The 66,417-nt window shown below is 41.8% G+C and overlaps 2 protein-coding genes across 2 annotated transcripts; both read right to left on the bottom strand.

Annotated features, from left to right (window-relative positions):
- Nucleotides 1-39,485: 39,485 nt before the first annotated feature.
- igf2b (insulin-like growth factor 2b) lies at nucleotides 39,486-45,328 on the bottom strand. Its single transcript, XM_038705535.1, has 4 exons — nucleotides 45,125-45,328; nucleotides 44,124-44,274; nucleotides 42,463-42,644; nucleotides 39,486-41,042 (listed from the first exon to the last, which is right to left on the bottom strand). The coding sequence occupies exons 1-4, from the start codon at nucleotides 45,197-45,199 to the stop codon at nucleotides 40,803-40,805; spliced, it is 648 nt and encodes a 215-aa protein (XP_038561463.1). The 5' UTR covers nucleotides 45,200-45,328; the 3' UTR covers nucleotides 39,486-40,802.
- A 1,660-nt stretch (nucleotides 45,329-46,988) lies between these two features.
- th (tyrosine hydroxylase) lies at nucleotides 46,989-56,176 on the bottom strand. The gene is made up of 13 exons (XM_038707179.1): nucleotides 53,886-56,176; nucleotides 53,251-53,454; nucleotides 51,780-51,954; nucleotides 51,598-51,686; nucleotides 51,415-51,482; nucleotides 51,252-51,302; nucleotides 50,688-50,833; nucleotides 50,407-50,542; nucleotides 49,735-49,804; nucleotides 49,593-49,649; nucleotides 48,771-48,866; nucleotides 48,514-48,647; nucleotides 46,989-47,845 (listed from the first exon to the last, which is right to left on the bottom strand). Exons 1-13 carry the CDS (start codon nucleotides 53,967-53,969, stop codon nucleotides 47,686-47,688), a joined length of 1,470 nt encoding a protein of 489 aa, XP_038563107.1. The 5' UTR covers nucleotides 53,970-56,176; the 3' UTR covers nucleotides 46,989-47,685.
- Nucleotides 56,177-66,417: the final 10,241 nt, after the last annotated feature.

Raw genomic sequence — 66,417 nt, forward strand, 5'->3', positions numbered from 1 at the left:
CTGCTTGTAATTTCCACAAGAATGACATGAGCAGTTTTGTTAGGCTGCAGATCACGTTTTGATCAAAACCAAAGCAACACGAAAAAGCAGATTTATAGAGTAAACCCAACCACAATACAATCTGGGTCACTGATTGTGGGCTCTCTCTCTATGGCAGCGTATTTTCAAAACATTGTAGAGAGCAATACCATTGTTTTAAATGACGATACAATGCTAATGCTAATCTAATAGAGAAAAACTTGTGAAAGGCATACACAGTAATGAAAAACTCTTTAAATGTTATATGTGCCTGTTTGAGTGTATCTTCAACAACAGCCACCTGTTTGAACAAATAAAAGTGAACATGAAAAAAATGTTTTTTATATTACCAATATGACTATGGTGTCTTGCATGGTGGTTTTAGCATAATCTATATTGCAATAGTATTAAATCAATCAGCCAAAGACATACTCAACCTCTCTGTTGTTCTGAGAAAAATAGTTTTCACTGACTTTCATTCCTTAAGGCTTTGCTTGGCCATTCTGTCCTCATGTTAAGCTGCTGTTAACTCAACCTTTCACAAAGATATTTCACAATAAAAGCACTCCAGGGAAGGGAAGAGATTAAGTGTGCAAACCACTGGAAGGGTTTTAATGTGAAACAGATGAAGGAAGTATTGACTTTGTATTAACGGCAAACCACAGCAACAATCAAATTAACACAGCAAATGGGGGCAAATCAGAAAACAGGGTACTTCCTACTAAGATATGATAACTCACAAAAACAGGGGATAGGCCTATTATAAAACATCTGTCTCTAGCAATAGCTTGGTTCTCTCTTCAGTTGAGGCGCTATTTGTGGCACTATTAAGTACTATAAAGGGTTCAGCATGCTTGAAACAAACTATTTTGTATGACGTGCAGTCATAGACTCCTCCTGGCTGCATCCCACTGCCTTGCTGTTTTTAGCATGCGTTCGTGGTCTTGACATTGTACAAATTATGAAAGTCTCTCCTTGAAGGCATTCACAGTGTTGCATGTGGTTGTACACATGAAGTAAGTAAAGGAAGTTGTCACATGAAAAATGAAAAAGAAGCCTTGAGAGAGAACTTCAAACTCTGTCTTGTTCTCACAGCACCTGGCCAATCAGTGACAATTGCCTGATTTGGAACATTACAAAGATTTGTGGGCCACAGCCCCTGATGTCAGTCTTCCCAACTATTCCATCGTCAGAAAGGGGGTTGTGGTGCGCAAATATTGGATACTACAGGGTTTCAGATGCTGTTAGGCAGTGTGATAGGTACTTTGTTTTAAGCTTACTGAGGCCTTTACAATTATTTGACAAAGAAAATGCTTTAAGGGTTCCAGTAAAATGACAATTACAGTTTGAAAATGGGGAAACTTGTTTTCCATTTGCTTTTGGGAGTGGCATTCCGGGAAGTTGAAATTGGCAATGTAACTGCCATACCAAAATCAAATCTTAGGATTGCACAATGCAGAATTTTAGATTTATCTCCGATTACCGAACAGAAAATTACTGAGGAAATAACTTTTTTTTTCTTATTGAAAATGAACAGCAAACAAACAGTAGATTACAAAGTTAAATACGGCCTAAATGCCTGCTCTGTTGTTTGAGATGAGTGTAATGTCCTGGCTTCCTCTGAGTACTGCCTGTATGTCTATCTCCTCTTCAGTTAACTGCAGTTCATAATAATGAGATCCTTGAGATCAACCATAAGTATAAAAAAATGTTTGTACACTGGTAAGGTCAGTAAAATGATTCTTTCCAGAAATCACAACAGTGAAAAACTGTTTTTCCTGTGCTGCGATGTTTGTTATTTGCTTCCTCTGTCTTGGTTCCATCCTGTTGTCTCTGGTTTATTTCTAGAGGTGTGGTCGAATCCGGTCAGTTCCGGGTGGGTCAGTTGTGTGGTGTTAATCAGACCTCTCAGAGACTGCAGAGGTAGACAACAGATGCTGGTAGGAGTGAATCACTCAGCACTGAATATACCACATGTCTGGAATACAATGACCACTCAGTCCAGACACAATACCCACACATAAACACGGCAAATACGCCAACTCACTGGCGACACTGGCATAAAACACACTCTGGTGTATGATACACACACACACACACACACACATATATGTACGCACAAACAAACAGAAGGAAAAACAGAGGGGTTGCCCCATCATCTCATCATGATTATGACATTCACAGATGCCAGACATGTATTGGTTTCTCTGAATCATCTTCCACAATGCCAACTATGTCATTCTTTCTCTCTGTCTTTTTCCCTCCCTTGTTCTCTTGTGTTCCTGGAAGCTAATTTGGACTCAAGGCCAGACAGCAGTGATTCAGTGAGACGCTAAGCCATAAGATAAATTCCAACCCATAGTGGTGTTTTTGTTGGTCAAATGTTGCTGTTGCTGGAGGTATGGGGGTGTTGGGTGGTTGGGGGTCGTCACTATGAGGTCTGCCAGCATGAAAAAGGTCACCTAGGGGGCTCTAAGTCATTTCCAGCCCCACCAGGAACATTTCACACATTGGTTAAAAAAGGCATTTAGTCACTCGCACACTGATGGAGACACACAAACACAATTGTTAACATCTTGCATCCTACCCCCCTCCCCCTCCCCCCCTTTTTTACACGCACACACACAGGCACAAACACAAACGGACACATATGCACACACTCACAAACGACAGCCTAATTATACACAGAAGTTGCTAAGGCCATTTCCAAGAGGGTATTTACACTTGTATTTATTTGTCTTTTTTCAAATATTCGATTTATGTCTCAGACTTACTGGAAGCGCATGCTGGCAAGTGCCAGGGAAAGCATTTGGGTCCACTTTAAAAATGATATGAGGCCAGACAGACTGGGAGATGAAAGGAGTCACGGGGAAACAAACAAAACACAACGAAATGCCATAATACAGATCAGAATGGGAAGGGAATACAGGGGAAGAAGAGATGAAGAAAAAAAACAGAGGAAGGAACAATTTGCTGTAAACTTCTTTGGTATAAATCGCAACCAAATGGCACACAGAATGAGTGGCGCAATGGTGAAAGTGCTGAGAGATCCTTTGCTGTGATGGCTGCATGGATGGCTGAGAGGGAGCTGCATGAGATAACAAACTGGAAAAAGTTTGCCCATCGCTTTTCAGGAATTGCAGCATTCAACAGTCGGCACTGTTAACATGATCCCTGCCAGGCGTGCCTGTCTAAGAAAGGACTGTAATTTGAGAGGCTTGAATTTAGTTCAATATGTAAAAAGTGAATGAGAAAGTGTACGTGTGTGTTTATTTCATCCAAGCTTCGGCTAACTGGTGTGCTGTGCTCAGAGTGTCTACAGCAGCTAGTTGGGTGAGTCCCGTGGCGAAGTCTCTCCCCCAGAGCTTGGCAGCGTACACACACACACTCACTCACAGGGGAGGTTCAACAGTGGCTAGAGGAGGACAAAATCCAGCAGCATTTTCTTATTTATGGCCTATAAAATCCATGTAATTTGGTGGTTAACTTTAATGGGTAATGGGTGAAATCCCTCTTTGTCTTCCCCTTTAATCGTTTCCACATTAAATGGGGCAACTGTCAAAATAAGATGATGTCATCATGTTAGGTCACCACTTGTTGCCACTGTCCAACACTTGACTTTAAGTACTAATACAGTGTGTGGCTTTTAAAAAGAGAAAGTCAGATTTTGACATTTCAAATAGGTTTCTATTACTACTGAGGTGGAAATTGTGAGGAATGTTTGAGCCAGTCTTGGAGGGATATTTTTTACAGTGCAGGTCGTTTTCAGCATACGAGCTGTGGCTTTAATGATCATGGTCAGACTGAGTGATAGAAAGAGCTCAAGTCGTGCTACTGTAAATTGAAGACTGACATATGCAACCTACAGTAGCGGTTCATGTTCATTTTCTCCATCAAACAGGGATGAGAGAGATCCTCAGCTTTATAATGGTAACTTTATGTGGCCAGAATTCCACTGCTTGCAAGTCTATTACAATAGTAATGTGGCAGACAATTTTATTCATAGAGATATTCAGGAAATACTTGCACAGCTGAATTTAGTTGTTCCATTTGCATATGGGTTTCAGTATGCTAATACTGCAAGCCCCGTAAAAAAGTCTGAGTGCCCTCTCTCCAGTTCACCATCATCCCATTACGTGGAGCAAATGGCACATGCTTAGACACATCTACTCTTGATGCCTGCGTGAATTGACCTATAGACTATTGTAAAATCATTCACTTTCTGTCCTTCAGCATGTGCATGACACCGCATTCAGGATTGCAGACCTTGTTGTTATGGAAATCATGCAACCTGAAACTTTGTGGTATAATTCTTGAAACATAAGTGGTCAATAGACTCGTTCAACCAAAACACTAGCAACAATTCTCATTTAGAAAGCATACATTCTCACTCATAACACACTGACCTTCAAAACACTAAAAACAGGGAGCATTACATAAATCTTATCTTTGAAGAGTCAGCAAATAAATTAGGTTTTCATTATACAATAACATTCAATTTGATGGTACTGAAGTATATGTAACAAGAATGCATCAGAAATGCAGCAATTTGCTTCAATAGCCCTTATTTGTTCTGTCTGTGGATAGTATTGTAAACTTAAAGATTTTACTGCTAGTTGAAACAAAAAAATATATATATATAAAAACCCACCCCCACACAAGGTCTGGAATTCCAGGGCTACAAACAGTAATACAAATAACGCCTTAAAAACTCATAATGTACAGTACTTGAGGGTGCTAGTCCTCCCTCTCTGCTGCATTTGGCCACAAGTTCTCATCAACATCACATCTTATGTCTTCACTGGCGATGCATCTTGGAAAGTATCTTCTGGAATGTCTAATCCAACCCCGGCAGTCTTCAGGAGAATGGCATCCAGTAAGGTCATCTGGTCATGTGGATGGTGGTCATACACCTTCCACCTCCATACAGAGAAAAACTCTATGGTTTAGGAAGGGGGAGTATGAAGGCAGGAACAGTACTGACATCCTGGGATGTGCAGCGAACCAGTCTGTAACTGCAGCAGAGTGGTGGAATGCCACATTATCCCACACAACAACAAAGATAGGGGAGTTTCTTGCTCCTCTCTCCTTCGCTGGCGCAAGGGGACTATGCAGGAGAAGACATGAGCCTCTCTGTATTGTAGGGGCCAATGAGTGGTTTGTGTAACAGCAAACCTTCATTGGACAGTGCTGCACACATCATGATGTTAGCTCCTCTCTGCCCAGGGACATCCACGGTTGCTCTGTCCAATCCCATTTCTTCCCCTGTGGCGTGTTTTTAACAGGTTGAATCCAGCTTCATCCACAAAGATGAATGTATCTGCAGTTTCCCTGGCTTCCAGCGCCATTACTCTAAAATACAGTTTTACAGGACTTCACATTATGCATCACTGTGTATGTTCCCTGATTGATTATTGAACAGACATCTTACCTGGACATATTGATAACGGAGTTCTTTCACACATTCATAGTTTCTCTCAAAATGGTACAGTGTATAACTGTATCATCCTTATTTTATGTTTCTCCAGGACTCCAGGGCAATTGTCGTTGTGCTGACCGAATTCACATTTCCAAAAGTGATATTGTCAGCCAGCACTCTGTCCTGAATTTCCCGCAGTTTTATTGCATTGTTGCCGATTAACATTTCAACAATGGCAATTTCTTGCACATCTGACAATATTCTACCTCTCCCTCCTGTGGGAGACAACCTTTGTATCCTACAGTAAAACACAAAACAATCAATAAGTTTTACTGTAAAATGTCAGTACATGTAAAAATATAAACATACTGATTTATTTATATGAAGTTCAATTATCATTGAAAGATGCACATCTCACCTGTTGTGTTGCTGGAAAATCCGTACTATTGATGCAACTGTTGAACGCTGCAGATTTGGTTGCACCCTTAAACCAGCCTCTCTCAAAGAGAGACCATGGTTTACAACATGGTCAATAATTGTGGCCCTTATCTCATCAGAGACCACCACGCTTAGTTTTCCTCTCTTTTGTCTTCCACGAATCCTTCCCCTTGCCACTCTTCTTTCCCCACCAACCTGTCTTCCTTGATCCATGTTTTGAAACTACTGCCATCTGAAGCCGTCTCCTTTCGTCTGTGTGGTAACAAGACTAAACACAGGACACCTGGGTAGACTTCCAACTGAAATTGTTATCAGCTGTGTTTGTGTTGTGTTCTAAGATTTTCTACTTATTTCAATATGGTCACTGCAGAAATGCAGTACATTTACCATCAATCTGTTTTGAATGTGTTTTTAACAGTTTTGGACACAGTGTGTTAGCATTTGAAAAATATGCTGCAGATATACAGTGTTTTGCAGGTGGTGAAGTAGTAATGAGAAAAGAGTTCATGAATTTTGGAGAAAGGGGTCATTGAATGCATTTTGTGTGAAAGCAATGAAAAACAATCCACAGTTTGGTCCACATACACTTCTGTTGTGCTGACTGTGTGAATTGACAATGTGACTTCAGTTTTGACCATCGCAGGTTAGCAATTGAAAAAAACTGTAACAGTTCCTGTTTTAGTAGCCTAGGCTAAATTGTTTACAAATTTGCACAATGTTCTAGCTAACTATTTGACTTTAGTAGCAGCCCTCACAGTTAATGTTAGCTTGCCACTTCCAGCCTATGTAAAGTTTTCATCTGTTCCAGGGGGGGGCGCGTTTCAGAGTTGAGCAAACTCTAAACATTAAACTTTTGGTGACTGTGAAACTTGGCATGGCAGCTGTGTTTTGCATTTATTTTGATAAACTTAAAATTAGGGTATTTGGTATCTTATTTTAAAATACATTTTGATGTATTTTTGCTCATCACTGGCCATGGCCATGCCAGTGTTGTCATGTGTTTCCCCCTTCCTTGGGTTCACACCCCTGTCTGTCTGTGTGTATGTTTGTGTGTATGTGGGCATGGTCTCCGCTCCTGGCTCCCTGCTCCCAGCGCAGCTCCTCCTGCACACCTGCAGTCCATCAGCTCATCACATCAGTAGTACATCTACCAGGGCTCAACTCCCACTCATCACCAGATCATTGTCTCTACTACTGTGGTAGCTTACGTCTCTGATCTCTTAGTCTGGTTCTTGTAACAACTGCCTCTTGTGGAAAGCCTATGGTTAATGTGTTTGTTTCCTGTGCCTCAGGATCATAGCCTCACGCCTGCCTGCCTGCTACCCCTGCACCCCCTTAAAATAAGATGTAGGCATATTATATAAATCATGTGATAGCAGATAGAAATGCCATAATAGTCACAATTACCGCTGGCTCTTTTTGGGTCAAAGTTCACATGCATTTAATAACAGCTCTTGGTATTTTGCCAGTGAGATTTCAGCAAGAGAATAATGCCGCAAGTACCAATGAGTGCAGTCCAAACACAATTCACCAATGTGACTGTGATATTTAAGAGGAAAACATGAATGAAAGTTCTCACAAAGGTGAATCAAAATTCTTTAGTACATTTTTGAGGTTTTCAATGTAGTGGATGTTAAAAGTCATTCAGATTCAGAAAAAGATTTGACATGTAACTGATGTGAGGAGCATCAAATGTGTATATATATATGTATAATATTTATAAATTATGATTCAGTGATTTACTATTAAAAAGCCCAGCAGTGTGTTAAGTGACTGCATTTAGCTACACAGTGACAAATTACAGCATAAAGTAACAATATCCAATAATACAATGTATGTCCTTTTATTCAGGTAACACTTCAATGCAAGACTTTTAGACTATAGTATTTCTATTTTTATTTTAGTAAAGGATCTGAATACTTCTTCCACCTCTAACACAATTTCATTAAAAACCACGCAGTCAGTTTCAACATATACACTTTTTCAAGTCATGGTGGCTCCATTGGCCCCAAATGCAAACAAATGTTGCAAGATTTTTCCGTTTTATATAATCTCCATCCATCTTATGTCGACAACACTGCTTCAGCCGGCTCTAGGACACTTAAATGGAATATCACACAAAAAAGGACCTGGCCAGTCCAGATATGCTGTTTTATCAGGGATCTCTTGTGTGAGAAAGGACATTTGGAGAACATTAGAAACAAATTATACATTTTTATGATTATTTGGCACTTGGTCATGACAAGACGAATCATTTATTTGACCTTCGCTAGACATAAATTGTAACAAGAGTACAGTTTGTTTTAAATGTCAGATTTTTGAAATGTGGCGCTCTACAGCACAGATAAAGTAAGTGACACAGACAAGTCAGGTTCCAGCTTAAGGTCATGGCATGACATTGTGAGTACAGGAAGACAAGATCATACCTGATATCATGTCTGTGCAGTTTTACAAATTCACATGAACACACCTGTGAGAGAGAGAGAGAGAGAGAGATCCCATGTAGACAACTGCAGATGGCAGCATACCAATATGGCCTTTGAAATCAGGGAGGCATTTCTCCAAAAGTCTCTCAGCATGCATCAACATGAATACTTTTAATTAATTTCTAATGTTCCACTTTGAAACAGAACATAGTCTCATAATAGTCAAAACATGAGGTATGTTACTGCTGCTGTTACAAGTAAACCTATTACTTTTACTGCTGCTACTTGTTCAACTCCCACAAGACTTCAGGTCACTATGACCCAGACAAAATCCTCAGAGGCAGCCAAAGAAGGCACAGTGTGCCTGGAAATCCTTTGGCAGAAGTATTGAAGCATCAGCTTTGGTAGTAGGAAAGTCTGTCACATTTCATAGTAGGATGAAATTCACTCTCACGTGCTTTCAAAAACCTCTAAGTGCGGCTAAGTGTGTTTTTGTTATGGTGATGGTGAGGGTGATTATCACTGCCTCAACTCTGACCAGCCTCAGGAATGTCTGGGCATCATGCAGGTGACAGCAATTATGTCATCTGAGCCGTCTGAGGTCATATCCTGCTTGACATCATGATATTGTGATCCTTTTACTGAACAAATGCTCTCAAGTATTACTGGGGGAAAAGATGACTTCATCTTCATATTGTTGTAATACACTCGGTAAAAGAATGAGGGCATCGATGGCCTGTGAATGCCACAAAACGACAGGTGACCCTTTGGCGTTTTCTCTGTTCCTCTTGCTGAGATCTGACTTCTTTGAACTCTCCCTGAAACACAGAGTCATTGTGATCTGATTTAGGATTTAACATTTCCAAAAGACAAAATTTGAAATGACATTTCAATAGCATTTTCTTTACTACCTGTTTTTCTTCTTAAATGCACAGTTGCAGTAAAGTGACATCATGATGAAATTTGTCTGTTGATCCACGTGATTTCAGAATATTTCGTTCCCAGGCCATCTCTGAACCTAAAGTCCAAAATCTAGCAAATCAAACAGTTTTATCTGCTCAAGGGCAGCCTGTGCTAAGCAAAGTTTTTTGCTCCCTGCCTAGAAGAATCATTCACAGGAAAGTGACTGTTTTCAATTGAAATGTGCGTGCAAGAGCGGTGTGAATGGGAGTGTGTCATGTGCTTGTGTGCATGTATTTTAGGTGATTTCATCTAATGTGCATAGGTGACTTTGTGTGTGTGCATCAAAGTGTGTGAATGTGTGAATGAAGAAGAGCGAGAAAATAGAGAAAAAGAGGCAGGTGGAAGTGGACTTAGAGGAGAAACAAATTTATGAATGATTTTAAAGATTGAGGGGTGAAAATGCCCCACACACTGCCCTATAATAAAGTGAGTTCAATCACTCGTGCACACTTAATTAACAAAGTTTTGGGATGTTTCGGCCTGAAACATCATTTCGAGTGATCAGCATTGTTCAAGATTTTTTCCTCAGGCATGGTTTTGATCCAGTGCACCTGTAAGATGTTCTGTTGTTCAAGAATTTTGTGGTTATTGTTAGCTGTAAAGAATGAGGAGTCAAAATGTCAATGGTGAGTTGCAGTAAAATACTTTTTAGAAACTATCCAAGAAAACTTGTTTTGCAATGTTTGATAAAAACAATAGGCACTGCATATAATTTGAGCTTACTGTCGAATCAGCATTGATGTTGACTCTTGATTCAATAGCCATTATTAAACTAACATAGAATGTAGAATGTCAAATTTGGTAAAGTATTTTTTTCCCCATTTATTACAAAGTGATTTTTGAAGATATCTGGGCATTTAAAACATAGATAACAAAGACCTTACTTTATAAGAGTTTTAATCTTTTTTTATCAATGAACTATTGAATTTATGAATGAAGGCTTACGACAAGCTGATCAAAGATCAAAGTCCATGCCTGTAGGAAGGGAAAGTTGGACAGTGGAGTGTGAGCAGCTGGAGCAGGGCTGTATGTTGGCAGAGCAGGTTCATGGAGTTTTTGAACACGTCATCCACTCTCTGCACCAATCGAAGTCAGGGTGGAGTTTGGCTTCTCTCTCTTCTGGTTGGTTCTCTGTAAATCATCAGCCCCACATACAGCATCGCGGTGTCTGAGCCTCGTATACTGGACTGTCCCGCCACACGTCCTGTTCCCAGGATCAACAGCCAGGCTTCTGGTGTCAACCTCAGAGGCTTGGAAACAGATCTGCAAATGTCTGCCGTGAGCTGCAGGGGCAGATTTGCTAAGTGTTTCAGCACAAAGCCAAAGACTGCTGAGCAGTATGTACGGAAATGAATTGCTGCAACATTTATCAAGGCTAAACCAGTTGCTTTAGATTCTTTTTATTAAATTCCAAATGGGTTTCATTTGTGGTTTAATTATTTATTTGCAGTTGCCTCCAGAAAATCTGAATTATTTAGTGGTAATGTAGCTGTTCATAGTTTAATGAGATGAAAGGATAGGTTCCCTTTTTGTTCACATCTGTCTTAAAACAAAAGTCACATGCCCATATGCACACAGAAAGAGTTATTGGTTGCTCTCTGTCCCTAATGTCCATTCTAGCCATCCTGCTCATGCTTTAGATAACAGCAGTTACAGCAAAAACTAACTGAGGGGTGAATTCACAAAAGGATTGCGCCGACTAAACCTGCTCAAATAAGACAAAAAGAAACAATTTGGCGCAAATTGGATAGCCACACGCAGTTATAGTGAAACTCTTAGCGTCTTCAGAGAGTTGGTGGTAACAGAAATGCATTATAATGGGTGTCACACTCAGACTTTCCATCAATCATGGTAGCAGTAATTTTAGCTAGCTGAAGCTATAGGGCAACACAGTAAATTATATGCACAGAGATGGCCCAAAATCTGATATTAATCTTGAGGTAATGAAACATCATAAAACGTACTGCTGCGAGAAGCAAGTCTGATGGTTACACCGTGTAACAGGCCAGCAGAGAGCAAAGTAGGCAGGAAAACAGCCCTTCATGCACACAGATGAATGAGGGAGAGCTCACAGTTAAGCATCCCAAATATCAATCACTCAATAAAGAGTGAGTCATAGAAAAATTAGAGACGTCCCGCAGACAGAAACAAATGAAAGGGCTGGTGGGAGTTAATGGACAATTAGAATAGTTATAATTATGATTAGAATAAGTCCTTCAAATCAAACATTTTAATATATGAGTGGAAAGTTTAGTTTTTGCAGCTGCATTTATATTTTATTTATATATTTTTTGTCTCAACCGTTGCTTAACAATGTCATGTGATATGCTACTTCAGTACACAATATTTGTGGGACCACTATAGAAAATTTCAGATGACATTTAACTGATGCAAAACAATATTGCACTCAGCTGCAGAATGTTTTGGGCGTGTTTGTGCTGTAATATCATTAGAGCAATATATTTTGTGAATGGGACCTTGAGACAGGGCAAATAGCAATTGATGCACAATTCATGGTGCTATCAGCGGCCACAATCTATTCTTTGTGAATACACCCCTGAGTGGGTATTGTTTAAAGACAGACTTGTAAACCTATCCTTTAACCAATCTTTATTTTTAGCAAATTCTCCCTATTCATTTCAAAAGGTGTAACAGTGCTGATGTTTTAATAGAAAATTTACAGTACTCTGGCAACCACATGGACCATATACCATGGATAACAAGGTTACCATGATGAATAGCCCTTGTGTGTGATATATATGCAAATGTTTTTGTTTTTGGTGCTGTTTTCACTAATTATCATAATTGATTAACAGCAAATACTAAACATGAATTAGTTAACCTCAATCTATCACTAACTTTCTGTCTACTGTCTATGTTTTCTGCCTGCATCCCATCAGCCTCAGTAATTTAAAATATGAAGTGAAATGTTTAACCTCCTCCTTTGTCCAATAAACTCTGCAGCCTCCTCTCTTTTTTCTCAGAGAGTACAATATGCATCTTCTGAAATTGCAGAATTTTCACGATACCATGTACCATTCATATCCTGGTAAAGGTTACGGGGTTGGAGGGGGAGACCAGTGGTCAGGCAGCACATCTCACACACAGAGAGAACAGAATCAATCAATCAACCTTCTACTTCTTTGAAAAGACAGGTTTCTGCCGAAGAATTGGCATTTCATAATCCTGTGCGAGTGTCAGTGATCTCCCCTTGTGTTTGACACGAGAGGCCTTATCAGCTCAGCCAACAGATCTTATCAAGAGTCCGGTTAATCAGTGACCGGCTACAGCAAGTTGGAGCTTGTGATATTGAAAGAGTCAACGCTGAGTGCTTGTATCCCCGTAATGTTCTTGAAGGACCATGAAAATCAGATGATTCAGAGAGGGCTCTGAATGGTTGAGGTTTAGAGGAAGTGTTTGGCTGTTCCTGAGAAAATCATGTGAGCGTGTGTACAGTATGTGCCTCCTTCTGAGCTGAAAGCATACTGAGCCAAATGAGCCTGAACACAAACTGAGCTTCTGCTGAAAAAGTCTACTCAATGCTTCATGTTTCATATAGTGTGGAAAAGTGCATAAATGTGTTTGTTTGCATCTGTAATTTAGAGAAAAGGAAAGCAACAGAAGAGGACACTTAAAGACCAAGGGGGGATAGAGATAAGATGGAGGATGGTGACAATAAGACACTTAATATTGCATTTTAGGGACATCCTTCCAAACATACTCTGTATACACTACACATCATCACACAGTGGATTTCTACAGTCTGTTGCATTGGATTATCTTTTCTGAAATATACTGCAAGACCAGAAGAGCAGTGTCACTGAGTAAAACTATGTTTTTTTCATTGATGTTTTTGATTAGCAGAACATTTAACAAATTAGATATTTGGCTGTTCACTAAGCCCCAATCCTAGGGTGACCATCAGTGTTACTCAGTTACTCAGAAATTGTTCGTAGTTCGTAGTTACTTATTACTCCTGGGCCATCTCTGCGCATACTCCTTTCATTACCACCCCCTCTCCCCTCCCCCAAACAAAGCCGTCTCTCCCGACTCCCAACTTTCTAACTATCCTATTCATAACAGCAGTAAGGAATATGGTTTTTAAAAAACATGTAACATTTCTTAACTCCGTACATGCTGTGTACATTGCTGAAATAAAAAAATAAAGCAAGTAAATTCCAACTTTTGAAATAACTGACTGTTCTTCTGCACATGTATTAATAACAGAGATGCTCAAAAGTCTTTGAGCTAGAGTCCAAGTCAAGTCTCAAGTCACTCATGGAATGTTGTATCGCCTCCTGCGTTCAAACCAGGCTGCTTATAACACTGCATAGCCATAAGGGATTCTGTAGCTGTAACCTGTTTTTCACTTACAGAGCACAACCATGTAATGTGCAATGCAATTAATGACAGCTTATAAACTACTGTAGGTCAACACATTCCCCAGACTCTCAAACCTAGTTTAACGTTATAACTAAATAAAACTGTAACGTTAAATGATCAACAATAAACCTGTAACCTGTTTGCAGCCAACGTTAATAATTAACGTGATGGCAGACAGTGGGATGTAAATTATTATATTAATTGACTGCCAGAAGTTTGGCAAGCAAACAAACGCTCATTCATCTTTTCATAACGAAGGACAGTCGGAATTAACCTCCGGTAGGTCGTAGCTAAAGCAAGAAGCAAGTGTTAGATGGCCAGTGCTGAGCTAAACATGTTTACTCACCTCAGGTTACTAACCTATTTTCAGTGCTTCTTTTGTTTGGGTCTTGTTGTATGAAGTTTTAAAGCCAAAGTTTATGATGAATGGCACAGCAGCTGCCGGTGTTTGTTTTCCTCTCTCACGTGTGGCCGCACACAGCTGATACTACATGTTACGTAGGCAGGTTATAGGTAACGGAGGGAGGGGAATAACAGCAAGCTCATCAGACGTTTCCTAAAAATAAACATTTGCTGTTTCTCAATACCGAGTTCGCCAAGTTCGGACTTCTGTACTTTAAAGCTCGGACTTGGCAAGTTTGGCTCAGGAGTACAAACTCCCAGGAACGGGAGCACGCAGTCAGTCATTCAGCAATTGGAACAGCAGCGGACTTGATGAAGGCCGGACCCGTTAGCGGGTGGGACCTCACATCTCCAAAAACGTTGTAGCAAATTTTCAAATCAGCTCTATCTTGAGAAATCAACCACATATTTGGAGTTTAAACAACTATATTCCCACATAAAAAACTCTTAAAACTGCATTCTGTGACACAATAACAGCAGAATTATAACTTACGGTTGTGAGTTTTCACCTCTAACATTGCCGTTTTTGGCGGGGAAATGCATTCTGGGATACCTGGCTACACGAAGTCCACACAAGTCATCACCAATGCAGGTTCGGAAAAACGGTCGGAGCAAGAAAACTTGTGTTCTTGTGGACATCCGGGTATTTGACTGTACTTGGCTAGATGCGGACTTTTGAATTGGTATGGTATTTGGGCTGCGACTGATGACGTTTCACAAGTCCACAAGAACACAAGTACAAAAAAGAACGCAGATTGAGAAACAGCTAATTGTTCATGAGTCCTGCACCCAAGTCCGATTCTCAAACTCGAGTCCCAATCTCTGATTTATAAGGGCAGTATTCAGTATTATTACAAAATATAAAACGTTGCTTAATGCCGCTCTCTCCCGACGAGTGTAAGCATCACTGGCAGTAGCGGACGGAGTTAATTTCCATAAGTTTTGCGTTGCTGTGCTGCTTTAGCAGATGCTTCAATAAATTTGATGTAGAATTGTTTTGCCGGTCACACAAAGTTGACAACAGACGACAATGTTCTTTTTTTGTATCTTAGACTGTGACACAATAATGGTGATACTTACAGCTGTGGAAAGGACGCCTCTCTCCCTCGTTCTTCATTCTTCCTTTAGCTTTTTGGTTAGCAGCTGACTTGAACAACATAAGGTCCGGTGCACTTCAAGGAGGGTGTGTTCAGTAATGCAGTAACGCAGCGTAACTTGGATTAGTAACTGTAATAATTTTACTGTTTTGGAAAAAGTAATCCGTTACACTTCTAGTTACTGGAAAAAGTAATATTATTGAGTAATGCGTTACTGCCCAACACTGGTGACCATATTTTCAAACCCCTTACCCGGGACCCTTAAAGAGGTGATTTTATGCTCATTTTCAGGTTCAGATCCTATTTAGTGGTTGTACCAGAACAGGTTTACATGGTTTAATTTTCAAAACACCATATTTTTTGTCATACTGCACATTGCTGCAGCTCCTCTTTTCACCCTGTGTTGAAGGCTTCGTTTTAGCTATGGAGTGATACATCTTGTCTCTAAATGATCTTTGTTGGGAGTTGCACACAGTTCCTAGTAAAGGACTACTACCCAATCAGAAGCAGAGAATGACCAATGAGAAGCCGGTAAACACCGCTTCGTTTCAGCTGTACATGTTGCCAACCAGCTTGGCAACATAGACTGGAGCAAGAGTTTCGGAGTGGTGGGTTATTAATCTGTAACAAAATCCATCATTTTATCCATAAAGTTATAACTGAGCTCTGTCTCTACATCACAGTAACAACTTTATGTCCATTGACATTGTGTGTGCTGCAGCTCCGTGTTTTTCCACTGGTGTTTTTGAGGGCTTGTCGGACTAGCTGCTTGGCGAGCGTTATATGAGACGCATTTAGCTTTCATCCCTGTGACGTCACATGGATGAAAGGGAAACGACTGGACTACAAAACAGCTGTTTTCAGGCAGTCCAGAGTAGAGTTTTCTGTGGGAGATGAGAACTCCCTTTGGGGTGGACTTTGGGCTTTTTCACTTTTCAAACCTATTACATGCACAAAAAAGGTATATAACTCAATAAAGAAGAGGGGAAAAGCTAAAAGGCATAATACCACCTCTTTAAGTGTACTGCTCATGCACATTCATGCATTTGCACATGCATACCTTATGACGCGTTTTGATCAGGATGGGGACAATTATTTCAGTCAGTTTGTCTCACTTTGTGCTTCTAATATAACTTTACTCTATTTCCTCTTTTGCTCCTGCCAGACAAGAGTCCTAATCCCTACAGCCACCAGACAGCTTGTGGGAATTTGCTGAAACGACTTGTGCTGATGCTTTTTACTTGGGAGGACAGTCTCGATGGTGTCTAGAACCCAAATGCAGGACACAGCCCACAGAGTCAGATACTTGAGTTAAGAAGGAATTATTCATAATACCTACAGTGAAGGGCAGCAGAGTCTATGAGTCCAAGAGGGTAGAAGTGAGAGGAGCCAGGCATGGAAGCAGGTAGCGAAGACACATACAGGGAGTCCAGGATTTTATCAAGTTGAACAACAATGACTGAGTGTGTACGAGTATGTGTTAGACATGAGGAATTAGTTTGAGTGAGGTGGACATTATTAGGGTGGAAGGTTAGGCACTCACAACGGGATACCTCTGGGTTTATGGTCCGTGGCTCGAGGTGAGTAAGACACATACGCACATCTGCTGTTAGTCATTGGCACCCTGTTAGCATTAGCACTCTGTAAAAACTGTGACAAATTGGTGTAATTAATAGATTCAGTTTAACGTCTTGGTTTTTAGTCTGAAGCACAATATAAGTCACACACAGAAAGAAACTAGCCAGCGAGTCATTTAACTTTCAGAAAGCAGGATGTTTCGTGGATTCAAGTACTTCCTGTGGTGTTTACTGAGGACGTCTCCTCATGCATTATGTGAGTGGATGCCATTTGAGGTGAGTGCTCTGTTCTTCCCGGCACACTTACGTTTTTGACATCTCAGGAGAGAGCAAGAGAAGGTGAAAAGAAAGGAGGATGGCATGCTCAGGCAATGGAAAAGGACAGAAGACAGGGGGAAGTTGTCTAGCAGATAGCTTCTCTGTTTACGTTATACTTTAAACTTTTAAACTTTTAATAGCATTTAAATTTTTCATGAGATTTGAAGTGACTCTGAGCATCGCTGAACTGAGGGCTGTTCTCACGTACAGCAGCCAGATCTCTGCAAGTATTTCCTTCTCACTTTAAAGTGTCAGGCGCAAAATTATTTTTATGCAGCAGTATTATCTGGCAGTTCTGTTTCAAACATTCAATCTGTAACATCTTAAAAATGGCCATTCCACCAAATGTTTTTGGTTCAAACAAACATCCAAGGTTTTTTTTTCAGATTGCTGCCTGTTTCATTCTTGAACTTAACCTCTGGTTGGGTAGCCTGTTGATAAATGTAGATGAGTGGTTCAGGACCATGGACAGAGGCAAGTGCACAGTTATTGGATGTTCTGCTGCTGGAGCCTCCCTCTTCCTCTTATCATCACCACTAATTTCATATTAGGTGACTGAATTAAAGGAGACCCTGAATCTGCAGGATGAAATGATGCTGTAAACACAAAGACAAACTCTGAGGTTCAGGTTCAAAATCGTTCTGGTGTGATTAAAAAAATCTACATAAAAATGTATGTGGTTATATCAATCTTCCATAACCTGAGTCTAATGTTGCATGTTGGTCTCAACAGTTGGTGTTTGTGTCATGGCGCCAGGAAGAGTAATTTTCTAATTTTCCCAGACAATCAGCCAGACAGTTTAAAAGAGGAACAGACTGAGATAACATTTGTTCCGAACTCCGGTCAGTCCCTGCCTTTTGTTTGATTTGTTTAACCACTACACCGAGCCAAGGTTTGTGCCCCAAACTATTTCTATTTCAGGCACTCTGCTGGTTTGCCTGAGTTTCCTGATTTTCTGAGTGCATGGGAATGTATCAGATTCTGTAAAGAAATTCTTCATACAGAAGCAGCAGTGGATTGCTCAATTACTCAATAACTATGACAAGATTTCATTTGCAGCGATTGCTAAATTTGACTCTCTCACATGATGAATCACTGGATGACGCATGCTATCTTTAGCTTCACCAGCACTGAGTTTTTACTTTTAGTGAAGCGAAAACATTTTCAAATAGCCACTCAATAGTTACTCAACAGTTTCACTCTCCTGAGGAAATTCTGCAAGAACTTAGCTTTGCTGATCCCACAGTTAAAAAGTGCAGTTCAAGTAAAAAAGAGGATATCTTACTTCATGTCTCATGTGCGTCCAGTAAACTATGATACTTCTTAAGTGTTTCAGTGCAAAAATGTTATACTAAGTTAACATCACTTTTTGTGATTAATCTTTTTTATAAAGCTAAAGAAACCATTTTACACACATAGATCACATACAAACCACAGCTCTGTCTGAATTACATATCTGAGTTACCACTGAGCCTAAGCCTATGTATTCGTAATGCTACAAGATTTCTGTTTCCCAAGGAGGTCCAGGATAGACAAATTAATCTCTGACCATACCTGGACAGTCGTGGGTCTGGCCTTGTTGAGGCACGCGGTTGTGCACTCAAGAGATGTGTTATACTGATAGGCAGTTAGCCAGTATTGTTTTAAAGGCAGACTGGGTTGGAACCAAACTCTTAATATGTTAATTTTTTTGTTTGTTTTTTTGCTGCGGTGAACCTAATTGATTGAGAGTAAGGGAAGAGTAGGGGATAGCTGTGGATCATCATTCAAAAGGCAGAGGCAGGGATTGGGTTGTATGTTAGTTCCAGGAAATAGTGAGGCTGTAGAAAACACATTTTTCCAGAGGTGTCTGATTGGTAGACATTCCCAAAACATGTGCATCATTGTGCCAAGTGCCTGTTCTTGGTAGTGTGTGCAGTTGGGATTGAAAGGAATTTCATTTTAAAACACTTTAAAAGGGTGGCATATGCCCTGTCTAGTAATTTGAAGTGTATGAGTTGATGAACAAAGTTTTTGGAGGCACCTAATTTACCACAACCTGAGAAAGAGTGTTTTTTTTAAATATATCTCTGACATAAATCTGTGTGGTTTATAATGTGAGATGTCAGAAATGTTTGCTGATGTCTAAAAGGTAGGTTCCCTGATAAGTGATCTTTGAACCCTACAACTTGATACCAGCAGACTGGGTAAGACGCGTTAGAAGCACCGATAAATAATGTACCAAATTGACCCTTCGCTAAGTCCCGCCCCCCTTAGTTACTGTTGCTAAGTCCGACAAACTGTCGGCGCTGCCACTGTTTATTACTGCACTCCCCGGAGAAATATTGTCAAATTTGTTGGAAAATGCGATCTCAGAAAGAAGTTTTGCAGTTGCATTATACATCTGAAGGTTGTATTCAGGCTGGAAAACTTACTCAAACGGACGTGAAAAAAATGAAAGATAGAAGCTAAAGCCTACCGATCACAGAGTAAAAGTGAACCATCCCCCGACGATTGAGACAAAAGACAACGATATTAACACTGTTCCTGTAAAGCTGGGTAGGCCTCTATTCATTATTACAATCATTAAAAAGCAAAACAGTAGGGCTTTATTAGCCTACGTTACATTCAGTAGGAAGTTAGCTAGCATTAGCTAACTAACATTACATTAGGAACAATCTACAGCCGACATTTTTCTGGATTTGTTTTGATTTGTCGGACCACAGTTAGAGCGAGTCCTATACTGCGCTGTGATTGGCCAGCTGTGTATTCAGGGTGTGGCTTTGCGAAGGGTCAATTAGATTCATGTGTGAATGTGAGGGCCACTCAATGGCACCAATGCCGTCGTCATCCAGGAACTGCCTACACACTATGGCCAGGGCGCCAATGGCAGACCTGTTTTCTGGTGCTGGGCTGTGTGCACAGATCCCACGCGAGGTGGGCCCTCATGCCACCCCCATGGAGTCTTTTTCGAACAGTTTGGCCAGAAACATGCACACCAGTAGCCCGCTGGAGGTCATTTTGTACGGCTCTGGAAGTGCTCCTCCTCTTCCTCCTTGCACAATGGTGCATATACCAATCCTGCAGCTAGGTTGATGCCCATCTAAGGCTCTGTCCAGCTCTCCTCGTGTTATGGCCCATCTCCTGGTATCTCCTTCATGCTCTTGAGACTATGCTGGAAAACACAGCAAATGTTCTTGTGACAGCACATATAGATGTGCCATCCTGGAAGAGCTGGACTACCTGTGAAACTTGAATGAGCATCTGTCTGTGCCCAACACCCGCAAAACCATTCTGTTTCAGGGGGTTGTCTTGCTGTTGCCTCTCCATTACACCTGTTGTCACTTTCATTTGCACTAAAACAAGTGACACTGATTCAGAATCACTTTTGCTTTTTTAATTGGACAGCTTAATATCCCTGAAGGTTAATTGAGATGATGTTATACTGTGATGAAGTGTTCCCTTATTTTTTGAGCAGTGTAAATACTGTATATATAAAAAACATTTCTAAATATTTTGGGGCATATTTTATATGTCTATAAGTAGATAGGTGACACATATTTGGTGAAATAAGGTGAGAGAGATGAGAAATGACATGGAACAGAGGTCCACGGCTGGATGCAAACTGGGCACAGTGCAGTTTGTGGTCTAACCTTCCGGTCACTAGGGTGCCCAGTTGACACGTATTACAGCAGAGCGTGCTGTTGCACAGCTCCACTGAGAGCCCACAGGTGACAGTGAACACGTTCTGCACCTGCGAAAAACCCCTCATATCCCAAAGTCCTTAAACATAAGACTCATCTCATTAAGTTCACCCATTTAATTGTCTTCATCTATCTCGTTCTCTCTTCTTCCATGTCTGGGCACAGCACAGCCCTCTGTTTGTCACTGGGTAGTCACTGCTCATTACAGCCTCACATCTGCAATCAATAAAAGGCCACACTCTGCATGAATAACGACAGTGTTGCAGACATGACCGAAATGTCAGTGGAAGGCTTCATTACTGGAGGGCTGAGAAGTGTGTGTGTGTGTATGTCTGGTAGACCTCTCTACAAGTCCTCGCCACTCTAGTGCAAAGGCTGGGGGTAACCTAGCTTAACCTCTGACCCTGCTTTTCCCCCTGTGTGACCCTGCCCCTTGCCCCTGCCTGAACCCCTTTTACCCTCTCTGCCCCTCAGCTTCTGGCAGAGATGAATGAGAAGGAGGCCGACAAGAGATCACACGCATTCTGCACCCCTCCTCAATGAAAACAAAGCGTGTGGCATTTAAGGAAGACTGGGAGAGCGAAGCTTTAATCTGACAGGCTGACAGGCCACAGTGGCCTCAGACAGACCGGGGGAACAGCTGAAGAACACTGTTGTACCACACACAGAGGGGAAAGAGGACAGTGGGGGGTGAGTAACTTAAGACTGAGAGGTTCTCCTGCATTCCTCCTGTTGTCCAAGTGAGCTGTAAATATTTGTCAACGGCCCGCAACATGCCTTTACCTTTCCTTACTCTTTCTGTAGAATGAGCCACATATCAGAGATGCCTGTCTAAGCATCATGACCTGCAGTGTCTCAGGTGGCAGCCTAAGTCCCTTTATTGCAGTATTTAGTTTCCACAAAAGCACCTCCAGCTGCTTGTTTGCCCTTTAAGTAAAGAACTAAAACATGGCCTTTCACTTTTACAACAAGAAATTGTGGGAATAATGGAACGGATGTGGAGTGGTGACCCGCCTGTCAGGACGTCTAAACAAAGAGGGAGTGGAGGGTCAATCAGACAGACATGACCTGATAAGCCGGGTCCAGGCCTCCGTTAGCCACTGTTTACTCTGCAGACATACCACCGACCCAGAGTCACTTCCTTCCAAGTTGGTCTCAGAGATGGAGAAGGATGAAAGGAGAGAAGGTACGTTAAAGGAAAGGATGATGGGCTCAGGTTGGACCGCAGAAAACTTGGACTCAAGAATACAGTAATGCTGGAAAAGTAGTGTTACATGGTCGTAAGTCGAAGAAAGATTGAGATTTTATTTAATGAACATAAGAAATCTAAAAAGAAAAAAGGACCTGGAGAGAGAAGTACAAAAAAGGAAAATGGTGCGATCTGGAAAGGTGATGTAATTTAAAGAGAATGGCTGCGGTTGCCTGTACAGAGAGAGGTTTACTGGCCCCAGGCTGGCCGTCTAGAGGGCACACACATCTCTTTGCAGACATGGGGAAACACATGCCTATAAAACCGAACGAGCTCATGTGCGGAGCACCTCATAAATTAAGCCAAATAGCTATGAAATAATACCCCTAAACATCCATATTAGATAGAAATCTGTAAACATCTTTTATATCACTTCGAGTAAGAACCTGGCAGCCTCTTGACTTTATCAGCTCTCTTGATAATTATGGCTAGGGGAGTCCCAAGAAGACTATTCAGTCTCCTCCTTGTCTTCCCCGTGCTTTAGATCATGACTCCACCAATTGAGTCTCCTTATTTTGTTTTAATGATTACCACACATTAACCAGCAAACATTTATCACTAAAAAAGATGTCTCACTTAAAAGGCATTTCCTCATATATATTTTCATCTCTCATCAGGGGGTTGAGGCTCCTCTCATCCCTGATAACATATTATCTATTGGCTTAAGATGTTGACAGGAAACAAATTCCCAGGGATGACAAAAGCCTGGAATGCGCTACAAGAAGGTTGTCTCCCACACTCCCTCACAGAATCCCACCCCCTGCACTCCCCCATCCCCTTCCCTCTGAAGGATGTTTTTGTTGGGTAATTGATGCAAAGGTGCTATTGATAAGAATGAATGAAACATCAAACCACCTCCCAGAAAAGTAGACAGGTTGAGAGGGGGGTTGCGCAGTTGAATCAAACGTCTTGAAAACACCACCAAAGGGAGGATTAATCAGTCTTTCTTCCCCATTCCTGTTCTCACGTTTTCTGTTTTCCTTCCCTCTAACCCCTCCTTCATCAATGTCTTTTTCATCCCTCAGTATGTGTGTGTGTGTGCGCCTGGGCGCACCAACAAGACCTCGTAAAATTTCTGGAAATGAGCAAAAAGTCTGACATGCAGATTACGTGTTGCCGATGGTGTATTTCTCTACCACAAATTAGATCATGTGACAACAGCACAGACTTGACATCTTGTGTTCATCACATAAATGGTTTACGTTAATGTGAGGTTTAGGCAGTCAAAGGTTTGGTTAAGGTTAAGAAACTAAAACAATTCAGTGTATGGTTTACGTTTATGGTTGGGGTTAGGGTTTGAAAGCCGTTGGTCATGGTTAAATAAGAAAAGCTTACCACAACAACATTTTTGTGTCTACCTTGTGTCTGTTTCTAGTCATATCTCTGTTACGTCATCTTTTCAGACATTCTCTCACTTTTGTGCTCATTTAATAAAATGTCAGGAGTTGTTTTTTTCTGTGTGGTTTGCTGGTGCTTGCTAATGAATAAGACAGCTAAATGGGGGGAAATCACTTAAATAGCAGGTTCAAAACAGCCAAACTCTTCAAACCGTTCCACCTGGACTTTTTAAGGCCCATGCCGGACAGACTTTGGCCTCTTTGCAGCAGACTGATGTCATAGGTCGAATTTCTGCGCAGAAGTAGGCCAGGGCCCTGTATGGTAGCAGATTGCTGACTAATCATAGAGAACAAGCCAGGGAGGAGACAATGCTCAAGCTCAAAGGAGCTTTGTATTGACAGCGACTCATCGAGTGAATGCCACTGGGGCCTCAATAACAGACGTGAAGTCCTGAGAGGTTGATGCTGTTTGAAGCAGCCTACGAGTGGCTTTATCAACAACTGTGTTTGACAGAAAGGGAGTGTTTGTGTGTGCTCTAGCTACTCCTGCTGGAGCATGCATGCCTGTTTCTTATCTATTCCTTGTATCTAAGAATCCGTTGGCGGACTAAAGTCCAAGGTAGGTGCAGAACGTAGCAAGTATAGATTCTGTTTATTGTTCCGCTACTGAGCAGATCTCTTACTGTGGCCTCTTAGGAGATGCCTCTCCATTGTGAGGGGGGAGAAGAGAAAAACAACAACAACAAAAGGAAGGGGGTAGGGGACTGTCTGCTCATTGTGTGTGTGTGTGTGTGTGTGTGTGTGTGTGTGCAGACGTGTTGTGTAAGGCTGAAGTTGCCCAGTGGGGGATTTGGGCTCGCCTGCTCTTAGGGCTGGGCATGTTCCTCGAATACCGACCCTGGAATTCCACAGCCCGGGGTCAGGACTTTTATTTGCAATCCCACTGTACACTATCACTGATCTTCTGCAGGCCCGTGGAGGGAAAAAGTTTCTGTAGCTGAAGTATTTACTCATATGCTGAGGCTAAGGTTAAAAAGAATTTGCTAGCACTAACAACTTCTCCTCCAATCATACACACTGAAACAACACTGAAAGAGAAAGCAGTACAGGTTCTCTCATGCAAATTAAAGTTCCAGGGGTCAGTTCGCGCAAAAACAATGTGAAAAATGATTTTTCAGAATGCATTCATAGCATTGCCTAAAGGCTGAAAAGCCACAATGATGTCTGCTGCAGACTTCAGACAGAGGCTGGCAGTTAACTCTAAAAGCAGTACATTTTGCACAGGCAAAACATCAGGGTTATGATTAAAAAGAAGCTGCATATATTAGCTTTTGCTGCAGCTGAATTTGTCAAAATGTGTTGTTTATCTTACTTTAATACACCCTCACCTGCAACTTGTCAACAATTTGATATGACGCTTGAAGTCCATGTACCTCCTTACAGTTATACGATACTACTTTGAGTATAATATTATATTTACATACTTATAAATAAATATAAATATGAATATGAATATTTATTTACTTGTAGGTCTTGTTCTGTGGAACTCAAAGGACTGTATCTACTACTTTCAAGCTCCTCCATTAAACAAACCTCAAGTCACACTGAATAAACTACCGTTTGCAGCAACATATTTGACATCAGTCTGCGATGTTAAACAATTCCAAAATTGATTGACTGATTGTTTTGAGTATACTGTCAGCCAACATGTAGAGCAGAGCATCAAAATTATACATTCCCCCACAGGCTGTCAGGCTGTTTGACCCTTTTCACCTGCTCAACGTGACGTATTCATCATTAATGTCTTGGTTGTTGTTGTACAGTTCCACTGCTGCATCTGGTGCGATATACACTCACCTAAAGGATTATTAGGAACACCTGTTCAATTTCTCATTAATGCAATTATCTAATCAACCAATCACATGGCAGTTGCTTCAATGCATTTAGGGGTGTGGTCCTGGTCAAGACAATCTCCTGAACTCCAAACTGAATGTCAGAATGGGAAAGAGAGGTGATTTAAGCAATTTTGAGCGTGGCGTGGTTGTTGGTGCCAGACGGGCCGGTCTGAGTATTTCACAATCTGCTCAGTTACTGAGATTTTCACGCACAACCATTTCTAGGGTTTACAAAGAATGGTGTGAAAAGGGAAAAACATCCAGTATGCGGCAGTCCTGTGGGCGAAAATGCCTTGTTGATGCTAGAGGTCAGAGGAGAAAGGGCCGACTGATTCAAGCTGATAGAAGAGCAACTTTGACTGAAATAACCACTCGTTACAACCGAGGTATGCAGCAAAGCATTTGTGAAGCCACAACACGCACAACCTTGAGGCGGATGGGCTACAACAGCAGAAGACCCCACCGGGTTCCACTCATCTCCACTATAAATAGGAAAAAGAGGCTACAATTTGCAAGAGCTCACCAAAATTGGACAGTTGAAGACTGGAAAAATGTTGCCTGGTCTGATGAGTCTCGATTTCTGTTGAGACATTCAGATGGTAGTCAGAATTTGGCGTAAACAGAATGAGAACATGGATCCATCATGCCTTGTTACCACTGTGCAGGCTGGTGGTGGTGGTGTAATGGTGTGGGGGATGTTTTCTTGGCACACTTCAGGCCCCTTAGTGCCAATTGGGCATCGTTTAAATGCCACGGCCTACCTGAGCATTGTTTCTGACCATGTCCATCCCTTTATGGCCACCATGTACCCATCCTCTGATCAGGATAATGCACCATGTCACAAAGCTCGAATCATTTCAAATTGGTTTCTTGAACATGACAATGAGTTCACTGTACTAAAATGGCCCCCACAGTCACCAGATCTCAACCCAATAGAGCATCTTTGGGATGTGGTGGAACGGGAGCTTGTGCCCTGGATGTGCATCCCACAAATCTCCATCAACTGCAAGATGCTATCCTATCAATATGGGCCAACATTTCTAAAGAATGCTTTCAGCACCTTGTTGAATCAATGCCACGTAGAATTAAGGCAGTTCTGAAGGCGAAAGGGGGTCAAACACAGTATTAGTATGGTGTTCCTAATAATCCTTTAGGTGAGTGTACATCTCTAATGCATGTGCTGTGAATCACTGTCAGATGAGAGGTTGTTGAAAATGTCAGCTATAGGGTGGACAGATGTATTGCTGTCTGTGTCAGAAAGCTTTTTGGGAACCGCTGCAGAAGTGAAACTCCCAGTAAACTGTGCTGGGGGTCAGTCAGCTCGGCCCAGCCGTTTAAGGACATCCAAGGGTACATTGGGAAATGTACAGCCTCACAGGGAAAACAACTTCAGCAACGACAACATAATGGCTTCTGTAACAAGGACCATATATTTAATGATGTCGGTATTCAAGAAGTGTGTCTCAGTATATTGTATGGAAATATATGTTTATGCAAAGCTTTCTGGATCCAAACAGCTGTAAGGGACCTTCTCTAGTTACTCAGGCAGACACAGACAGCAGCTAATATATCACATATTGCCTGAATATTGAGGAAAATACAGTGATATTTATATGGTGTTCTATCACGCTACAAGGACATTTTGAGACACTCCTCTTCTGAATAACACATTTCCCCCCCAAAACATGCAAGACTCACAATTTACATCACTCTCCACAGAGGTGGCAGAGAAATGAGAAATACGATCTATTGGTCCATCGAGCCAGACAAATGTAGGGTAATCCACTACAGTGTCAGCATCTGCCTCATGTGTTACTGTCAGTGATGTTATACTGATAATGTTGACAACCAAACCTCAAAAGCTGCTCAGGGAATACTTTCCATACCTCCTACTGTTTCCCAGGAATCTGTGTTTAAGCAAAGCAAACACACTCCGGCACACACTCACATGCACTGTAGCCTAATGAACATAGCAGAGCAGCAAGCCATTACACATACCTCATTCATTTCCCCATAGTGTTTTTGCTCATTGCACATGTACAGCTGCAGACGCTGACAAAAAGACACACACACACGCACCCACATGTGCATCCTCTCAGGCTGCCTATCCTTCAAACACACACATAACATCACACATAGTCACAAAATCACACAGGCTTGCTCAAAGTTACGCACTGTCCCATTTCTTGTTTGTGACAGCGTGTTAGCGGGAAGCCCGGCTGTGAGCTAACCCCTCCATGTTTTTCTCGTTTTCTCTGTTATGGTTGGCACCTGTTGCTCAGCACGCACGCGCATACACACACACACACACACACACACACACACACACACATGCAGCCACTACTTCCTGTCTGAAAGACCAATGTCAAAGTTTGTAGACATAAGTTCTTTGTCATTTCTTTCCATTCCTCAGGTCATATTTCATCATACTTTTCCAATATAGGAAAATGTTGTTATTTCTTTGCTATTATATGAAGATGCTTTGTTCAAATGGAAGTGTCACCTTTTTCTTCATATTTCTCAAGGGAAGTGCTTGTAAAATGGAATACAAGGGAACAAGCAATATTACAAAAACAAAGTGAACCCTTGGTGTTATTTTCCTCAGAAGTGTTGTTTTTGTGGGTCTTTGGGTCTTGCTAGGCTCATTTTCACACGCAGAGTCAACATAGTAAATGATAAAAAAATGTGTTATTGTGCAATTTAATCTCCTGTTTTTCTGCTGTTGTCCCCATCACCCTTCCCCCACACAACAAAACCCCACTCTGGTGACACATGAGCTGAGCTGGCAGACACATCCTCCCATATTATCAGACTGCTGGACAGCAGGGACTGCTGGACAGCAGGGACCTCTGGACACCGTGGACTCTCCCGCTGGGGGCCACAGAGGAGCAGGTCATACTGCTGGAATGTGTACTGGGACAGGTGGAGGGGGACATTTAGGGGAAACAGGCCCTGTGGCGTCATTCCTGTCCCCTCTGCTGCACAGTTTCCTTCAAGAGTGTCTGCTGGCAAACCTCCGACAGCAACTCTGGATCCTGCGCCATGTTTTGTTTGGCCGCTGTGATTATTTTCATAGAAAGAACATCTTTATTGATAAAACTTTGTCTGTTGTCCGGGGCTGTTTTGCTGGCTTTTTTGTTTGGTTTGCCAGTCCATGGCGAGAACTCTGTCTCCCTCCTGACTTGTGAAAGATACATAATAGTAAGAATGATATCTTTGTTTTTGAAGAAAATAGTATTTGTTCTTAAAGCAATTATTGGAATTAAAAGAACTGAAGCAAAGAAATACAACAGGATGTTCCCAGTTTCAGTTTTGAAATGATGATTTTTGACATATTTTGAGGATATTCATTTGCACCCCTTTTCTTTCATTTTATCAGGAAATAAAATATACAAATAAAATTTAAAAAACTTGCTCTGCTCTAGAATCCTGAAATAATATGCAAAATTTATTTAAATTTAAATTTAAATAGGAGAATTTGATATCTCTGACAGAATACAAGACTATTGTAAACTCTATGGTAAATTATTTCATGCTTAATTGCGACTTGATTTTATATTGTCTGATTTTATATTGTTTTGTCTGCAACTTTTCATCCTGCAATCTTGGCCAGGTCTCTCTTGGCTATTCAACTTCAACTGTACCTTGTTAAATAAAGGTTAAGTAAGAAAACAGATTATAAAGAGATTATAAAGAAATTACTTGTACCCAACTCTCCCTCTCCCTGTCTCTCAGTACAGTCATAGTACAGCTGAGCAGCTGTCAGTGCAGTTACAGGTGTTAAAAGAGTCCAGAGTTGATTCACAGGTGGCCCCCAGCTCTGGGTGTGTGTGCCTCATTGTTTGTCAGACTCAGGGGCTGCAGGTGGCCCACCCTACTGTGCTGATACCTGACATTAATTAACACACTGCACACAGCTGCAAGAGAGAGAGATGTCACTACCAGCACAATCTTTTATTTTAAAATTAGTTTCAGCATGGTAGTCAAATAAAGACAAACTGTTATTTGCTGTGATGGCCTACTTGGCAGCAGTTGATTCACTGAGCACACATGGGACAAATAGAAGGCTTGTAAGCATCAGTTTGTCTGGAGGAACATCCTCCTGTTCGACCTGGCCTCAGACAGCGAGCTAACTCTCGCTTTAATGATAATAATAAGGCTAACATGGTATAGCCTCTCTCCCTCCGAGCCCACAATTACTAGCCTGGCACACTGCGTACGCACACAGTCTGTCTGGGGACCAAGCCACTGGATAATTCCTAGTTACCTGTCGCAGTCACTTCTCACAAACATACAAATACCAGAAAATAACTTTGATGGTTGTGAACACACATGCGCAGGCATGTATTTAGGAACATGCACACACTGCAGATGTTAATTAGCCAAACATGTCCAGGGAGTCAAATGTGAATTGCCAGCTAATATTCCTGCCCCAAAAACATCTAGATTTAATGAGATTTAAATGTCTGAAACCACTGCTGTTACCTCATCTCTAGGGGTTATTGAAAACCTCAGAGGGTATCTGCATTCAGTGAGTAACAAGAATTACTGATGACGTTCTATGTTAACTGACAATAAAACACTGGCAATTTCAGTTTTTTTTGTAGCTTTATGTTTCCAGTATTATTACTCCCTTGTAATACACAATATAGGCCGCTGGCTGTGACCGCTAAAGCCCTGGCTCTCCCACATCCAATGCTGAGTGGGCCAGTAGTTGACTGTTGCTCTCAGGAATGACTATGAATGAATATCAGGTCTTATATCTTTAGTCAAAACCTATGTTAAAGATAGATGATTTTACAGTTGCAGATTATTCTTCTAATTAAAAAGCCTGTTGAATTATCTGGAAATAAAGTTTTACCAAGTTAAAAACAAGAATGTTGATGAAAGGTTGACATTTCGGACATTTTCACAGGATAGAGTATACTGCTTGATTTGGTAATTGCTTTAATTCTCATATGTTTGCCTAAACACAAGTTTCCACAAATAAAACACATGTGCACTCCACACAGATCACTCTGAAGTGGCACTGTCTGTGTCAAAACAGCAAAACTTATTGAATAACTACATGAGCGAGTGCACCACCAAAGGGCTGTAAATCCACTTCCTGTCACTTGTATGGCTCAGTAACAATGTGGCAATATCCTCTATTTTGGCATTTTCTGTCTGAACATTAATTAGGCCCATCCTCCATACATTTGCCCCATTTATCTGAAGCTATCTCTTTGCTTTTCTCCACATGACAGCTGACGGAAGTTTTTTCTACCAATGGATGGAGCCTGTGTAAATATTGGACCATGGACTGGTGTCCATTGATGTTGCTGGCCGTGTGCCGTTAACCCTCAGCACTCACTTGTGCAATGTGGGCAGATCCAGGGAGGGCAGGCTGCCTACAGAAGCGTGAGCCACATTGAACACACACACGAGAAACCAAAATCTAAAGGAATAAACTACACACACACTATTGTATTTACCTGTTTTTTTTTTTAATTAAATTTGGGATTTACCAGTACAATTAAGAAGAATAAAGTTTGATTTCTGGGACCATAGTATGGCTTCCTTGTTTAATAGACTTATATCCAAATTCTAACTTAGGTGCAATACAACTGCACAGTTAGTACAAATCTGCACAAAACACATTTACAAGAAGCTAATACATATCACTGCCATGGGATAGACTTAAGGTTGAGAATAACACTATGGCTATGAATAGAATGGACAAAGTGGTTTATCAGATCTATAGAGCTTTATGCAAATGTTTGTAATAAAATGTTCTTTCATTTTCTTTCCTTCCTGGTGTTTGTTTCTATCGGTTTAAAGTAGTACAACAGCAGAAAAAAGCCATTCAGCAGAAGTTGTTTAGATTTGAATGCTGTGTGCTGTTTTACCACCTCAATGTTACAGATGAACCAGGTTTTCCATCCCTCTCATTTTTACTGTACTTATTATGTTTGACCTTAATGAAAATCTTTTTGTTACACCATTCATTTATTTTATAAAAAATAGAAAGACCTAGCTGAGAAAGAAGTAACATGGTCTTCTCCAAGTTTCCTCTTTTGAAGGGGATTCATTCAGCATGGTAATCCTACCTCCCATCTCACACACACACATTTTGTCATCCTTGTACGTGCTTGGAGGCTTTGAACTTGGTAACACTGGCTAGGATGGTCAAAAGAGCGTCTAGCCCTTTTGGATGTCAGCTGGCCTCAGAGCATGGTCTTTTCTTTGATCTGTACCACAATAAAGATCCGAATGATGAATGCTGGCCAGTCATAATATCATCTATTCTTTTCCATCATGCCTTGTATCACTGTGCATATGTTCTCCACTGTGGCACAGTTTACTGGTCTCCCATAGGCAGACAATTAATTGCTTGGCGCCTCTCAAGAAAAAAACTGGAAAAAAAGCTAACAAAGAAACAGTTTTGTTAATAGCCTGCTGCTGTTGGCTGCTGATTTGGCTCAAGTAGTAATGCCAATTCTTTTGGAACGCACACAAACATCATACTGCCACCCATCATTAGCAGGGCTCCGTGAACACAAATGTGTGTGTTTGTGTGTGCATGTGTTCATATTTGAGTGTGAGTAAATGTGTGTTAATGTATGCATGTGTGCTCTGTGGATACATGACTGTTTGTTTGTGTACGTGTGAGTATATGTGTGGGTTTTCACATCACTTGTGTGCCAGACTGGTGGCACTGCCATTATACTGAAGTGCACAAACACACACACACACACACACACACACACACACACACACACACACAAAAAAAAAGGTATATACATAGTCTTTCAGTTGTGGCATTTCTGGACACATTCCCATCCACATTACTGAAGCATGAGAATGAAATTGACAGTCTTGGGCTGAAGGATGGCACAGCAGACAAAAACAACTGCTGCCAGATTCCATGGCAAGTCTCAACGGACAATGGTTTGGGGCAGCCAAATGGCAGAGTTGCAATGTCCTTCTCGAGCAATTTCCTCACAAATATTTGCACTCCTCTGTAGTGTTTCTGTTTGAGTGTGTGTGTGTGTGTGTGTGTGTGTGTGTGTGTGTGTGTGTGTGTGTGTGTGTGTGTGTGTGTCTGCATGTGTTGGAGCATCATGGACTAGGACAATATCTGAAATGTCTGTCATTCTTAGTAAAACTAATTATTTTCATGATCAACTGAAATGTAATTATGAACATTTTTCACTGTAAAATGACCAGGGAATTGTGCAAATTCATTACCAAATGATCATTTTGAAGCAGGAGAATTTGCTCACCATACCACTTTCTGAATCCCAAAGAAATTTTGCAATATAGAAAGCAGAAGTTGCAGAAAAACAAGGACTAAAAAGGTCAAGAAGTGGAAGAGAAAAAGAGCAATAGAAGGAAAGAACTCTGTCACCCCTGGGCCTTGGCGAGGGCCACAGAAATGGAGCTTATCTTGTTTATGTGGGGAAGATAACTAGAATGCTCATCTGGCCAGAGAGAGAGGAACCTCTACCATGAGTGTATACTGACACTGGAGACTAGAGACTGTGTGTGTGTGTGTGTGTGTGTGTGTGTGTGTGTGTGTGTGGAAAGGGAGAGAGAGAGCATGACAGCTGGGCACACACACTGGCACTCAACTCAACTCAACTGTTGCACAAAAGTCCAACTCTACACGTGTCATTCAAAAGCACATAATAACATCCAAAGAGATTTGTGTATGGTTTATGAAAATGGAAAAAACATGCAGAACAGAAGTTAGCGGAGGTGGTTGCTCCCACGTGGCTATTTTGTTTTCTTTTTAAACAATGAAAGATTACAATTTTTTTTAGTTTGAGATTCAGTATCTTTAAAAAAAAAACCAAAAATCTTGCCATGAATAGAATTTTGCCAGCTGAATTTACTGTTGTCAGTCTGTAGATTTCTGTTTAGCTGATGGCCCTTTCAACGCTGCTTGTGTTGTTTATCTCTACCTGAACCAAAATAATATTGCCACTCCAACAGAGAGTAATCCAACAGAGTTATTTGAAGTGACGGATAGGTATGGATCATGGCCTGCCTTGTAATTAAGAGAGATTGCTATTTTCCCCTCAGAATGGGCTCTCCTATCCTGATCTGTAATTATATGTTGTTCAAACATAGAGGGGAGTGTCCCTGGTTATTGTGCAGCCTGCTTTACCACCACAACAAGTGCCAGCATCACTGATTGTCTGCCTGTTTTAAAATTTAAATTCTTTTTACTTATTCATTGACAATAAAGTTTTTGTATGCAGCACATTTGTTTTTCTGCCACAGTTTTGCACCCTTCACTGTTTTGCCTCTGATGTGCCAAATGGATTATGGCAGGAAGGCGGTGCCTGTGTGTGTGTGTGTGTGTGTATGTGTGTGTGTGTGTGTGTGTTGTGTAGTCCCAGGTAGTACCCCAGTGACCTCCACATAGTGACACTGACGTGCAACAATGATGAATGCCCTGATAAAGTAAAGTAAGGACACACCTGGATAATGTTAAAGTTAAAAACTTAGAAACCTTAAACGTTACAAGATGCTGACCTCCTTGTTTAATTAAGTGCAGCGTTCTGCTTTTAAACATTTACTGCCACCCACTTCACTCTTCCTGCAACACCTTCAATTAAATTGTACTTTTTACAAATCCATGAATATTTCACAAATGCCAAAAGTGATAAAGGTCACCTCTGTTGGAAGACGCAGGGTGGGCTGATGTTTGAATTTATTTATTTTTTTGGAAGAAAGTGTGGATCGTTTTAAATCTTAAAGTGGCCACATAGTGTAACATTTGACCCCTGTGAATAAGTATAGCCCAGGCAATCTCTGCACCACACACACAGTATATTTCAGTGTAAAGCTGTGACCCCCTTGTTTTCCAGTAAGAGGAAATTGTCATGCAAGTGACCACACTGGAAACCACTTCCCCCTTTGTTATGATTGTGTATGGCTAAACCACCTCATTTCCCTTGTTCTGGCCCTCCAGAATACAGTCTACCCCACACATCTTGTCACATCCACATTTCTCTGCTGTTTCTGCCATCTCTGACCTTTCAATGGTGTGTTGACAAAGACACCAAAAGCCTCAAAATTGCAAAACGTTACAAATGTAGTAGCCAAAGCGCTCCATATTTAGTGTGTGAGTGGGCTGTATGGATCCTTCTCAAGCTTTTTAGGAGACGATCAGACATAGACCAAAGGCAAACACTGACACTGTGCAGTTGTTTTTGTGTGCCCAAATGCTTTGTTAATGTTTCATGATAATACACTTGAATTCAGATGTTGTATTTTACACACTTTAAGCTGTGTAAATAGAATCCAAGAATTATGATTATGACAATTTAAGTCACATAAACAACATAAATAAACACTGATTTGATGAAGAAGACCTTCTCCTCACACAGTTTTACTTTGTACAAAATCCATTAAAACGTCCACTTCATTGTTAATATGTCAGAACCTACGGTTACATAATTAGGAAAACATCCTCGCAGCTCCTGGCTGATTAGGAATCAACAATTAGATAGTTTTTTGGGGCGCTGACGAAACACAATCCCCTCTTTATACGCTGGCTCTGCTGTAACCACCTCAGAGCCCATGCAAGGATGTAGATTGAATTATATTTTATGTTATGAAATTAAGCTCTTTGGGGGAAATTAGCCAAATGATTATGTTTCAGTGTAATTACTGAGTGAGTGAGAGAGAGAGAGAGAGAGCGACCTGGATGCTCAAGCCCATACACATCACACACAGGAGTTTTGACTATTCCAGGGGGCCAGTACAGTTTGTCCTGGCCATAGAGGGTCTGTGGTATGACCCCCTTTCCCTCTGATTCTCCCTCTCTCTGTCTCTTTCTCTCAATCTCATTCCCCTCTCTCCATCCTTCTTTTCAGTCCGCAGCAATTAGAGAGGCAAAGTGGGAAAAGAGGAATGTGTGAGCATGCTTTGTGAGGATTGGGAGAAAGAGAGGGGGAGTACAAGAGAGAAAGTGAGAGATAAAGAGAGAGAGAGAGAGAGAGAGAGAGAGAGAGAGAGACAGAGGAGGAGAGGAGAAGAAAGGAGAGGAGAAGGCCTGTCTTAATTGGCCTGTGTGGCCACGCTGGGCTGTGATGGTCTGGGCTTGCCAAACCCTGTGCCTCAATAGTTGGCCTGGCCTTACATGCATCCCGTGCATCCGGCCAACCACAACTAACTCTAGTGTGCTCTTTGGCAGTTTCCAATGTCAGGCCTGGGAGAGTTGTGCCACCCACATCTACACTCTGCTCCACAGTTCAGGAGGACTCTCTGAAGGGGATGGATGCGTGGGTTTGGGTTTGTGGTTTATTTGGCTCTACCAGTTTAGGTTGAGGTGGCATTTCTGCGCTCTTTCTGTTGTTTACTTATTTAGGATAATGTTATAGTGATTTTATTCCTAGGCTCCAGATTTAGAGGCAGATGTAAATTTAAATTTGACAAGTTAAAAATGCACCTTCCCAAATTACATACATACCTTGCACAATACTTTTCAGCCTTTCACAGGGTTCAGTTCTGTTAAGATTTTTGCATGACTAAGTCATTAATGCACTGTACTCCAGGCAATCAATATATGTTGTAATTTCCATCCTTCTAACTACATTGACAGCTCTTCTTTTATAAACTATGACACACCACTGCGGTATCAGCTTTGTGATCTTGACAAGATCTAACCAACATAACCATCAAACTCAACAACGGGAAAACAAGTATATGTCTCAGCGCACTTTGGCCAGGTTCGGCTTGTTTTGGTTGACTTATGTTGTGCCAGACGCAGCCCCATCAGGCACAGCGGTGACGTGATGAGCCCTGAGGGCCAGTGAGTCCCTGATCTCATTATCAAGCTCAAAAGTGTCATACTACGTATGAACACCTACGGGTAACAGGCTCAGTCCCAGAGTGGCTGCCTAGAGAACACACACACCTGCCAGTAGGTTCAAAATGTCAGTGAGAAAAAAAACTTTTATTGGGAATGATACTTCCCACTGGACTAATAATGCATTAATCAATAAATGAAATGGATTATTGTACATGTGCTGCATGCATGCAAGTTTAGTATGTGCATTACTGTGTATGAACCATTGCAGTCTCTAGCCATTCTACAGAAATGAACTATTTTTGACAGCCGGTACTTCCAGCTGAGTGTTTTTCTCTCTTTTTGCAAGGGGATGAACTCCTTAGTAGGTCAATGAGGTTTCATGAGACAGGCAAAGGTGATTTAATTGAGCAATTTATGACCATAAAACACATAAGCTCCTTTCCAATGATAGCCGACCAGCTACTCCACTTTCCCAGAAGCAGCACATGTGCATCTCATCACTGTAAGACAGAACTTGCACTAAAGTTGCACTAAACCCTTTAATGCAAACCTAAAACAGGACTGAGATCTACAGTAAACTCTGCTGCACCAAGATAACCCCAGTGCCCAAAATGGTTCCATTTTGGGAACAAAGATACAAGACTGTAAATCTGCCCGGTAACAGACATCCCAATGGTGGGTATGTGCATGCATGTCAACAATAAAAGGTCGTGCCATTTTCAGAATAAGCATGTGATAATTTGAGACATGTCAGTTACTAAACTTAGCCACTGTAGTTAGCAAGCCGCTGGAGGATGGAGGGATGGATGTACGGATGGGTGTGTCAGAGACAGTGAGAACAGGTCAGTTTTAGTGTGGCCTGCAGCAGAGGAAGGACTGAGGAGTGGTTGCCAGCCTGCTTGCTACTCTGTGAGTGCTGATTTCCACTTGCCCTATCACAGCGCAGGAGACAAATACAGACGTGGACAGGCATAGATAGAGAGAGAGAAAGAAAAGAGAGGGAAATGGGGGAGGGTGGGTGAGAGGAAGAGAGAGGCTGCTAAAAGCAGCTGGAGATTCTTTGCAAGGCCTTAAGATGTAATAAATAATTTACAGGGTACACAAGGTTTAATTGATATAAAAAGATTTCAAAAAAGGGCCTTTGAGCTCAACACACTGAAACGGTAGGCATATACACTGAACAAAGCAAGTACATATTTTAGGCATTGTATGTTTGATAAAATGTTTTTATTGATATTAAAAATGAAAGTACATGAATTGTGCATTTCGGACGTTCTAGCGTGCAGAGGTTAAATCAATAAAATACACACAGGCTGAGTGAGCTACTGACACAGAAAAAGTTGCCATTGCTCGGCAAGATATCTCTTCATATTCAGCGAAAAGAAGTGGTTGTCTTTCACGCCATTCATACGAACACTAGAGTAGCCTGTTTGAACATTACAATAGTGAATGAATGCAGTCCTAGCAGGAAAATATAGAATAAAATAGACAATATAATAATAATATTATTGTTAACAATAATAATATAATAATAATAATAATTGCACTGCCTACTTTGTTGCACAACTTAAGTAGAATATAATTAGAGACAGGACGCAGCCTTGATAATTGAGATCTCTCTGACAGAAATAAGGTATAAAGTATTGGCTTGACTCTTCACTATCCATTAAGTCTCCTTTTCATGGGTGATGCATGACACAATAGAGGGGGAAACTATGATGTGGCACAGAATTACCTTGTTTCTGACATGGGCTTCAGTGGTTTGTCACAGATAGCTGTATCATTGTGGCCAGGTATGGGTAACAACATCAGCTGCCCTTCTACAGCAAGATTAGCACTTACACTCAGCAACTACTTTACTCCACTTCTCCCTTGGAGAGCATAGATAGTTTTTTCCTGAGTGCTTCAGAAATGGTTCAGCATGATAGCCCTTCATCAAATGCATAATGGATGGATGATTGGAAGATTGTTGAGGGGTGAATGGCAGGCTAACAACGCTGCCCCCCTCCCCACCCACCCCCATCACCATGCAAATACAGATAGATACTGTTAATGCATAAGATCAGGGCCATTGTCTTCTATAAAACAGAGAACAAATGACAGACAGAGGAGAACAGTGAGGTGTGTAGCGATGATATGCTCTCTTCTTGACAGACAATGGCCTTTAGGTGACCTTTGAAGTTTACTAGCATTTTAGCAACATCACTAACTCCAATTAAGGCATCGACACAATGACTCGTGTGAGTCACATGTAAGCTAAACCCTAAACCTACAACTGAGCAGACATTTCTGGCCTCAGGACCCAAGCCAACACGCGACAATATCAGTGGCACTGGCACATAAGCAAGATGCTCCTTAGAAGATCATAGGACACCATGCACAATTACAAAGACATGATTTAATGAAGGACTGATCATTCCCCTGCCATCAACACTAAAGTGGCTTCAAAACATAGTGGGTGTGAGTACAATCAATGTTGAACAGTTATTCTTCCAATAATAAAGTCACTCATTGATGCTTTCCTTTTTCACAGATTACCCTAACAGGCTTCTGGAAATCCATGCAGACCAATGTATGCAGATTATGTGCCTATTTCTGTGACATAACATGCCTAAGCAATCAAGGCTATGCTGCTGTTAAAATATTAATTTAACATAACTATGGCAGACGAAAAAAGGAAAAAGAAGACATTATTTTTGGTACAAAGCATCTACAAAAAAGCCTTACAACTCCAATTGGAAAACAGAGATCATACAAAATAAATCCGTCAGTTGAGCATCAGTGCTACGTATATTATTTGGACCAATTTTTCAAATATATTTTATAACAAAATAAATAATGCCTTTATACAGTGCCCTTATTTGTATTTCAACAAACAAACAAAAAAGCTTGGCGGCTCATTACGCAAGATACAGCTCAGACTAAAGGAAAATAACACAATGTCCCTGGAAACTAATTATATATCTATATATATATATCTATATATATATATATATATATATATATATATATATATATATATATATAATATATAATACACACATCTATATAGATATATATATACATATACATCTATATAGATATATATATACATATATACATCTATATATATATATATATATATGTATGTGTATATATATATATATATAATATATATATAGATATAGATATAGATATATAATATATATATATATATACATACACATACATATATATATATATATATATATATATAGAGAGAGAGAGAGAGAGAGAGAGAGAGAGAGAGAGATGTATATACATATATATTCAAGTATTTGTTTTCAGGCAAAAGCATGTGAATACTACGGATATACAATAAAAATGTTAGTTGACATTATTGCTATTTTTTTCCCTTTGAATTGAAATTGTGTGCCTTTTTTTAGAACTGTAAAATAACATCACCATGGAAACAAAAAAAGGCCTAACTTGGAAAAACAGGAATGTCACGGTACCAGAAACTGACGGGGTTTTCCTTTTTTTCATTGAAACATTAATATGAAAAGAAAACAGAAAAAAGACAAAATAAAATATAATCGTCATTATCCCACTTGCTCTTTGTCCATGCCATGTTACTTCCTGTCAGAGCAGTCTGCAAAGCCATGGCAAACAGGAAGTACTGTCCCAGAACTGTAGTACTGTCCCAATCCAGGCGGTCCACAGTGTCCCATGTGTCCCCACACTGCTCCCTGTATCTGGCAGCCTCAGATGTACAGGAGTAACAGGGACTGGATCTCAGGTCCTCCTTGCCGCTTAAGCTGGCAAGCTAGTGATGAGCAGCCGCTAGCACGCGCTGAGCCTAGATGCCAACACAGCCCATATCTTTTCTCAGTGACACTTCCCCCTTGACATTGCCACTGCCAGGAGCTCCCCCATATCCTTTATTTTCCTTTTTTTAAAAGTCACACTTTCCTTAAAACGGAAAGTTTTAAAGAAAAAGAAAACGTGCTTTTCAACATCTTCTTTGAGTCCATTCCCAAAGCTAGCACCATGACATTTTTTAAGCTACACGTTCATTGTTCATAAAAAAATAGTGCCATTTTTTTCTTTACTTTGACGTAATCCGTGGCAATGTGCAATTTTGCAGACTCTTTTCTGCTTTTTGTTTGTGATCAAAAGGTGCTGGAACAGGAATCTAATTTTACAAAATAATTCCTTACAGTGTGGAAGTCCCTTTATAGGTAGAGGTGCAAACTAATAAGAAAAAGAACTAACAGAGATTTTCTTTTTGCCTCAGGAAAAATTATGTGGAATGGATTCTTTCATGCAAGCTGCTCTTCACTTTCAGTTGTCTTCCACAAGGACAAAAAAAAACATTCCGCCGGGTGTCCTCTTGACACTTGCAAACCACTGATCTCTTTCATCTTCTTTTCTCCCTGTCCTTTTCTCTTTTGCTTAAGGATCCACCTGAATTGCATTCAGCCGAATTGTTAACTTTTTTTTCATCATTTGTGTTTGTGCCTTTTGTGTCAGTGACTGAAAGAGAGAGAGAGCGAAGGAGTTCAGACAGGAATAATGTGTAGGCATGTTTGTGTGCCGGAGGAGGGTGGATGGGTGGGGTTGAGGGGGGCATTAGAAAAGGGCCAGGGGGTCAAGAAGTAGTGGATGAGAGCAGAGGGTGGGGGGGGGGGCTGGGTGGGCGGTGGTGCTCGGACAGGGCAGGGGAGGTCAGAGAGGACTGCCACAGAAATGACGTCAGAGACAAAGCTATAATCCCCTGGTCTTTTTTTCTCCCTCCAAACTCTTGTCTGTGCAAAGGGCTGGCAGCGGGCTCATTTGTGATTGACATAGTTGTCCGTGGCAAGCAAGACAGTAGGAAGTTTGCTGGGCAGGCTGATCAGGGGCCTGTGCAAAATTGCCTGCTCCTGGGCTTTGATCTTCTCCGCCTGCCTCCGAAACCTTTTGGCCCTCAGGATGGCTGGGACACCCCTCCGGAGCCGCTGGGCCGCCTTCCTCTGCCACGCCTCGTATTTGGAATACTTTGCGGTCACATGCTGCTTCCTTGGGACTTCCTAATGTGGCGTGCAGGCGAAAATAGGGGAAAAAGGGAAAAGATGCAGTCAGTTCATTAGGGGTGATAAGATACTGTGCAAGTGCTTATTACAATGGAGGAAAGCCTTGTTTATTTTGTGAAAACATTCAGTCATTGTTGGACCAGTCAAATGGAAATCAAATATCATTCTTACAGCGCAGAGCGTCATAACAGACTTGCCTTGCCTCTAACTTGCCCTTGTTTTGGTTTCCTTGAATGAGAGAAGCTGTCAGCAAGTGCTTGGTTCAGCCTCTTTAACATACTGTCAAAGGGAAGGGCGGTCACTCGCCTCATATACATATGAGGAGCACGTCGTCGTCCACCCAACGACCTGCTGAACTGACTAACCTCCATAGTCCGAATAAAACGACACATAAACACATTGTCATTTCAAAACCCACAGCAAAGCAAACCCAGCAAACTCTTTTAAACAGTGTTATAGGTGTTCAACTGAGCACCAGAGATAGAGACGAAGTGGAAGTGGTAGCAGTGAAGCTAGAATTTATGCGTGAGTAGCCAGTGCTCCATCTGAATGGCTTGTTTTGGTCCTGCCACTTGAGGAGTGTTATCCCCCTTCATTCACTCCAGGCCGGCTCAATAGCCTAGAACAGCTGGCTCTCAGAGCAAGCTGTACCCATCAACTCTCCCTGCCCAGACAAACTAGGGACATGTCCAAACTAATTCCCTTGCAGCCTCTTTTTTTTGCATTTCAGACAGAAGGTACATTATTCTCATCCTGACATTTGCCGTATTTATTCTTTTGTTTACATCGCTACTGATCTCTTGCCAGTGATTTTCTAACAAGTCAAAGCAGAAACATTATAAACATCCATCCAGTCTTGTCTAAAGGAAGGTTGAAGGGATTTTAAGAGGTCTGGAAAGCAGCCACAGCTCAATCTTGTGACCGCAGTGAAAAGACCTGAAACACATTGACGATTCCCTGCATGCTTGTGACATATTTGAGAGAAGCTCCACTGGCTGGGTCAGGTGTTTTCAACCACACAGATCAAAATTCATGTCAGTTTCAGAGAGCTTGCTGTTCCGTGACTAATAATCACACACTGTTTTGTTACGGACAGGCAGTCTCCACCATCTCACAGACTTCACACACATACACACACACACACACACACACACGTTGTCTCACTCTGTGAGTATGACTCTGCTTTTTTCTGAATATAATGTGCTGTGACTGTCTTGATGTATTCCACGATGGTCAGCACTTTGCATGGAAGGTAACTGCTGACCATTTAACGAGATAAACCTGTCTCTACGTGGGTTTCAGTCTGTACACAGTGTCAGGCACATAGGTGAATAGAGGCGCAGGAGATTAGAGAACAGATAGAGACGATGATTAGCATTGTTTCCCATACTGGCATGTTGTTGTTGCTGAAACATACCTGTTTTAGTGCGGGCATCACGGGTATAGCCTGTATAGAGGTGGCCGACACGTCCCTTTCGGACTTAGCGGGTTTGGCACAGTACTGCTCCAGCAGGTTTAGGTCACAGCTACGGAAACAACACTCCTCTACAATCCCACGGTTCTGGGGGCGCCGGTTGTTACCCCTGCTGGTTGGCCTACCTGAGGAGAACACAACAAGGGTGGAAGAAGGGCCGTGAGGAGCGTGAGGTTAAGGCCTGAGAACACAACACTGACACCAGCAATGAATCTGGGTTGTTTTCGCAGGATTACTTAGACAATCATAGCAGTCCATGGAGCAAAGAGGATAAAAGGAAATCTATGACCAACTGCAACAAATCTTTTTGTTTGTAGAGGATAATCTGATTAGGGCTATCTGGAAGTCCTTAAATGAGTGAATACACAAGTAAACACCCTGTGCTGTAGACCCAAAAGAGAGTGATGAGACAGACAGTTAAGCTCTCAGACAGACCTTTGGGTGAGCAAATACATAAAATGGTGACTCTTCTGTGACCTTGTCTTTTGTTAAGTCAGCAGAGATAAAGAGGATGAGGAGGGGCAGAGAGGTAGAGAAAACAGGAGAAAACAGACGAGTGCACGGAAAGAGAGAGGATAAATGAGGGTCAGAACAGAAGGAATGAACGGAAAACAAAACAGGAAGAGAGTAAAGACAGAGGAGATAAAGGGATAGAAGAATAAGGGGGGTGGAGGGATAGCATGATGCAGAGAGCAACACTATCCACGGCCAGTAAAGGCCTCGTTTTGAAGTAGGCAAAAGAGGAGCAAAAGGTGGGAGCACATCTATGTTGGCCTAAATTGGATGATATTTCTGATAGGATATAAGCTTCTGCAGCATTGCAGCAGGCAAAGAAACTGTGCGCATACGACATGGCTAATATCCTTTTGAAGGAAAAACAATGTGATTTCTCAGCTGCAGAGACCAATATTTGCTGAAGTTGTAAGTAACTTATGCCGCTAACACTGCAGACTGTACAAACTGAAGCTTATCCAAGAGGGGGATTAACAACCACTACAATGCATTCACATAATGCTTTACAGCTATTCCCCTCATCACTACAATGGAAGCATAATCAGAATTGATGTTAATGATCCATACTCTTAACCTGACATCAAAAACAGCCCCCCTCCCCTCTCCACCACCCTCCTCCAACTCATCAGAGTGGTCGCCTGGTCTGGGAACACTGGTGCTGAGGTGACTGGTATGCCTCTTGGGGTGCTATTACTTTACTGGTAAACAAGCGGCCCATTGTGCCGCGCTGAGTCGTGTGTGCCTTCACAGCTCGCCGGCCTTTCATATGCAATGAGAGGTATGGGCTGTAGGCAGTTTTGTGCACACACAGCCTGGACGAGGTCTTGAGACACACAGCTGGCTATAATCTCCCTCTCTCTCACTCTTTCTGTCTCTCAGTCAATGTGTGCGCGCGCGTATGAGTGTGAGTGCGTGAGAAAGACAAATACCAAACAGGCATACCACACAGCCACAGACAGAGCGATATAGTCTCAGCTATCCAAACAGATGTGCGCGAATGAACAACAGAGAGACTCAACAGAGGAGCGCTGAAAAAAAGCGAAACATGTACGCAGCCCAAATGTGAAAACGTTTAATGATTTTGAACCTACTGAAATAGAAGCCTCTGTCTTCACAGACAAACTGCAGCGCATCCACCAGCTCTCCCCCACACAGCGTCTCCGCCGAGGCTATTTCCACAACGTAGAGCGTCAGGGCCAGTGCAAACAGCAGCGCACGACTGGACGAAGACATCTTCTTGACCTGCAGACAAAAACACATATTGCAGAATAAAGCACCGGATCAACAAATGCAGCCACACATTTGACAAGTGATGCCATAAAAAATCCCAGATGACAGCCAGATGTTTCCTTTCAGTGTGATATAAGAGGGAACATTCTTTACGCATTCACATATCCATGCCTACATAAGATGTAGGCCTACGACTTCCAGTGTTAGTTGCTGATTCTATGTATTTACCTACTAACTACTATGTAAGACAAATGAGGCCCCCCTACCCCCACAACCCCGAGTGTAATCAGCCGCTGTCACTTGGTCGCACCTGAGAGAAGTGCTTATTCTGAAGGAAAAAGTAGAGAGTATCTCTGGATTTCACAACTGTCCATAAGTTGCAAGACCGGCTGCTCGATAGTAAACTATCCTAAAAGCCAGACTCAGCATATATTTCCCCCTTGCTCACCCTGTGGAAAGCTCACTGGCCCTCAGGCCTACCGCCCCCTATCTGCCGATAAAAAGACCAGCTGTTTGCTCCGACTCCAGCGAAATGCTCAATATCCAGACGAGACAAGAATAAAATAGCCTACCTCAAAATCCCTTTTCTTCTATCCTAACAGATAACCTGTTGCACACATGCTTCAAAGCTTCGAGACCGCTCCATGTCATATATGTATCTTGAACTTTCTTTGTTGCATGCAAATTAAGAGATGTCCGGTTGCTCATATTGCACAAAAATGATGCGATCAATGCATCTGCTCAGCCCGAAGCGGTTTTCTCAAACATAAAGCCTAGAAAACATTGTTATAATCCCGCCAAAGGTCTGTCAATACCCGCACAGCAAACCCGGAGAGTAAAACTATTTGTTCCCTCTGGTTACCTTCATTCTGCTGCTCTCCGTTCTCCGGCAGGTGTGGAAAAGTGAGTGGTGTCCGTGTCTTTGCTGGGTCTCCATGTCAGATGGCAGTAGTCAAAGCGTCGGGGGATATTTGGTTGGAGAAATTGCAGGTGAGTTAGTTTCCCAGTTGGTGCGGCTATAGAGATGATATGTGAGAGGCTGTCCCAAAGACCAGGCGACAAACTTCTCAGGGAGAAGTATTATATACTAAAACACGCCCCTTACACCCACACCCCACCCCTCGCTCCTCCTCTCCACGGCTGGTAAAAAAAAATGGTCCAGAGGCGTTTCATGGAAAAGTGCTTAACGGGAGAAATAGCAAAAAGGGAAACAGAGAGTCCCAAAATGTGGAACAATTCCATAGGCATTTTCCACGTTTACGCACTGTAACCTACAATCACAATGTTTACACACAGGACGCAGACTGAACAAGAATAGACGTAGTTCCTCAGACTCCAAGAAAAATGTCAATGTCTCCACCCTGCTGTAATTAAGATTAACATTCAGAGGGGAAGCAGCGAGGCCAAGGTCTTCCGCTGACACAGGTGCAGATGTAGTCACTGGGGTCAAATGTGTCTGACAGTGGAGTAAAGGCTCATTACTAAGGTCTTCCTACCTGAAGGGAGCATAAACTGGGGTTGACACAGAGGAGGAGGAGGAGGAGGAGGAGGAGGAGGAGGAGGATGCAGCCGCAGCAGTGACTGACTGCTGAAGAATACGTTTGGTTAGTGTCAGTAAATGCAGCATCATAGAGGAAAGAGAAAGTGGTGATGAAAAAGATGACATTTGGTGGCTCACAAACTTAAACTGAATTATAATTTAAAAAGCTAATCAATGCATCACTCAAACAGTAGGGATGGATAGAAAAAAAAATTTCATCCAGGTGTTGCATTGGCAGCTTCAAGATAGAGAAAATAGGCTGTATACATCAAGCTCACAAATGTGATTTCACATATAAGTAGGCCGAAGGTTTGTTTTTTTTTGTCTTTTGTATGAAACTGTATGAGGGCCCCCTTATGTAAGTGTGGTTTCTGCAGAAGGTAAGGATTTGGACATGTCTTTAGACTCAGACTGACACCTAGTGGTACGAGTAGTGAACCTCCGTTTGTTTGTCCCGCAGCTTTCAGCAGGTTGGAGGGATTCAGTGTGCCAAGGACTCTGATTCACGGAAGGAGAAATGTCCGGCCACCCCCCCCCCCCCCCACCCCCCCCCCTAAGGTTTGTCCTTTCAAAATGTCTTTAATATCGCATTCATTGTTTCGGCAATATTCATATACAGTACTTTTCTCTATTGTCCCAAATAACTTCATTGGCTATATAAAGGGGATCCATCCGGTGAAGGTGAGCATGTACCGTTAATTAAGGTGTCTGCGATTAATTTAGGTGACTTTCATGCAACACTGTTTCTTCAATGTTAGTAAATAGTATATCTGATTTAAATGTCTGTATTTCTAATGCTTTGTTCTCAATCTACTTCTGTAGACGTTTGTTGTCACTCACGTGTTTATTCACTTGTTTTTTTTAATATCTAATAACGTTGTAAAATATCCCATTGTGGTTGAAGGCGCGAGGAGAGCGTTAAGAAGAATTATTCCTTTTATAGGCTCAATAACAATCTGTGTGATTTTAAGATCAGACAGGTGCCCTCTGCTGGACTGCGCCCTCTTGTGGCAGACCAATGAAACAAACAAAGAAAGAAAAACTACATCATATGTAGCCAAGCATCATATGTTTGTCTGTATGATTTGTGATTTATGTTTGTCTGGTCAGACATGAAATGAACATTAAGGCATAAATCTTTTCCTCAAAAGTTGCTGTACTAAAGTCTTTATAAATTATGTAAACGTGACAGAAAAAAAGCAAGTCTTTATTATTTGACAGATTGTTTTTACTCAGTCAGTAATCAACATTACATTACATGGAGAGTGTGTTATATTATTTATTTTACTATGCATTTACTCTGCAAGACAAAAACAGCATAAAACCCAATAAATCAGCAGATTTAGAGGTAACACGCAAAAACTGAACTCACACATCTGGAAAATAAGTAAACTGGAAAATAAGTTTTTAACACAGCAGATATACTTTTTTCTAAATAAAATTCATCTGATTTAAATATACACTTTAATCTTTATTTTACAGTGATGTTCATTGAATTTTAAAATAATTATATGATACCCATTTAGTTTTCTTTGAATACATTCATTATCACAGTTCTCTTTGATTTTGGTAAAGATTTTGACATATTCCTCAAACAACATATTTTGCTTTAACATAATGAACAAGCCACTCAGTTAACCCCATTATTTCTCAAATGGATCCATACCCAGCGAGGCGTTAAATATCTTTTGAAACTTTGCCTGCACTGCACATTGAGGTTTTAATAGTCACAACCTTGTCAGCCAACAAGCAACAACTCATCAATAACAGCATCATACTGGAGGCACAGCACAGAAATATGAACACATTGGTCTTGTCACACGTGGCACAGCGCAGTGGAGAGGAAGCAAACAACAGCAGGATGCTCACACAGCGGGGCATCATCATGACAAAACACTGAGGGCATCTGTCAGCGTCTTAAGTTCATCCTTCACACACTCAAGGCCTCCTTGGATCTTCAGCGGGTTGTCCAGCACCTCAATGCTGCTGGTGTATGGATCGAACCTCACAGAGAAAGGTCGCTTGATACCGGACACGTACCTCCTTGTAAGAGATAAAGAGGTCAGAAAACAAAAGAAGTACAAACTCATAGGTGAGGTCATCTTGGAGCTCTTCATGAATGTATGTTACAGCTGCCTTGTCTGTCTTCCACTTGGCCAGAGCAAACTTCACTTTAATTGACTAGAACAAGTTCCCCCAGTTGTAGTTTGGCCTGTGATATATGCATATGTACACTTAACAGAGACTAGGATATCCTGCTTCCACATAATAGATACACGATGAAGATATTCATAATGTACTCTATTTCATATTTACTTTGCTTTTACAAACATTCCTATGTTGGTACTGTCTCATCAAGTGTGGTAGAGATGTCATGAATTGTATTCTACTAAAGACCGAGTTCTGTCAAAACACTCACTAAAGCTACTTGTTTTGCAGGGCAACAGTTGATGTGTTTGCCAAATAAAACTCCAACATATTGCCTTGGTAAGGAAGACTACATTAGTAACAGCTGTCTTCTGGCTGCTATGGCTGACCTACAAAAGTTTGTGGCCTCAGGGGTTGGCTGGCTGTTCTCTGACCTTGTCCTCACATAACCCCACTCTCTGTGTATTTTTTTTCTTCTTCTCTCTGTCTCTGTATGTTTTTGAGTATGTGCATATGTGTCCTGTGTGTGTGTCCAAAACAGGAAAGCATGTGTGGTTCAGTACCTGAATTTCTCCTTGGCATCTGAAAAACTCTCAGAAATAAAGTACACAGGCTGGTATGTCTGGTCTTGATAGGGCTGCACTGCCGCAGCCTCTGGATCAAACTCCCTTGTCTCTGGTTCATCAGACAGCGAGTGCTGGATTCAAGTTAAAAAAAACAAAAAACTGTAGAATTAGCTGAAAGCTCAGTGGGCTGTGATTGATGTATTTTATTCAGGGAAAGATTGAACAGAGAGCAGAGAAAACATGCTGGAACGCACCACAAGCTCTCCGTAGGAGGAGAGCAGTCCAGCGCCATAAGCTTTCACCTCGCCATTCTGTTTACATAAGCCATACTCGACAGTGAACCAGTATAGCTGATGAGAAAACCATAAAGAGATTTACTGAGACATTATCTACGTATGTCACATATTAGATAAGGGACTGTACAAAAATGATCAGGTAGGGAGATGGGGTCAGAAAAGGAGATAATGCTTTTTTTTTCTTTTGGCAGAAGGGAGGACAGTCAGGAGAGGGTCTTTAGTTTTTTCTTTCCCCAGATCTTAGTTCATATTTTCTACTGGGATTTACTGAAAAGCAAGTGGTTCAATCAAAAAATTGCATCCAGAAAGTGTCTTTTGTGGACCATGAATCAGGTATGTTATGCCGGATGGAGAAGAAAAAAATCATGTCTTTAAACAGGGATTTATTTTATACTTTATTATCTTGTAGCTGGTAGAGATATAATTTCAGTTTTGAGAAACAGTAGCAGACATTTCTTTTTTTAAAAGGTGCACCACTTTTCAGATGCCAAAAAAAAAAGCATTTGTTATGTTTTTCATTATTTTGGCAATTGCTAATTCCACTCTGAATGTGGAATTTGGTCTACTTAAAAAATATTATTGTGTCAATCTGCGCTGAGTTAAGATTTTAGTGGGGATGTTCTCATTTCTTTCTATGTCAATGTGAGGGTTCAAAGAAAATATTAATAACCCTAGGGAGGGTCTTGCTTTTTAAAAAAGGCAAACATAAGGTTCATTCACTCTCCCACATCAAAAATTGTTGTACAGTCCCCTAGTACTGTTGGAGGACCAGAGTCTTACTGTGGACAGTTTCTCAATATCTTCGTCTGAAGCCCCAAGTGATGCCAGGCCAAGGTTCTGCAGCAAATAATCAATCAATCATTACCAAAACATAATATGGGAAATAATATTCTGCAAGTCTCCTCGACGCTTTCCCACTCACCTGTGAAAACTGTGCGAACGTGCGGTCAGCCAGCATGGGGACGTGGCCCAACAGCTCATGGACACAGTCACTGAAGACAAAGAGAAAAAAAAATAACAAGGAGCAGGAGCACATTTGGTCCAAAGAGAACCAAACTAACTAAACACAGATTTTGTGATCACAAACTGGCAAGTCTATCTGGTTGCATTACAAAACAATGGTTACAGAGTGAAAAACAATAATGTGCCAGTGTGAAACAAGATAAGCGAAGACAGAAGTTCATTTTGTTACAAACTGTCCAAAAAACTAAATGTTTCCCAAATATCCAGACTTTATTTTTTTCCCCTCAAGAAGTCAGTTTATGTAAACTGAAAACTGAAAATATAACTACTTCCATATAAGATTGCTTTTTAATTTGGATTACAATTACAATTACAATAAGTGGGTGATTCACTGTATTTCTCACTTGATTTGATCTGTTATCACTAACTAGTTGTATTTTATTTTTTTTATTCATATGTTCATTGCATTAATTTACTTTATGCTGTCAACAGCATGGCATTCCAATATAGTTTTGTTGAGCTGAATTGAGAGACAAAGTGAGAAAAAAAGGCTAAGCCAAGAACAACATCAGAGCTTGAAGGATGGCAAGCTTATAGAGGTTCACTCAACAGGAGTCACAGTCGTACTCACGGCTCTGGTGAGTGCGTAGGGGAGGAGGAGTGTCGGATGTACTGCGTGCACTGGAACACCCGGAAGGCCAAACTGGCCAGGAAATCTCTGGCTGAGAGCAGACCTGCTACTGGACGCAGCAGGAACCCTGTACGCTCTGTGTGTGTGTGTGCGTGCATGTGTGTGTGTGTGTTGAGGAGGTGATGGATAAAGAGACAGAGAGAAAGGGTCAAACTCTGGGTGCACTAAACATTTGTTCTTGTTGTTACTTATTGTGCACCTCATTATTTCTTGGCCTTTACCTTTGAGGAAGTGTGACACATCCTCCAACTGGGGTATGTTGTCTGCACTGTACCCACAATGCCTTTCCAGCAGATGGAAGGTCTCAAGGTATTCGTTGCAGGCATGTGTGGTATACAAATCCTTCAGAGTTGAGTAGACTTCCCTCCTAATCAGGGACATAAATGCATATTAATTCAGATATCTTTTTCAAACAAAAGTCAAATTAAATGTGGGACTACTCATTTATATCTTGCAATGCACTGTAATTTGTATTATCCTGTTTTTAATATGTTTTTTCTATTTCATTGTATTGTCTCATGTAAAGCACATTGGGTTTGCATTCTTGCTGATAATTGCCACATGAAATAAACTTACCTTGCCCTTCCTTATAAAATCTTAATCGCGTGGACTAATCTTAGGGACGACTTTTCTTTTGACTAAACTGTTCAAGCTACATTAATGATATGAGGGAACCTCCACTGGCTTGTTTTGTTAAACCATTTGCTCCCAGCTCCCTGATATATTTTGTGCTCAGACAAGCTCACACTTGTCAGCATTATAAATGAGTATGCAGCAGCCTTTACCATGTGCCAATCTCCTCCTCTGTGTATTCCACTCTGGGAATCGGCTGCCCACTGAGGAAAAACATATACACCGATATATCAGGAATAATCATATATACGTTTTTTTTGTCTGTTTTTTTATTTTTATGTGGGATGTCTGTGCAGTATTCAGACTGTATCTCACTGTCTGTATCTGAAGGCGATGTCTCCAATCATTCTCCTCCTCTCTCTGTAAGCAGGGTCTGTGTAGCCCTGTTCAAATCAAATATATCAAACTCTGATCACATTGTCTGTGTCGTGACATATTATTCCAACAGCATAACCAGCCTGGTATTAAGAATTATTTCTCATCATCATCATTACTTACAGGATGGTCCTGATCCAAGTCTGGATCAAATTTTGTGACCAGATGATGACATTTGTCCAAATCTGCTATTTTCTTTGGGAACCAATGAACTAAAAGAGAACAGGGAAACAAACGGCCAAATTTACTTCAGTGCTGTTTTTTTTAACATGTTTTTTATAAAAGCAGAAAAAAAAGGTTGTTACATTTGACTTCTTTGGTGGTTTTAACATCCTCTGCGTTTCTCTTGATGGAACTGATAAGAGTACTGACGTCAGAGAGGTGCACCTCACAGCGAACAAAGTACTCCAGGCCTTCCAGGCTGTCCTTGAGCTTCCGGCATGGTCGCGTCTCCAAATGGTGAATCTTAGCTTCAAATGTCTGAAACACAGTCAACACACTGAAATATGACTCCTGCAGCAGTACTGGATTACATTCAAAGTATGACAAAGGTGGGATGCAATAATGCAGCACCATATTTGATATGAAAAGGTGTATTTTTAACATTTTTAACCTCTAACATGGTTATTAGCCAAATGACAAGGATGTACAATTTTGTATAATAGCAAGGTAAACAGTTCAGTAATGCAAAAAGTTTGTTACACGTACAACAGTATAGTATAGAAATATCCAACACAAAATTGAGTGGAGCAGAAAATTAAATGTATTTCAATGTGTCATGCTTTCTAAGTCAATCACAATTAAATTGATCTTAAGAAATTATCTCTTATATATTTCACTGTCCAGTGAATGAGATACAGCATGTGGGATTTAATATGCTTCCAAACACCCTTTATAGAGGGACCTAATGAGTTTATAATCGGTTGATAAATCATTTACATATCAGTTAAAAGTCATTAATAGGGACATCTTTTGGGTTACCAGGTTGTGAAAAATTCCTTTGACTTACCCAAGGGCATCACTTTGTGTTGAAAAAATGGTGGGGACAAAAGGGCTCAGATTAGGGGAGTGATTATTAACTTGGATAACAAAAAAATGCTGCTGGCAGGTGACAGTTCATAAATATACATAAATAATGCTGTAATCAGCAGCTTGTGGGGTTTTTTTTTGCTTAAGTTACTTTTTTGGACAATGCACATTTGTTTCTTTTATATTTAAATTGCATTGCATGTTTTCTTATCGTGCAAATAAACCCTTCATTTGTTAGGTAACATTTCTTGGTACAAGCTCTTTTTCAGAACATTCTTAACAAATGCTTTTTTTTAAAGTCATGCGGACAACATTAGCCGTTTCAAAACGTGGCGGGACGTGTCCACAGCGTCCCCAGTGTAAATGACACCTATGGACTTACCCCGTGGAAAAGGACTGCAGACGATCTGGACCAAAATTCATTTTATTTTTAACATGTATAACTGCGGACTTGCTTGGATATCAGAGAGTGAGAAACCAATGAGCCTATTAATATATTAATATACATTTATAACTTCATTGTTTCCAAATGGACAGAAATACACCAACCAGTGAGATTTTTCACAACCTAGCAAAAGTAGGTCTTACTAACCATCCAATTCATTAAAAGTCATGTTTAAAGCATTAGTAAACGATTAATTAACCATTAATTAAGCTGTGCGCTACTGAGCCTTATTAAAAAGTGACATCCCCACACACCCCTTTTTTCAGATTTATCAGATACCCTAACAAGTACCATTGTGATACCTCGAAAACTTTGAGAGTCCGCGACAGTGCAGGTGTCTTGGAGCTTCTTAAAGTGAAGAAGATGTTGAGCAGCGCTTTACCATCGTCCTCCTCAAAGACTATCTGCTCGCTGGCGGCTGCAGCCTCTGCCGCTGCAGCGGCGGCTTCCCTCTCCTTGCGCGCGTCCTCGATCAAGCTTTGCCGCCTACCCACGTATCTTGGAGACTGTTCAAAAAGATGCCTTTATTTAATCCATGTCAGAGCACACAAACACAACAACAGAGAGGGGTAACTGCTGGGATTTTCTTACCCTTTTCTTATCTGATGTCAGCGCTTTACATCTCCAAATGCGCATTAGAACTACAGCGCAGTAAGGGTGAACCTACCACACAGCTACTGAGTTGCTGCCACAGTTCACATTTTAGCTGATGTTTGTGGTTACTTGATACATGCTTTTTTCTATGTGGATATGATCTAATGCGCATCAGACATCGCTGCTGTGTAATGGGCACCTCTCCAAGCCCTCTGCGCGAAATACAGCCGATCTGAATATGATTTAGACATATCGCTGGGAACACAATTACATATGGTCAATTATAACCGAATCTAAAAATAAATAAACACCTGGCTAATGTAAACCTCTCTATATTTCTTACCGTGATGGAGTCAGACCTCTCCAGCTCGGATGCTGCTCTGCGGATGCTCTTTGTGGAGGAAGTGGAGCTGCTTGAAAGGGGCATCTTTAGGCTCAGAAGTCTTCTGTTTGCCTGTCAAAGTGTGACTGAAGTGATAGCGTAGTTGTAGCACTCTCTAGACCTGTGCGCCCAGAGCTTTTTCTTTTTATAGGGTCATTTGTTTGCAGTTTCTGACGTCAAACACGTACATCTTGCTTAAATCAATCAATGCGCAGAATCTATCAGACACATCCCAACGTGGAGCCGTCTGTACATGTATATGACCTTTAAAGCCTACACACACTGAGGATTTAAGTTGAAACAGCCAGCGTTTTCCTAATGTTTGGCACATTTTCAGTGGTCTTCAAAAAATGTGTTGTTGAATTTACTACATTTGTACTGAACAATTTAAAATTATTAATATTTTGCACAGATTTTATATATATATATATATAACAAATATACCTATATATTCTTAATTCCTGTTCATATGATTAACATTTACATGGTGAAGATGTGTAGTAATAACCACCTGTTGGGTCCACTGTAGTCATCTTTAGACAATAATCAAAGCTTTGACCTCAGGGCTTTGCATAAAGGTTAGACCAGAGAAAAGTCAACTGTGGAAAATTAAGTCACTTTATCAGCTCAATTCAATCTCCACAGCTCTTCACAAATTAGATTTGATTGTGGTAAAAACACACACACACACACACAAGAAGGAAAGAGAGAACAACACGTTGTTTTTTGGGGGGAGCACTCTGTTTCTTACCTCAGCAACAACCACATCAAGTGAATTTGTACAGCTTTTGGCTGCTGACTTTGGTGGTTAACATGATTGTGAAGTGATTTACAGTGCCCACAGGCGAGTAGAGGTAAAAGGATTATCTGTAGACCTCTGGCCACATGCTGCCACAGCAGCAACCTTGCATGGGTGCAGAGAAGGCAAAGGGGCCCCAGTGTGACTCTTCCCCCAACCTGAACACAGGCTGAAAATATTAAAGAGCACTGATGTAGCCCCGGGCACAGACAACGGTAGTTACGTCCTTGATTGGGGGACAACAGAGTGGGCATGAAAAAAGAAAGATAAAACAAATAGACAGTAAGATAAAAATCACCTTTGCACCTTGTTTAAGCCTATTTTCTGCATGGAAACATATCTTTAGAAAAGAAGCTTTGTTATGTTTTTGTTATGTTTCTTTGCCTTATCTTGACCTTTTTTTAAAGTGGCATGACATCAAAGACTGAGCAATAGGTAGAAGCTTGACATTTATTCAGAGATAGGAACAAATATCAAGTTTGTGGTTTGTTCCATCCATGTCTTTCAAGCAGTTTTTTTTAACAAACAGAAATCTTACAAATGACTCTTCTGGTTGATGTAGATCATGAGAACAATTAGATTACTTGCTGTCATATTAATTCACAAATGATTGAGGTTCCCCCGAAAAACATGTTAAAATGGCCAGAAAACATTTGCCAGATACATCCATGACTACAAAATTGAGTATCTTTTCAAAATGCATTCAGGAAAAAGGCATACAATAAACAATTATATTCCAAACCACGAGAGACCTAATGATTGTATAGCAGCGCAAGTTTATTCAACTTCAACCACATTTGGAGTCTGAGAAAGAGCAGCAGAGCTACAGGCTGAATCAGGATCAAGATAGACTGATATCAATCCAACTCCTCCTTTCCAAATGTCTGCTTTCCTGTGTCGGACCACTTTATCAAGACCATAACCTATAACTGGTTATTTAAAAATGCAAAAAATCGTGGGTAAAATGCAAGTTGATAAAACTTGCAGGTTAATGCCTGAATTAGACTGTTTTCCATCATGCTTTGTGCTATGAGAGGAACTGGAGCATGAGAATGAAAGACATGGGCTCTGAATGTGAAAACAGTCACGATACTGTTAAAGTTACAGTCCCAAATAGAAGTTAGGACTGATAAGGGAACCTTATATAGTTATCTCAACTGCCTTGAGCTTGCTGCTATAAAAGTGCAAGTGTATTCTTGGCCAAATTTCCAACTTGAGAAACCAAATGATCTCAGAAGCCACATATATTTCTTGAAAACCTTGGTCCTCAGCTGTTGTGGCCATTGCTGGAGAAAAGGAAAGAGGTGCCATGACTTCCAAAACTGACCGAGGCTCTAAAAGTTATCTGTCCATCCGTACATGACCACGAAACAATAGAACGTCTTGGGTTACGTATGTAACCCTGGTTCCCCGAGAAGGGGAACGAGACACTGCGTCGGTTATGACACTATGGGAACGCCTCTAGGCGTAGCAGGTCTGAACGTGAATGAAATCACTCCAATCCTATTGGTTTGTTGCTAGAACGGTAAGGTGTGACGGAATAACCGGAGGAGTATAAAGCACACCTGTACACACTCATCATTAGCTTAAACTATGAAGCAGGCGCTTCAGGCGGGGAGAGAGGTGCGGCGGGCTGACGCAGTGTCTCGTTCCCCTTCTCGGGGAACCAGGGTTACATACGTAACCCAAGACGTTCCCCTTCGAGGGAACTCGAGCTGCGTCGGTTACAACACTATGGGAACGAGATACCCACTAAACCGTGCCGAAAAACCCTGCCTGCCCCAGTGTGCAATAAAGTGGCACGACTAAGAGGAGAGCGCACGAGTGCCAGGTGCCGAAGGAAGGTCAAGACTGTAAAAAAGAATGAATGTGTGCGGAGTGGCCCAGCCAGCCGCTACACAAACATCCTGCAAAGAGGCCCCGGAAAGGAGGGCTCGAGAGGCCGCCATGCCTCTGGTAGAATGAGCCCTCACAGCCACTGGTGAAGGCAAACCGCGCACCTGATAGGCCAGGGAAATAGTCTGAACAATCCAGTTGCTAATAGTATGTTTGGATGCAGGGAGCCCAGCCCTGGGGGACCCAAAACACACTAGCAGCTGGTCAGCCTTCCTCCAACAGGAGGACCTCAGAGTGTAAATACTCAGTGCTCTGACAGGGCAGAGCAGATGAAGTCTCCCGTCCTCCGCCGTCATATGAGGTGGAGGATGAAATGCCTGCAGCACTGTGGACCCTGCTGCACAAGAAGGCACTTTAGGGATGTATCCTGGACGAGGGTGCAAACTCCAGGCTTTGCAGGGAAACCGAAAGTGCTTGGAGATCCCCCACCCCCCTCAGAGAGGTGATAGCAAGGAGAAAGGCCATCTTGAGGGTCAAGTGCTTAGCCTCAGCTGACTCCAGGGGTTCGAAGGGGGCCTCAGCCAATGCCCCAAGAACCACCGCCAGATCCCAAGTGGGAACCTTGGACCGAGTCGCAGGTCTCATCCTCCGGGCACCACGGAGGAAACGTACAACCAAGGGAAGTTTCCCCAAAGACCCCTCCCTCAGAGGGGCGTGAAAAGATGAAATAGCTGCCACGTACACCTTGAGGGTGGAAGGGGAAAGACCAGCAGAGAACCGGTCCTGGAGGAACTCAAGTACCTGAACCATTGGGCAGGTAACTGGGTCCACCGACCGCTCCCTACACCAAGTGGAGAAAACACTCCACTTCAGGCCGTACATCCTCCATGTGGACGGGGCCCTGGAGCTGAGGAGGGTCTTGACTGCTCCGGCTGTTAGACCCGCCTCTAGGTACTGTGACCCCTCAGGGGCCAGACCCACAGTCGCCATACGGTGGGGCAAGGGTGAAGAACCCGGCCCTGCGCCTGGGACAGCAGATGTCCGAGAACCACACCCGGGTTGGCCAGAACAGGGCTATGAGCAGTAGGCTGACATTGTCCCGGCGAACCCACTCCAGAACCCCCGGGAGCAGAGCGACTGGGGGAAAAGCGTACAGATGTAGCCTCGGCCACGAATGTACCATGGCGTCCAGACCCAACGGGGCTGGAGAGAAAACCATAGCGGGCAGTGCGTAGTCTCTTGAGACGCAAACAGATCCACGTCTATGGGGCCGAACTCTCCGCACAAGAGCTCCACCACTTCGGGGTGAAGTCTCCATTCCCGGGCCTCAGCCCCTGCCTCGACAGCAGGTCTGCTCCCTGATTCTTCGTCCCCGGGAGATACATCGCCCTGAGCGATAGTAACCTCTGCTGGGACCACAGGAGGATCTGACGCGCCAGTCTGTACAGAGGGCGCAAGCGCAGACCGCCCTGGTGATTCAGATAGGCCACCACCGCTGTGTTGTCGGAACGAACCAGGACGTGGTGGCCTTGGAGATCGGGCAGGAAACTCCTTAGAGCCTGGAACACCGCCAACATCTCGAGACTGATGCACCTGCCAGGATCCCCTTGCAAAGCGGCCACCCATGACCGCGCCCCAGCCTGTGAGGGAGGCGTCTTTCGAAATGACCAGCCGGTGACAAGACCCTCCCAGCATGGGCCCCTGGGACAGGAACCAAGTTTCCTTCCAAACTGATAGGGAACGAAGACACTTGCGCGTAACCCAAATCAGACGGAAAGGATTTCCCCTCGTGGAAAAAACCTTGGTCCTTAGCCACCACTGCAGGGGTCTCATGTGCAGCAGTCCAGATGGTATTACGCTGGACGCAACACTCGTTGAAAGTGTTTTATAGTGATGGCGTGGCCTAACTTCACCCCTTTCACGGCAGCCAATATGGTGTCGACACGTGCCGGAGACAATTGTGCCCACATCGTTGTCGAATCCCATACTACCCCTAGGAACGTAGTCCGTTGGGGGGGCGCCAGCACACTCTTCTTTGCGTTGAGCCTCAGCCCTAAACACAGCAGATGAGCCAGAACGACATCTCGATGCCGAACTGCCAACTCTCGAGACTGGGCTAGGATGAGCCAGTCGTCGATGTAGTTGAAAATCCGGATGCCCTGGAGCCTCAGTGGGGCCAGTGCTGCATCCATACACTTGGTGAATGTGCGAGGGGAAAGTGCCAGGCCGAATGGAAGAACCCGATACTGGTAAGCCACACCCCCGAAGGCGAACCTCAGGAACTTCCTGTGAGAAGGACGGATGGAGACGTGGAAATAGGCGTCCTTTAGATCTATCGTGACGAACCAATCCTCAGATTGGATGTGCGTCACGATGGCGGGGATGGTGAGCATCTTGAACCTGAATCTCCTCAGAGACCGGTTTAGAACCCGCAGATCCAAAATAGGGCGCAGCCCTCCGTCCTTCTTGGGGACTATGAAGTACCAGCTGTAGAACCCGGCGTCTCTGTCTGGGGGGCAGACACGTTCCACGGCCCCTTTCCTCAGCAGAGTAAGAACTTCCTGTCCCAACACCGGACCTTGCTCCAGGCGGACCACAGTCCAAACCACCCCGTTGAATTTTGGAGGGCGGGTTTTGAACTGTAGTCGATACCCATCTATGGCAGTGCGCAGGACCCACGGAGAAATGTTTGTCAGTCCTCAGATTGCGTCTCTCAGAAGGCTGAGGTTGAGAGCGCCGCCTCGCTGCCCCAGCTCCTCGGGGGGGCCCCCGAGAAGCAACACTCTGCTTCCTCTCCCCCTCGGTAGGAGCTCGTAGAGGGAAGGGACCTACGCCTGGCAGCCTCAGCTGCCTTGGGTCCAGACCGGCGAGATAGGTACTGGCGGAACTCTTCGCCCTGCGTCTTAACGCTTTGTGGTTCTGCGAAGCTCCGCCAGATCTTCCTCAGAGGGACCCCCCCTCTGAACCATCTCCTGTAGCAGGTCGGCCTGGTATGCTTGAAGCACCGCCATGGTGTGCAAGCTCGCACCTGCCTGGCCTGCTGCCATGTACGCCTTCCCCACAAGCGTAGATGTGGTGCGACATGGCTTGGAGGGTAACGCCGGTTTCTCCAGGGAGGACGCAAGTCGAGGGGAGAGATAGCTCGCAAGCGCATCCTCCACCCGAGACATCCTCCCATAACCACGGTCCCTAACCCCCATCACATTACTGTAGTTCAGTGATCAGGGTGTGGAAAGCCGTGTAGAGAAGGGTCTGCCCCATGATTTACTCAGTTCATCATGTAAATCAGGAAAGAATGGCAGAGACCGGCGTGGAGGTGGCGCGTGGTGCTTAAGAAACCTTTCATCAAGCTTACCACTAGCCTGTGGTGTCTGCTCCTCCTGTGGCCAGTTGATGTTGAGCTTAGCCACGGCTCTAGTCACCACCTCCAGCAGCTCGTCATAGTCGGGCGCCGCCTGATGACGCCGCCCCGACACCCGGAAGTCATCGTCCACTGTTCTGAGCACGTCCACCTCCTCGGAGTCGGATTGCTGCAGCGTCTCCGGATCCAAACCACGAGCGGGAGAAGCCGAGAAACGGGCTCCCGAACGAGGAAAGGAAGCGTTGGAGCCAGCGGATGAAGGTCGGGAAAAAGCCTCAGCCGTCCCGAAATCCTCCGACAGATCACGCTGTGAACCCCATGAGTGAAGCCGCTGGGCCGCCTCAGCGGCCGCAGGGCCCGCACCACGGGGAGAACACATCCGGCCATCCTCAAAAAAGAGAGCCAATCAATAGGATTGGAGTGATTTCATTCACGTTCAGACCTGCTACGCCTAGAGGCGTTCCCATAGTGTCGTAACCGACGCAGTTCGAGTTCCCTCGAAGGGGAACTGTGAGCACAGTGCAGACAGCCATTTGTGATTACCGTGTTGACTCATTTTAGTTAAATAGATATCAGTCTCTGCAAATTTACAGTAGCCTGTGTGAGATAGTGCAGCGTCAACGTGAAATTTCGCAGGCTTCACTAAAATATATGAATGACTTTAGAAAAAAACATTTGGCTATAAATGATTGTAAAAATGAATAAACGTCGACAATAATTTTTTTGTGTTTGTTATTGTTACTTTATGAAAAGTTTAAAAGAAATATAATTTTAATCTATGGTTTAATCTGGCCTTCCAAGTCTATGAGTTATTCTACAAAATGTGTGCCATTTCCACTTTCCTGTTTCAAAATTCATTTCACCGAGAGCAAACTTTTTCTTTTTTTTTTTAAACCTACAACAATTGAAAGATATGTTAATCCTTTATTCAGGCATGACAGTCATTCTTGGACCACTCCGTCATGGACAATATGAACACCATTTGACTAATAATACAAGAAATAGACTTTAAAGATCTAAAGTTATCCTACTAGTTTAATGTCTCTTTTTTGGAAACCATCAATAGCAAATATGTTATTTAATCATTTTTGTATTATTAATTATTAATCTTGAAATATGAATTCCACATATCAATGGCCTCATTTCTTTGCACAAAAATACTAATTAAAAGTTACATTTATTTGATTAGTCCACAAAACAAGAACTTTTTTTTTTACAAAATCACGCTGTGGCAGGGTGGTAACTGATGTAGCAGGGTGGTTCACTGTGGCAGGGTGGTAAGTACAAACTGTTTCTCTATATGATCTGTTGGTTTTAGCCTTCATCTGAAATGAAAAACTTTCGTTTACCTGATTCTGGATATAAATGTTGGTATAACTTAATGAGACAATATCCAAAATATATATATCAGAATCAGGCTTTATAAATACAACAGCCAATAATAATTATGAAACATTAACAATGGTTCAAATAGGCAACAAAAAACTTTAACTGCTTGAAAACCTTAGAAAGGAGAGTTTTAACCTAAAGTTCCTAACATAATACATGCATTCCATTTGAAATATAATTTTCTTTGCATTCATAGTGTGCAATTTTTAATAAAATACATTTTCCCTATCTATTTTGTGTGACAGGGTGGATGGTTTGAGCTTGATGGAACCTGTCTAATATAAGCGAGAAGCTTCCGGTCAGAGACCTGAGGCGAACGCGGAAGTCCCTTAAACCTGAATTCTGTCAAACGGCCAACAGGGAAAAAAAGAAGTCCCGCTCCATTAGAAATAATGGTAAAATGACCCTACTTCTCTCCTGATTTATTACCTCAGTAAACACTTTCATAATGAGTTTATGGTCTCAATCACTAGTTTCAAGTCTTCTTTAATACAACATGATGTTCATTTAATAAATGAATGGTGCCATTTGATATATGGTCCCGTTTAGAGGAAAATAGACTATAAAGCAGAGTATGCTTCAGGGCGGGACTATCTATGATTTACAATAGTCGTTAGCATGGCGATGTGTCAATCAAGCCAGAGTGACTTGTACCCAGGCACTGAGTAAATTTAACCAGTGCCGTTGAAAAAGCTTATGAGGAGTTGTCTGTTCACTTTCTCTGGTGAGTAGATTTAGTTTTAAGCCTGTTGTTCACTAGACAAAATTGCCAGCCCTGTTAAAATGACCGTTAACATGAATTACCGATGCACCTAATTAAGCAAGCTAGCTAGCGCCACACATGGCCATTAGCTCCACTGTCTCATCCAAATATGGTCACGTCCGGTGCCGCTGGTTGCAAAAAATCAACATGGCGGCACCCTATTGGCCAAACTCGAGGCTTCAGAACGGCAGTCCACAAACCAATGGTTGACGTCACGATGACTATGCCCACTTCTTATATACAGTCTATGGCCTAATATGAAAAAGCAACAAATAAACAATGTAAAATAATGTCCGTACTTGTCTGCTTTTGTTCTTGGCAGCTCCAAAGGCTCAAATGATGTCACTTTCTCTTTGTGATGTAATTTAAAGCAACAGTACATTATTTATCGACACAACAAGTTAGTGTTACAGGGTGTCAAGTCAAACAGAGGGACGCACACAAATCATAAAATATTTACAAAATTAATGTTTATTTTTAATAAATAAAGCTAATGTAAGCAGGGAGACATATAGGTTTGAAAAAATTAAATAACTTATTTGGTCACATTTGAGATGTGAGATGTTGGTCAATACGGACATATGAAATTGGTCAATGGCCATGTAATATTAAAAAACTATTAAAACTACTATGTTGGTCTTTAAGTATAGTATTTTCTCATTTATCATGTTAACAAGAACACTTGAATTAATAGCTTTAAGCTTTGGAAACATACTTTGGGACATTTTCTGTGCCTTATGCATCTCATCAACTCAAATGGCGCACATTTTCATAGAATGAACGTAGTGGTTGTTACAGTAACCTTTTAAATTTGTGACTTATTCCATGACAGAGATTTGAAAATTGTGGATGTGAATTACTTTGATAAATGGTCTGATTTTTGAGTTTAGCAGATTGTGACATGCACCCTCTCCTACTCTACTCTTGGTGACGTGTACAGTAGCTCGGCTGCAGAGGGGTATGTAGTCAGGCTGACTCACTGTCACCACTGAGTCGACCCCCATTATTGATCCTACCACGTATCGAGGCTACCTTTTGTTTGAAATGTTGCACTTAAAGAGGTGATATCGCCCTGCCATTCATCCCTCCTTGTTTATCCAATTCCATCTTCTTTTCTGGAAGTGTCAGACGTGTCCACAAATGACATCAGGATGATAATTATTACAATTATGTATTGATTCTGTGCCAGCTTTGTGGCATTGTGAGTCTCAGCTTTTCCCTGGATAATTGTGGGACTTCAGGCAGGCTAATTGCAGCTAACGCGACCAGCTGGGCTATTATTCATCATCCTCCACATTTCTTTCCTCTCTCTCTTGCTGCTGAACAATGCTGGTCATCTTTATGGGGGTCATTAGACTCATCCAGTTGATGAAGAGAAGAGGAAACACAAAATAAATGTCCTATTAATCACAATAATGTTGGGTAAACAGCCTCAAAAGAAGCATATCAGCTTGTAGTGCTTAGTCCACAACTAGGATACCCTCATGAACTTCTCAGTGTGTGTGTATATGTCTGTTGTATATGCATCATGGCTATTCTGTCTGCGTGTTGAGAGTGAATGCTCTTACCTGTCTTACCGGTTAGAAACTTGCATTCAGCTGTCACAAGAGGTTTGTTTGGATGATATTTGAAATTCAAACTTTGAGAAAAACAAAGTACAGAGGAACTCTGCTAAAGAAAAGGGACATTTCTAAATGGTGATCCTTGCATGGTGATGCATCTATATGATGGCAGATTAAGTTATACTGCACTTTTAGATTTGGATTTAACTAGCACATTATGTATATACACATCTAGATTAAGACTGATAGATGTATGGTTTGTTTTGCAAGTCAGAAATATGAAGTCAGTTTTTTTCTACCGTTTCAAAGTAATGTATTGAAGCATAATCATATTGAACAAAATAATAAACCATCATAATTAGACTTAAACACATTTGTTTGACCTCAAGTGTATACAAGTGTTTTAATTTCCATTTTCATGAATATTATACCTGCATTGTTTGCAAGCGTGTGGTTTCCTTCTTCCCTGTCTTTGCCGATGCACTGCTGCTTTGCTTGGTGCATTACCGGAATATATATTGCGTTGCCCGCAATCGCACAGGTCAAATAAAGTGAGTACCCACTCAAAAAGATTACTCAGTAGTGCTACTAGTGTTCAAAAACTAAATAGCATTATAAATGCTGTACAATGGTAAATGAAGTTGACAAAAATTGATGCAGATGCCTCATCCATACAATGCACAACAAGTCACCGAGAATGATAAAATACGATACTACAATACGGTATACACTTTAAAGTACCAAGTCACCAGAACCCAGCCGAGCTGAACATCAATGGGAGTGTTTGGACTTAAACAACATAATGAGGGAATATCGCTTGGAAGAATGATGTTCATCCCTCCAGCAGAGTTTTAGAACAAGGAGCATTATATGTCAGGGATTCAGATGAGTGCAAACAGGAGAGAGCCCACTAGAGAGGCAAAGTCAAATTAAGGATTTTAATCCAAACCAAAAACAAGCAATAAAGCTTACAAGTTGCGGGGACAGATACATCCAAAATGATCGAACAGGCAGTTCCAACAAAAGGCAGGAGAGACATCTCACTACACGTGACAATGACCAGACCGATACTGAAGGGAAGCAGCAAACATTTAACACCAGGGGAAAACAGATAGACAGGCATACAGAGGGATTACTGGGGTAACATACATAACACAGGTTACTGAACACTAAACACAGGCCATATCAAAATAAGATGTAACAGATCAGAATAACAACGTAGTTCAGACACAATCAGACAGATCACAAATAAACTACAAACAGGGAAAACAGACTGAAGCTAGGATTAAACATAAAGACATTAACTAAGTCACAGAACAGGGAAAGATAAGAGACAAAAAGATACTAAGTAAACTAGAACACAAGACTGAATAAAATAACAAGGCTACACAGGGAAACACAGAACCAAAAACAGACTTAAACAGGAAGGACAAGAACACAAAACCACACTAAACATTAAAGCTGTTATGAAACCTTATTTTGACCATTATATTGTTTTTCTCTTTAAATTTGCCATCCACATGTAGCTGGTCAGTGTTTGTAAAAACAAAAAGATGCAGTACTCATGACTGAAAGAGCAAAACGTGAACTCCAAATCAATGTGTCACAATTTTGTGTAATTACAAATATAGAAAGTCCTGGCCAAAACAATCTTCTAGAGTGAAAATTTCAAGAATCTTAAAGTACAGCAGTACAGTATAACTTGATTGTTGTAGGTGTCTTTCTTTCATGAAGTCTTTCTCTCTTTTTAACAGAGCATCTGAGCATCTGTGTCTGGTGATGACTGTGATTGTTTTTGCATGTGTCAAAATACAGCTGCCAAGTGGAATGACTAATCACGCAGAGTGCTCCTCCAATGCGTCTGCCTACATGTGTAATTTGACAGCGGTGGCATAAAGTGTTCCTGGGGTGGGTGAGTGGTTGAGGTACTGATGCTCAATGGTGCATGTCGACTGCCGTCATCAAGCTAGTGCCACGGTGGCCGGTAACTACAGCTGTGGCTGTGACATGACCGCACACATTACCAACATTACCAGCTGCTGTGACCCATCACAGTTCAAACACTAGGACCCAAGGTAGAGTCTTACCATTTATATTTTAAATCAACCTCTTTTCCAGTTGTTTAGGCTTGGGTGAGAGTGTATCCTCACACACAGAGGATCAAACATTCACACAGTGTCAAAATTTAATTCAACACAACCCCATTGTAACTGAACAGGTGTGCATGCAGATTTCTAAATCAAAGAAAATGACTAAACCGATCTCCTTTTCGTCTTTAGAAAAACAAATCATCCCTGTCAAGTGTTGCACATTAGCCTATTTAGAAAAGGAACAGTGAGTTGTGATGATGAAGGAACAAGGGCAATTAGAAAACCAATACAAAGACAGCTGAGACATCAAATTGAAAAGGTGATGAATTTTAAATTTCCCACTAGTTCATTACATGTGCAGTTAAAGAGAAGCAGTGGCTTTAGCTTTTTAGGCGATTCATTGATGCTTCCATATAGTGTTGTAATACTTGAGACCACTTTTTGATGGTCTTGGTCTTGTCTTGGACTCGACCGCATTTGTACTCGGTCTTGTCTCAGTCTCGGACATTAAGGACTTGGGATTTTATTTCAAGACTAGTCAAGACCATAACTTTGGGAATATCAATAAATTGCTTTTGCATTGTCTGATTTATTTGTTAACATCCTTACTTTGATTGGATGTAAAACGTACTGCTTCAGATGCAACCAATAACCCTAATTAAAATGTGTTGTTACCGTTAATGACTGTCATCC

The sequence above is a fragment of the Micropterus salmoides genome, unplaced genomic scaffold (genome assembly GCF_014851395.1).
Source record: "Micropterus salmoides isolate LMB-PRFRI ecotype aquatic unplaced genomic scaffold, ASM1485139v1 Ms_hic_scaffold_8, whole genome shotgun sequence".
NCBI classification, from domain to species: Eukaryota; Metazoa; Chordata; class Actinopteri; order Centrarchiformes; family Centrarchidae; genus Micropterus; species Micropterus salmoides.

Bases quoted from the DNA above. Each gene is read 5' to 3' on its own strand.
- igf2b (XM_038705535.1), bottom strand. From the start codon at position 45,199: ATGGAGACCCAGCAAAGACACGGACACCACTCACTTTTCCACACCTGC. The intron at 44,275-45,124 runs GTAACCAGAGGG...TTTTGTCTGCAG, and splicing joins CGGAGAGCAGCAGAATGAAG to GTCAAGAAGATGTCTTCGTC. The intron at 41,043-42,462 runs GTATGTTTCAGC...ACGCCACATTAG, and splicing joins TGATGCCCGCACTAAAACAG to GAAGTCCCAAGGAAGCAGCA.
- th (XM_038707179.1), bottom strand. From the start codon at position 53,969: ATGCCCCTTTCAAGCAGCTCCACTTCCTCCACAAAGAGCATCCGCAGA. The intron at 51,687-51,779 runs GTAACAACCTTT...GTTCTCTTTTAG, and splicing joins AACCACCAAAGAAGTCAAAT to TTCATTGGTTCCCAAAGAAA. The intron at 50,543-50,687 runs GTAAAGGCCAAG...ACACACACACAG, and splicing joins TGTGTCACACTTCCTCAAAG to AGCGTACAGGGTTCCTGCTG.